Below are 72,089 nucleotides of genomic sequence, written 5' to 3'. Positions count from 1 at the left end.
TAAGGGGAACCCCACGCCAATTTTTTTTTAAATAAATCCTTTATTTTAACACTAAATGACAAGTACAGTAATCAACACTGTCACTGTACTTCATATATATGTGACTGACATGTTTCTATCTATCTAATCTATGTATGATTCTCTATTCCTTCTATTTTAAATTGTCGGGTACAGATGCTGAATTGCCGGCCGGCTTTCTTAAAGAGACGGTGCATGAAAACACTATTATATTTTTAAATAAATCCTTTACACTAAATGACAAGTACAGTAACCAACACTGTCACTGTGCTTCTTATATGTGTGACTGACATGTTTCTATCTATCTAATCTATGTGTGAAGCTCTATTCTGTCTGTTATAAATTGTCGGGTACAGATGCTGAATTGCCGGCCGGCTTTTTTAAAGAGACGGTGCATGAAAACACTATTATATTTTTAAATAAATCCATTACACTAAATGACAAGTACAGTAACCAACACTGTCACTGTGCTTCTTATATGTGTGACTGACATGTTTCTATCTATCTAATCTATGTGTGATGCTCTATTCTCTCTGTTATAAATTGTCGGGTACAGATGCTGAATTGCCGGCCGGCTTTTTTAAAGAGACGGTGCATGAAAACACTATTATTTTTTTAAATAAATACTTTACACTAAATGACAAGAACAGTAAGCAACACTGTCACTGTACTTCATATATATTTGACTGACATGTTTCTATCTATCTAATCTATGTGTGAAGCTCTATTCTTTCTGTTGTAAATTGTCGGGTACCGGTGTATGCCGCTGATGAATTGCCGGCTTTTCGCATAATACATTCTACATTATTCTTAGTTGTTTTACTTCATGTAAAATTAACCTACAAGGAAAGAAAGGGTTTATTTTCATTCCGATATTAGTGTCCCATTGACTTGCATTGGTTTCCGGTATCGGAATCGGCGATATCCGATACTTTTTGAGTATCGGTCCGATCCAATCCGATACGATATTTCCTGATATCGGAAGGTATCGCTCAACACTAGTTGTAGACTGAGTACATGAGGGTGCTAGTGCACACAGTCAGTGGACCACTGCAGCACATCACAGAGGATGAAGAAACATAGTTGCCAACTGCATTGTCTTTCTGCAGTGTGCAGACTGGCAAGGAGGGCAGGGTTGAGGAGTGGGTGGAAGATGATGCGGTGGATGAAGAGGTCCTAAACCCCACATGGAGCGAAGGCCATCCTACTGACGGAAGAGGAGGTGGTTTTCCTGCCTCAGCAGCACAGCAAAAAAGGAAGCAGGGTGCAAAAGCACAGCGGGCGGCCCCTAGCCAGTACGTTGGCTGCTACGGCCCACCACACCGAGGAAACGAGAAAACTAAAGCTAGCTCAAAGAAGCTCTGTGGTGTGGAATTTCTTCAGCCAATGTGCTGATGACAAGATACGGGTGGTTTGCATGCGGTGCCGTCAAAGCCTGAAGTGAGGCATACATGTTCTGAACCTGAGCACCACATGCATGATGAGGCATCTGAATTCTAAGCACAAGGTGCTGTAGAGTACACACCTTAAAAAGCATGACAGATCTGAGCCTCCTCCTGCTCCCTCTTCTGCTGCGGTCTCGGCCTCTTCCTCCAGTTCACGAGCATTAGTCCCACCTGCCTTCCCCCAAATAGAGGATGTGACAACACCATCACCACTAGTGTCTCCGAGTATCTTCACATCGTCCCATGGAAGTGTTCAGCTCTCCACCTCTCAAACCCTTGGGAGAAAGAGGATATACCCCCTACCCATGCACGAAACATGGTCCTGAATAACAATATTTCCAAATTCCTGGCATTTGAAATACTGCCATTCTGGCTGATGGAGATGAATAGTTTTAAATAACTGATGTAGATGGCAGTATGTTGTTCCCAACCACCACTACTTTTCCAAGCCATCCGTGCCCTGCACAAACAAGTTGCAGGCTAAATCTGGTGTGCATGCCACCATCAATGGCAAGGTCCATATAGCCACCGATACATGGACCAATATACATAGCCAGGGGCGTTACATCTCCATAATTTCCCTCTGGATAAATATAGTGGCGGCTGTGACAGAGGCAGAAGGTGTTCAAGCATATGTCCTACCACCACCAAGGATTGCTGGACGTTTCTATGTCCAGGTTCCCTCCTCCTCCTATTCCTCTTCCTCCACCGCCTCCTCATCCATTCACAGTAAGACCTGCACCACCAATTCCAGCACAGCCAGGGGGAAACGCCAGCAGACTATTCTGAAGCTCACCTGAAGTTTGGGTCCCCATTGTTATCTATTGGGTTTTGGTTCAAGTTCGGGGTCAAGTTTGAATGCTGAACTGAACTTTGAACTACAAGTTTGGCTGAACTGATGAACCTGAACATCCATAGGTCTTCTCATCCCTACAAGTTATTTTTATCTCTAATCAATAAAGCTCTTATTTCACTATATAGATATATACTGTATACAGTCCTGCTCATCATTATTGGCACCCACAAAGTTTAAGTACATAATGTGGAATATCTCCTGAAAAAAATAAATGAAGTGAAACAGTTTTTTTGTACAGAGAATTTGTGTTAAATACCAAAAAACAAATGATAAACAATGGTTTAAAACAAAAAACAATGGGAGGGTAAAATAGAAAAAACTAAAGCTTGCTGTGACACTGGTATTGGCACCCTTTACAATAATTTAGTATGGAAACACATTTTTGACTGAGGTAAATAGCAAAAGAGATTCACCTGTGATTAATTGTTGGTGCACATGTGACATGAATTAGCTAACGATGACTTCAGCGTTTTAGAAAGCTACATGGTAGGCCCTGTTCCTTTATCACAATGGTAAAGACAAAGGATCTGTCTGAGGACATCAGAACTGCTATTATTAGCAAAAATGACTTCAAAAGGGTATAAGGCCATCTCCAAAGACCTTGGTATCCCAGTTTCAACAGTGTGCAATGTTATTAAGAAGTTTACCAAGCATGAAACTCTGAAAAACCTCCCTGGACATGGGAGAAAGAGGAAAATTGACAAGAGATGTCTTCAAAGGTTGGTGCAAATGGGGGATAAAAACACCACGCCAAACATGTAAAGACATGAAGGGCAACCTTCAACAGTCTGGGGTCATGGTTTCAACATGTATCATAAGCCGCACACTAAACCAAGCTGAGCTTTATGGGCAAAGGCCAAGAAAGAAACCATTGCTGAAGAAAAGACATAAAAAGGAATTATTGTTCTTTGCCAAAGAGTACCTTGACAAATCACAATCCTTCTGAGAAAATGTTCTGTGGACAGATGAAACAAAAATAGAGCTTTTAGGCAATGCTAAGCATCAGTTTGTTTACAGATGGCGCAATGAAGCTTATATAGAAAAGAATACCTTACCAACAGTTAAGCACGGTGGAGTATCCACAATCCTGTGGGGTTGCTTTGCTGCGACTGGTACTGGAGGCCTTGACTGTATGACATGAATCATGAAATCAGAGAATTACCAAGAGATTATAGAGCGAAATGTCCTACCCAGTGTAACAAAACTTAGTTAGAGTTGAAGATGATGGGTCCTCCAGCAAGACATTGACCTAAAGCACACATCCAAAAGTACACAGAAATGGTTGAAAAATAAAAAAATATTTTTAATGACCAGCAATGAGTCCTGACCTCAATCATATTGAAAATCTTTGGTGTGAGCTGAAATCTGCCATTATGAAAAAGAACCCTGCAAACATTCAAGAGTTTGATCAAACTGCAAAGGAAAAGTGGGAGAAAATTCCAGCTGAGAAGTGCAAGAAGCATATAGATGGCTACACAAAACTTTTGGAGGTTGTCATCAATGCAAAAGGGTGTACAACCAAGTATTAATTAAGGGTGCCTTTATTGCTGCACATGCTGTTTATTCTGTTTCATCTTTGAAATTGCAACATGGAAGTTGAAAAATATTTTTTTATTGTAGTATTACTTTAGACCACCAATTTAAAAATCCTGATGATAAAACTTTGTTACATTTGGTACATTTACATTTATTTCCGAAAATATTGTGCCAATTATGGTGAGCAGCACTGTATATGAATATACAATATATATATATATATATATATATATATATATATATACTGTATACACAGTACAGAAAAAAAGTTTGGACACACCTTCTCATTTAAAGATTTTTCTGTATTTTCATGACTTTGAAAATTGTACATTCACACTGAAGGCATCAAAACTATGAATTAACACATGTGGAATTATATACATAACAAAAAAATGTGAAACAACTGAAAATAAGTCTTATATTCTAGGTTCTTCAAAATAGCCAACTTTTGCTTTGATGACTGCTTTGCGCACTCTTGGCATTCTCTTGATGAGCTTCAAGAGGTAGTCACCGGAAATGGTTTTCACTTCACAGGTGTGCCCTGTCAGGTTTAATAAGTGGGATTTCTTGCCTTATAAATGGGTTTGGGACCATCAGTTGTGTTGTGTAGAAGTCATGTGGATACACAGCTGATAGTCATACTGAATAGACTGTTAGAATTTGTATTATGGCAAGAAAAAAGCAGCTAAGTAAAGAAAAATGAGTGGCCATCTTTACTTTAAGAAATGAAGGTCAGTCAGTCCGAAAAATTTGGCAAACTTTGAAAGTGTCCCCAAGTGCAGTTGTAAAAACCATCAAGCGCTACAAAGAAACTGGCTCACATGAGGACCGCCCCAGGAAAGGAAGACCAAGAGTCACCTCTGCTTCTGAGGATAAGTTTATCCGAGTCACCAGCCTCAGAAATCACAGGTTAACAGCAGCTCAGATTAGAGACCAGGTCAATGCCACACAGAGTTCTAGCAGCAGACACATCTCTACAACAACTGTTAAGAGGAGACTTTGTGTAGCAGGCCTTCATGGTAAAATAGCTGCTAGGAAACCACTGCTAAGGACTAGAGATGAGCGGTGTTCGACTAGAACTGTTCGCCAATCTCAAATTCGAGCTGTTTTGGGCGGTGTTCGAGTTGTTCGACGAACCCGAACGATTTGCAAAAAATTTGGCTGTTCGAGGTTATGTTCGATAACTGTTCATGCACCAAAAGCGTGTCCTGCATGTCTGGCGCTATTTAGAGCACCAATCATGCAGGGATTGTCTGCCACTCACTGTAATGCCACAGCCATGGTGGTTGTGGCATTACAGTGATTGCCCAAATCGATGGGAACAGTGCCAACAGTGAAACATGAAAAGCCGGCAATTCAGCAGCGGCATACACCGGTACCCGACAATTTAGAACCGAAAGAATAGAGCTTCACACATAGATTAGATAGATAGAAACATGTCAGCCACATATATATGAAGTACAGTGACAGTGTTGCTTACTTTACTTGTCATTTAGTGTAAAGGATTTATCAAAAAAAATAATAGTGTTTTCATGCACTGTCTCTTTAAAAAAGCCGGCCGGCAATTCAGCAGCGGTACCCGACAATTTGGAATAGAAAGAATAGAGAATCACACATAGATTAGATAGATAGAAACATGTCAGTCACATATATATGAAGTACAGTGACAGTGTTGCTTACTGTACTTGTCATTTAGTGTAAAGGATTTATTAAAAAAAATAATAGTGTTTCCATGCACTGTCTCTTTAAAAAAGCCGGCCGGCATTTCAGCTGCGGTACCCGACAATTTAGAATAGACAGAATAGAGCTTCACACATAGATTAGATAGATAGAAACATGTCAGTCACATATATATGAAGTACAGTGACAGTGTTGATTACTGTACTTGTCATTTAGTGTTAAAATAAAGGATTTATTTAAAAAAAAATTGGCATGGGGTTCCCCGTAATTATAGTCTCTAGTGGAGGTTAAGCAGACGGCTGGGGCAGATGTTTGAAGCCTGGGAAGGGGGTAATACCCACGGAGCTTCCCAGGCTACTAATATCAGCCCCCAGCTGAATACCTAGCCTTTACTAGCTATTAAAATGGGGGACCCCCCCCAAAAAAAATGACGTGGGGTCCCCCCTATTTTAATAGTTAGCAAAGGCTAGGCAGACAGCTGGGGGCTGATATTAATAGCCCAGGAAGGGTACCATGAATATTGGCCCCCTCCCAGGCTAGAAACACCAGCCGTCAGCCACCCCAGAAATGGCGCATCCATAGGATGCGCCAATTCTGGCACTTAGCCTCGCTCTTCCCACTGCCCTGTAGCGGTGGCAGTGGGGTAATAGGGCTGGGGTTGATGTCAGCTTATAATGCCAGCTGACATCAAGCCCAGGTTAGTAAAGGACAGGCGTCTATAAGACACCCCCATTACTAACCCCATAGTCAAAGTTAAAAGAAAACACAAAGACCCAGAATAAAGTCCTTTAATTGAAATAAAGACACAATCCTTTATTGTTCTAAATTAAACCATACTTACCATCACGCCCATTCCAGCTGAAGCCAACGATCTCCTGCAATAAAAGTAAAATAATAAAGCAACATCATCCTTACCTTTCCATGGTTCCCACGACAGCTTCAGCTCTGCTACATCGAGATGACAGGCTGGACCGCAGCAGAACGCTGCCATCCAGCCTGTCATCCCGCAGACACTGAGAAGCGCAGGCATGCTTGCGCTCCTCAGTGTCTCGCTGTGACGGCATCCAGATGAGCCGAGTTCATGTCCAATGAACTCGGCTCACCTCATGCACGTCACTGACAGCGTGGGAGAATTCTCCTGCACTCAGCGCTTCAGCGTGAGAATTCTCCCACGCTGTCAGTGACGTACATGAGGTCAGCTGAGTTCAATGGACATGAATGAGCTCACCTCATGCACGTCACTGACAGCGTGGGAAAATTCTCACGCTGAAGCGCTGAGTGCAGGAGAATTTTCCCACGCTGTCAGTGACGTGCATGAGGTGAGCTCATTCATGTCCATTGAACTCAGCTGACCTCATGTACGTCACTGACAGCATGGGAGAATTCTCACGCTGAAGCGCTGAGTGCAGGAGAATTCTTCCACGCTGTCAGTGACGTACATGAGGTGAGCGGAGTTCATTGGACATGACCTCGGCTCATCGGGATGCCGTCACAGCCTGACACTGAGGAGCGCAAGCATGCCTGAGCTTCTCAGTGTCTTCGGGATGACAGGCTGGATGGCAGCGTTCTGCAGGTCCAGCCTGTCATCTCGATGTAGCAGAGCTGAAGCTGTCGTGGGAACCGTGGAAAGGTAAGGATGAGGTTGCTTTATTATTTTTCTTTTTTTGCAGGAGATCGCTGGCTTCAGCTGGAATGGGCGTGATGGTAAGTATGGTTTAATTTAGAACAATAAAGAATTGTGTGTTTATTTCAATTAAAGGACTTTATTCTGGGTGTTGTGTTTTTTTCAAATACTTTACTAGAAATTCATGGCGGTCATGTCTAATATTGGCGTGACCCCATGAATTTCGGGCTTAGGGCCAGCTGATAATGCCAAGCTGGCCCTAACCCCTTTATTACCCAGTGAGCCATCGCACCAGGGCCCTGGATGAGTTGGGTACAGCGCCAGAAGATGGCGCTTCTATGAACGCGCCATTTTCCGGGGCGGCTGCGGACTGCAATTTGCAGCGGGTGGGGCCCAGAAAGCTTGTGCCTCCCCGCGCTGCAGATTCCAGCCCGCAGCTGCCTAGTTGTACCTGGCTGGACACAAAAATAGGGCGAAGCCCCACGCATTTTTTTTTTTAATTATTTCCTGAAATTCATGAAATAATTAAGGAAAAAAGGGCTTCCCTATATTGTTGTGTCCAGCCAGGTACAAATAGGCAGCTGGTGGTTGGGGGCAGCCCGTTCCTGCCTGCTGTACCTGGCTGGACACAAATATAATGCGAAGCCCCACGTATTTTTTTTTTTAATTATTTCATGAAATAATTAAGGAAAAAAGGGCTTCCCTATATTGTTGTGTCCGGCCAGGTACAAATAGGCAGCTGGTGGTTGGGGGCAGCCCGTTCCTGCCTGCTGTACCTGGCTGGACACAAATATAGTGCGAAGCCCCACGTCAATTTTTTTTTAAATTATTTCATGAAACTAGATGGTGGCCCGATTCTAACGCATCGGGTATTCTAGAATATGTATGCGGCAGACCCGGCGCAATCAGTAGAGCGGTGTTTAAATTTGGCGCCAAAATCGCTGACTGGTCGCGGCCAGCAACCGCGACCAATCAGCAAAGTGGTGATGAAATTTGGCGACTATATCACTGATTGGTCACGGCCGGCGGTCGCGACTAATCAGCAGAGCGGGGTTTAAATTTTGCGCCAATAATGCTGATAGGTTGTGGTCGCGACCAATCAGCAAAGCGGTGTTTAAATTTGGCGCCAATAATGGTGATTGGTCACGACCTCGACCATTCAGCAGAGCGGTGTTTAAATTTGGCGGCAACAATGTTGATTAGTCGCGGCCGGCGGTCGCGACCAATCAGCAGAGCAGGGTTTAAATTTGGCGCCAATAATGCTGATTGGTCGCAATCGCCGGCCGCGACCAATGAGCCGAGCAGGGTTTAAATTTGGCGCCAATACTACTGATTGGTCGCGGACGGCGACCGCGATCAATCAGCAGAGCGGTGTTTAAATTTGGCGCCAATAATGCTGATTAGTCGCGGCCGGCATCCGCGACCAATTAGCAAAGCGCGGTTTAAATTTGGCGCCAATCTCGCTGATTGGTCGCGGCCGCTATTTAAATGTGGCGCCCAAATCGGTGATTGGTCGCGGGCAATTTCCGCGACCAATCAGCAGAGCGGTGTTTAACTTTAGCGCCAAGATCACTGATTGGTCGCGTGCGGAGAGCGCGACCAATCAGCTAATCGTATTGGTGAGGACCGGGGAGTGCCGCTGCCTGGTCGGATACTTCCGTTGCGAGAAGCCGGGAGATGAGCGACTGCTCGCAGCAGAAGTATCCCGACCCACAGCGCCGCTCCCCGGTCCTCCCTTGACACCCTAGCCGCTGATGTCCCCACAGTATCCGCATGGTGTTACAAAGATCCGGACATTTGGGTTAAAAATCGCTGATTGGTCGCTGACGCTGCCTGCGACCAATCACCGATTTGGGCGCCAAATTTAAATATCGGCCGCAACCAATCACCAATCTTGGCTCCACATTTAAACACCGCTGTGCTGATTGGTCGCCAACGCTGGGCGCGACCAATCACCGATTTTGGCGCCACATTTAAATAGCGTCCGCGACCAATCAGTACAGCGGTGTTTAAATGTGGAGCCAAGATGGGTGATTGGTCGCGGAGGATATTTAAATTTGGCGCCCAAATCGGTGATTGGTCGCGGCTGATATTTAAATTTGGCGCCCAAATCGGTGATTGGTCGCGGGCAGCGCCAGCGACCAATCAGCGATTTTTAACACAAATGTTCCGACCTTTGTAACACCATGCGGATACTGTGGGGACATCAGCAGCTAGGGTGTGAAGGGAGGACCGGGGAGCGGCGCTGCGGGTCGGGATACTTCTACTGCGAGCGCCCGTTCATGTCCCGGGTTCTCGCAGCGGAAGTATCCGCACAGGCAGCGCCGCTTACATCCATGCGGCTAGGGTGTCAAGGGAGGATCGGGGAATGGCGCTGACATCCAATTGGTCGCAGCCGCTATTTAAATGTGCCGCACAAATCGGTGATTGGTTGCCATCTTGACCGCGACCAATCACTGATCTTGCCGCCAAAGTTAAACACTACTGTGCTGATTGGTCGCGGACGCTGCCCGCGACCAATCACAGATTTGTGCGCCAAATTAAAATATCGGCCGCGACCAATCACCGATCTTGGATCCACATTTAAACAACGCTGTGCTGATTGGTCGCGGCCGATATTTAAATGTGGCGCCCAAATCGGTGATTGGTCGCAGACGCTGCCCGCGACCAATCACCGATTTGTGAGCCAAATTTAAATATCAGCCACATGCACGTCACTGACAACGTGGGAAAATTCTCACGCTGAAGCGCTGAGCGCAGGAGAATTCTCCCACGCTGTCCGTGACGTGCATGAGGTGAGCCGAGTTCATTGGACATGACCTCGACTCATCTTTATGCCGTCACAGCGAGACACTGAGAAGCGCAAGCATGCCTGCACTTCTCAGTGTCTGCAGAATGACAGGCTGGATGGCAGCGTTCTGCTGCGGTCCAGCCTGTCATCTCGATGTAGCAGAGCTGAAGCTGTCATGGGAACCATGGAAAGGTAAGGATGATGTTGGTTTATTATTTTTCTTTTATTGCAGGAGATCGTTTGCTTCAGCTGGAATGGGCGTGGTGGTAAGTATGGTTTAATTTAGAACAATAAAGAATTGTGTCTTTATTTCAATTAAAGGACTTTATTCTGGGTGTTTGTGTTTTCTTTTAACTTTGACTATGGGGTTAGTAATGGGGGTGTCTTATAGACGCCTCTCCATTACTAACCTGGGCTTGATGTCAGCTGGCATTATAAGCTGACATCAACCCCAGCCCTATTACCCCACTGCCACCGCTACAGGGCAGTGGGAAGAGCGAGGCTAAGTGCCAGAATTGGCGCATCCTATGGATGCGCCATTTCTGGGGCGGCTGACGGCTGGTGTTTCTAGCCTGGGAGGGGGCCAATATTCATGGCACCCTTCCTGGGCTATTAATATCAGCCCCCAGCTGTCTGCCTAGCCTTTGCTAGCTATTAAAATAGGGGGGACCCCACGTCATTTTTTTGGGGGGGTCCCCCATTTTAATAGCCAGTAAAGGCTAGGTATTCCGCTGGGGGCTGATATTAGTAGCCTGGGAAGCTCCGTGGGTATTACCCCCTTCCCAGACTTCAAACATCTGCCCCAGCTGTCTGCTTAACCTCCGCTAGAGCCTAAAATTATGGGGAACCCCACGCCAATTTTTTTTTTAATAAATCCTTTATTTTAACACTAAATGACAAGTACAGTAACCAACACTGTCACTGTACTTCTTATATATGTGACTGACATGTTTCTATCTATCTAATCTATGTGTGATTCTTTATTCTTTCTATTCTAAATTGTCGGGTACTGAATTGCCGGCCGGCTTTTTTAAAGAGACAGTGCATGAAAACACTATTATTTTTTTAAATAAATCCTTTACACTAAATGACAAGTACAGTAACCAACAGTATCACTGTACTTATTATATATGTGACTGACATGTTTCTATCTATCTAATCTATGTGTGATTCTTTATTCTTTCTATTCTAAATTGTCGGGTACTGAATTGCCGGCCGGCTTTTTTAAAGAGACAGTGCATGAAAACACTATTATTTTTTTAAATAAATCCTTTACACTAAATGACAAGTACAGTAACCAACAGTATCACTGTACTTATTATATATGTGACTGACATGTTTCTATCTATCTAATCTATGTGTGATTCTTTATTCTTTCTATTCTAAATTGTCGGGTACTGAATTGCCGGCCGGCTTTTTTAAAGAGACAGTGCATGAAAACACTATTATTTTTTTAAATAAATCCTTTACACTAAATGACAAGTACAGTAACCAACACTATCACTGTACTTATTATATATGTGATTGGCATGTTTATATCTATCTATGTGTGAAGTTCTATTCTTTCTGTTATAAATTGTCGGGTACCGCTGCTGAATTGCCGGCCGGCTTTTTTAAAGAGACGGGGCACGAAAACACTATTATTTTTTTAAATAAATCCTTTACACTAAATGACAAGTACAGTAAGCAACACTGTCACTGTGCTTCTTATATGTGTGACTGACATGTTTCTATCTATCTAATCTATGTGTGATGCTCTATTCCTTCTTGTCTAAATTGTCGGGTACCGGTGTATGCCGTTGCTGAATTGCCGGCCGGCTTTTTTAAAGAGAGCGTCTTCTGAGCAGTTTGTCAGCTTTTGGACACCTTTGAAGGTGTTTTCTATGTGTTTCTATGTGTTTTTGTTTGCCTGCCATTGGTTTTAACGGTGTTCGACGGTGTTCTAAGGTGTTCGACGAACAGTTCCTCGAACATCCCGGTGTTCGACGAACCGAACCGAACCCGAACACTACGGGGGTGGCTCAACACTACTAAGGACAGGCAACAAGCAGAAGAGACTTGTTTGGGCTAAAGAACACAAGGAATGGACATTAGACCAGTGGAAATCTGTGCTTTGGTCTGATGAGTCCAAATTTGAGATCTTTGGTTCCAACCACCATGTCTTTGTGTGACGCAGAAAAGGTGAACGGATGGACTCTACATGTCTGGTTCCCACCGTGAAGCATGGAGGAGAAGGTGTGATGGTGTGGGGGTGCTTTGCTGGTGACACTGTAGGGGATTTATTCTAAATTGAAGGGATACTGAACCAGCATGGCTACCACTGCTTCTTGCAGCGCCATGCTATTCCATCCAGTTTGCGTTTAGTTGGACCATCATTTATTTTTCAACAGGACAATGACCCCAAACACACCTCCAGGCTGTGTAAGGGCTATTTGACCAAGAAGGAGAGTGATGGGGTGCTACGCCAGATGACCTGGCCTCCACAGTAACTAGACCTGAACCCAATCGAGATGGTTTGGGGTGAGCTGGACTCCACAGTGAAGGCAAAAGGGCCAACAAGTGCTAAGCATCTCTGGGAACTCCTTCAAGATTGTTGGAAGACCATTTCCGTTGATTACCTCTTGAAGCTCATCAAGAGAATGCCAAGAGTTTTCAAAGCAGTCATTAAAGCAAAAGGTGGCTACTTTGAAGAACCTAGAATATAAGACATATTTTCAGTTGTTTCACACTTTTTTGTTAAGTATATAATTCCACATGTGTTAATTAATAGTTTTGATGCCTTCAAAGTGAATGTATAATTTTCATAGTTATTAAAATACAGAAAATTCTTTAATGAGAAGGTGTGTCCTAACTTTTGGTCTGTACTGTATATATATATTTATATTTTTATATATATATATATATATATATAGATATATATAGATATATATTAAAATTATAATAGCACTCCAATGGAAAAAAGTGAAAAAGTTGGACTTTATTGACCCACATTCTTGCAACTTCCAGATAAGAACTGGAAGTGTTTGTAATGATACATATCTCAACTCTACTGTATCTCTCCACAGAGTACCTGCTGAGATCAGAGATGCTGCCTGCCTATAATTGGTCAATCCTATAGAGGGGAAGAAGAACACACTCTGAAGACAAATCTCTGGTAACACCCAGCGTAACATAAATTATTACTTAAACCTTACAAGCTAATATCTCTACAGGAGAGGAAAAATGGAATATATATATATATATATAAGACATTTTACTCAACTCTGCAGCCAGTATTCCATGATGTGGCCACTTTATTATGCTCAAAGTGGTGAAAGATTTTCTATAATCAGTTGAAGATCAGACTACTTTACCCTGATTGTGACCAGGCACATTTTTTCATACATGCAGTTTAAACAGTAGAGATGAGCAAACCCGATTTGTAAAGTTCGGGGTTCGTACTGGACACCTAGTGTCTCACGGGGAACTCTGAACATTAACTTCTCCCATAAGTCCGTTTTAGTGTTTGGAGTTCGGATGCTAGGGAGAGAGAGAGAGAGAGGGAGAGAGGGAGGGAATGAGAGAGACTTTTGCCACCCCCTAGCCATTACAATGACCATTTTACAGCACCAAAGTTTGGGTCCCCATTGACTTCTATGGAGATTGGATTCAAGTTTGGGTACCCGATGTACCTGAACATCCACAGGTCTGCTCATCCCTATTAAAGAGCTATAAAAAAAAAGTTTTTTCTTAACATGGGGTCAAACGTTTATGTTATTTTCATATTCTCTCTTTTTTATTACTATATCTGGCAATATCAATAAAAAAATAAAAGTAATACATGTCTATTTTTCAAATTTCTTCATTTTTTCAAAACCAAAAAAGACCACTAAAATACATTTTAAATTTAGTTCCCCTTTTCATAACAACTACTTTTATATATCAGACACATTTTTTTACTTGCTTTTTCATATACTTAATTTTCATTTATCTCACATTGTGTAGAAATGAGTGAGCACTAAAATGCTCAGATACTCGTTACTTAAACCAAGCAATTTCTAATCTTCAGATGCTTGTTATGAGTAAAGAGTACACTGTGTTCCAAATTATTATTCATAAAGTGTTTATGAGTGATAAGGTAAGAATTTTTTTGTTAGTCAGTTAAACTCATTGATGGTGATGTGTGTCAGGGCTCTTCATTTCACTGTAAGCAATTGCAGACACATGTGCTAATTAGTTTGGCAGGTGTGTCCAATGAAAGGCAAGACTACTTAAGAAGGCTGTCCCACATTATTAAGCAGCCTACATTTTCTGCCAAAATGGGAAAGAAAAAGGATGTGTTGGCTGCTGAGAAGCAACAAATTGTGGAGTGTTTAGGTCAAGGCATGACTACAATCAACATTGCCAAGACACTTCATCGTGATCATCGCACAATCAAGAAGAATGTAGCTGATTCACATTACACACGTGTGCGTGCTGATAAGGGAAAATTGAGGACTCTTTCCTACAGGCAATTAGGTCAGGTTAAAAGAGCAGCGGCAAAAAAGCCTTGTCATAGCAGCAGACAAGATTTTGAAGCTGCTAGTGCCTCCAACGTTACCCGATCAACAAGATGCAGGGTCCATCAGAGGTTTCCAGCTGTGCATAAACCATCCTGTCGACCTCCTCTATCCACTGCACACAAGCAGAATCGGCTCCAGTGGGCCAAGCAATACATGAAGACTGACTTCAAAACTGTTTTGTTCACCGATGAATGCCGTACAACGCTCGATGGTCCATATGGATGGAGTGGAGGATGGCTGGTAGATGGACACCCCATGCAAACACGGCTACGGCGCCAACAAGGAGGAGGTGGAGTAATGTTTTGGGCTGGAATCATGGGGAAAGAGATTGTCGGCCCCTTTAGGATCCCTGAATGGGAAAAGATGAACTCCATAATGTATGTTGAGTTTCTCAAACAGCACTTCCTGCCATGGTTCAGGAAGAAGAACCGTGCATTCCGCAGCAAGATCATTTTCATGCATGATAATGCACCGTCTCATGCTGCACATAACACATCTGCTTCTCTGGCTGCTATGGGCATAAAAGAGGACAAACTTATGGTGTGACCCCCATGCTCCCCTGACCTCAACCCCATTGAGAACCTCTGGAGCATCATCAAAAGGAGTGTCTATGATGGCGGGAGGCAGTTCACATCTAAGCAACAGCTCTGGGGGGGTATTCTGTTCTCATGCAAAACAATTGAAGTAGAAACCATCCAAAACCTGACAAATTCAATGGACGAGAGGGTTCAGAAGCTCCTTTCGAACAAGGGTCCTATGTGCAAATGTAACATCACCTAGAATAAAGTTTTGAGATGAAAACTGTTTGATTTCAATTTGTAATAATCTGCTAATGCTTATAATTTCAAAAATGACCATTTTTTTGTTCTTTATTCAAATGAAAAGGTTGAAAACTCTGCTGTGCATAATAATTTGGAACATGCATTTTGAGTGCAGTTTGAGTGTTTTATTTTTTTTAAAATAAACTGTTATCATAGGCAGTTTGTACAAAAACCTTTCAATTGTACTATAATAGTTATTTGACTGGAAAATTACAATGACTGCAATTCATATACAGTACAGACCAAAAGTTTGGACACACCTTCTCATTTAAAGATTTTTCTGTATTTTCATGACTTTGAAAATTGTACATTCACACTGAAGGCATCAAAACTATGAATTAACACATGTGGAATTATATACTTAACAAAAAAGTGTGAAACAACTGAAAATATGTCTTATATTCTAGGTTCTTCAAAGTAGCCACAGTAGCCACCTTTTGCTTTGATGACTGCTTTGCACACTCTTGGCATTCCCTTGATGAGTTTCAAGAGGTAGTCACCGGAAATAATCTTCCAACAATTTTGAAGGAGTTCCTAAAGATGCTTAGCACTAGTTGGCCTTTCTGCGGTCCAGCTCACCCCAAACCATCTCGATTGAAGGTGTGTCCAAACTTTTGGTCTGTACTGTAGGTAATTTGATAAAATCTGAGAAAATATTATTTGCATAATAATTTGGAGCACAGTGTATAATGGGAGTCAATGGGAAATACGAACATTTTTCCGGCAGACCTTACAAGGAGGTCTGGGGGGGAGTGAAAATGTTCAAAAGGATGGGTGAACTGCTTAATGGAATGTAAGGTAGCGCTATTCATCACACTGGGGGTACTCGCTTCACCAATATTCATGGCAACCTTCCTGGGCTATTAATATCAGCCCCCAGCTGTCTGCCTAGCCTTTGATAACTATTAAAATAGGGGGGACCCCACATCATTTTTTTGTCGGTCCCCCATTTTAATAGCTAGTAAAGGCTAAGTATTCATCTGGGGCTGATATTACTAGCCTGGGAAGCTCCGTGGGTATTACCCCCTTCCCAGGCTTCAAACATCTGCCCCAGCCTTCTGCTTAACCTCCGCTGGAGACTAAAATTACGGGGAACCCAACGCCAATTTTTTTTTTAATAAATTCATTATTTTAACACTAAATGACAAGTACAGTAATCAACACTATCACTGTACTTCTTATATATGTGACTGACATGTTTCTATCTATCTAATCTATGTGTGATGCTCTATTCTTTCTGTTATAAATTGTCGGGTACCGCTGCTGAATTGCCGGCGGCTTTTTCAAAGAGACGGTGCATGAAAACACTAATATTTTTTTTAATAAATCCTTTAACACTTAATGACAAGTTCAGTAACCAACACTGTCACTGTACTTCTTATATATGTGACTGACATGTTTATATCTATCTAATGTATGTGTGATGCTCAATTCTTTCTGTTATAAATTGTCGGGTACCGCTGCTGAATTGCCGGCCGGCTTTTTTAAAGAGACGGTGCATGAAAACACTAATATTTTTTTTAATAAATCCTTTAACACTAAATAACAAGTACAGTAACCAACACTGTCACTATACTTATTATATATGCGACTGACATGTTTCTATTTATCTAATCTATGTGTGATACTCTATTCTTTCGGTTCTAAAATGTCGGATACCAGTGTATGCCGCTGCTGAATTGCAGGCTTTTCATGTTTCACTGTGAGCACTGTTCCCATCGATTTGGGCCACCACTGTAATGCCACAAGCACCATGGCTGTGGCATTACAGTGAGTGGCAGACAATCCCTGCATGATGTGAAAAAATCCAGTTACGCTTTTGGTGCACGAACAGTTATCAAACATAACCTCGAACAGCCGAATTTTTTGCAAATCGTTCGCGTTCGTCGAACGACTCGAACAACGCCCAAAACAGCTCGAATTTGAGATTGGCGAGCAGTTCTAGTCGAACACCGCTTATCTCTACTCTCGACAGCCAGTCTCTCAAGCTTCTCTTGCTTCAAATGGGCTTGTAGCGACTCCTTGAGCGACCTTATCTCGGCTCCTACATTCACCCAATAACCCAAGCTCGCATTATTCGAAGAGGCATTTGCTTCATACCTCCCTTCTCCAATAGAGTCCTCCATCCTGCAGATTCTATCCTTAAGGCACGTTTTTACCCTCTGGAGATCACCACAGAACGTCTGCAGCTCCTTCACCTGAGCTTCCAGTCCTGGGATCTTTCTGCGGAGATCATCATTCTCATCCCGGGTGTCCTGTAGAGTGGTCTCAATCACTCGGCGCATGTGTTCTGCATCCGCCTTATCATCCTCTAGTTTTTCCTTAATCTTGAGGAGATCCTCAAAGTCTCTCTTAATTTGTTGCAGATCCTTACTGAGTTCACCATACTCCTTCTTGGATTCACACAGCTCCCGGTTGAACTGTTCGCGCAGTCGTGCTACGTTTTGATTATGTCCAGAAACTTCATCCTGCAGTGCCTCTTTTAAGGCAGACAGCTCCTTATCCCTCTGGTGTAGACCCTCATCCAGCTTTTTCTTCACCTGCATCAGCTCTAACTGTACCAGGGAGAAACGATCTTTCATCTCGCACCGCTCATCTTCAAACTCTGCTTTGTCAAGCTCCAACTGAAAAACCTCCTCTTTATTTTTCTGGAACTTTTCCTTTCAATTGTTGACTTGCTTGCTGCTTTCCTCCAGTTCTCGCTGTAAGTTCCTCACAACCTGGTTTATTTTCTGCCGTTCAGACTCCAGGCTCAGCTGGTCCAGGGAAACGTTCTCTATGTTTTTCTTTTGTTGATACCACTGCCTGATAGGCTCCAGCTCTTGGTCATGATTGGACACTTCCTCTTTCGGGGCTGTCGGTTCCTGATCCTTCTGTCTCAGTAGATCATCCAGCTTGTAACGAATCTGCAGAACTGCATCCAACTCTTCCACCTGATCTTCAGTGTTGTCTGATACTGTACCGGAGGTTGCTACTGGCAACGTCACCTCCTCTTCACTCCTGATCTCATCTGCTTCTAAAGGAGGATCCACACTCGTAATAAAGGCACACAGCATTGCATTTTCTTTATTTGCCCTTTCAGCAAAGGCTACAGGAGCAACTTTTTTGTGGCCCTTGCGCCTTCGACGACGAGAGGGGGACTTTCTTACCTCGTCTAGCTCCTCCTGACTGAACTCTCTTTCTACTTTCGTAGTGTCACCGTCAGCTATGGGGTCTGTGTCACGCCACATGGTGCTGTGGACCAACAAGTCACCTCCCACTTTGACGTCAACCCCTTCTACTGGAGCTACCCCGTTATCAACGGTCAAATTGTCATTTTTAGGCTGTACCAACCCACAACCAGTAACCAATTTTGGTTATCTATACTCCACGCTCTTTTGAAACACCGCCCCCTTTTGGACAACCACATCAGTAGGGGGTACTTTACAAAATAATCCCACAATAGTCCTAAGACCGAGTTCACAACATCTCTTACCACCTCCCCTGGCACTCTGGGAGTGGTCCGCTGCCCCCTTCTGTCCAACAGCTCCTGCCGTTACTGGAGCAATTCCTGATGTCATTTCTCAAATGCCTGCTGTGAGTCCTCTTGCTGTTTTATCAAATGCCTGCTGCTGCGCTTTTGACAGGCACTTTAATCGCTCAATAGCTTCAGTCTCATTTGCTGTTCCTTTCACAGCCATCTTTAACTGCACCTGCTCCTGCATTTTTTTAGGACACTCAATTATGCTGAAGAGCGATTGCAGCCGGTCATCCAACCACTTCTCCATTCCGTCTGGGGATACTGCTCCATTCATAGCCAATCACGGTATGCTGTTCACACTAGACAACTCACACCGTTCTCCCCGGAAAATTTTCGTGGCCCCACCAAGCCACAGCAAACCAGGTTTGAGTGCGATGACAATTTTCGTAACCCCGCCGAGTTACAGTCAGATGCTTTAATCTTCGTGACCCCGCTGAGCCACAGCAAGATTCTTGCATCCACAATCGTCATCTTGTGCCGTTAGCCCTAGCAACCAGGCTGCAGTTGCCCGCATTCTCCAACCAACTGTAAGGTAGCGCTACTCATCACGCTGGGGGTACTCGCTTCACCGGGTCAATCAAAGCACACATGCAACTTTTTCCGGTAATATGAAGTCCAGCAGTTTATTACACCTCATAAACTCTTTATAACATAGTCCATCTCAACGGCTTGCAGGAATATTACACATGTAATATCCTTGAGCCTTTTCAGTGGCAGCTATGCCCGCTTGGCTTCAGATACAGACTTCAGCAAGGTACAGCAACAATATTCATTTAAAGCGCCAATTTACCTTTGGCGGGTCTCAGCTGCTTCTATCAGCTCTGTTCTGCCACTGCTGTGGCTTTAAGGCTTCCTAGACGTAGTCTCCAGGCCACGTGCCTTGCAAGGCTACTGGTATCCCAGACACAGGGATCCAGCCTCTGCCTTCCAGGCTTATGGAGTCCCAAACACAGGGACCAGACTTCTTGCCTCACCAGGCCTCATCAGGCCTCACTAGGCCTCTCTCTCTCTCTAACTGTTTCAAAACCACAAGGATTTATATATCCTTCTGTGCACACAGGACCTGTGATGATGTCACAGTCATGTGATCAGTCACCTGAGGGGGAGGTTAATGGTCTGCCAGAACACACCCCCTGGACTTTTTAGCAATGCAGCAAGCGGCTGCATTACAGAAAGGAGAATATCATGGAAAAGATACATGGAAGCATCTCTGACTCCCAGATCACTGCTGAGAGCAATGTTGTGATACTTTTACTCCACTTTAAGGACTGACAATAAAACATTCCAAACCGATAAGAAATTGCATTTCACAGGAAAAAAATGTTAAAAAACAATTTTTCCTGTATAATGACTTGTATATAAGACAAAATTTAAAAAGGAGTTAAAAAATGATAATTTAATTAAATCAAAATTATTTTTTTTATTAAAAATTAGGGAATTTCAGAATAATTTATGAAGGAAGCAAGAACTGCCAAAAATTAGGGACTCAGATACACGCTGTATTAGACAAAAAGGAGGGCCTCATACCCATTCTGTTCAAATTGTCATGTATTGGTGCTCCTAGACTCACAAGTGCAAATCCTGCCAAAAATTACAAGCAGGGTCATCCATAAACTCTTGAAGGCACCAACTGTATTACATCATTCAGATATTGTGAACAAAGTGTAGTTGTGGTACTCCTTCTCTCATAAAGACTAGCACAAAGTGCAAAGCCAGGAAACATTTATAAGTAGGATCATTCATAGTCCCTAGAAGGCAACAACTGGCAGGCCTCAATAAAATATAGAACATTAAAAACACTTTATGTGTTGCTATCATTTGCTTGTGTTTAAAAGTCAGATCTAATCCAGGCTTTGTTCCATGCTATTAGAGTGAGCCTGTCAGCACTTTCTGTTGACAGGCGAAACATCTGTCTGTTATTACCTCCCCGTGGCACTAAAAATCCACTCAGAGAAGATGCCAGCAGCAGGTCAGCACAACACCTCCAAGGCATAGAGGGACAACTTATGCCAGGTCTCCAGCTTTTAAGACCCAATAGCTGAAGGTCGCAGAAGAATTAGGGAGTACGCCGGTTTGGCCGGCCAGGTATTGCTTAAACATCTTTTAACCGGTTCCCGACCGCCCATCATCTGTGCAGCGCCGACGATTAAAAACGGTGGGTGGTCCCGCAGCGCTCAGGACCCCCAGGGTCCTGCAAGCGCTGCGATTCCAGTGCAGAGCATTAGCTCTGACAGGGGACATCATCGGAACCTGATTGGATCAGGTCCCAATGATGTTAACCCTTTGCTATGTTCTATATACCGCGATCTATAGTGATCGCGGCATATAGAAGATAGACAGAGGAGAGGGGGTCGTCTTACTTACCTTTCTGACGACCCCTGATACCTTCCAGGACCTGGCGTTGCTATGGCAGCTGGAGGTCACATGACCGCCTCCAGATCTGCCATATATGGTGTCCTGCCAGGCTCAGCCTGCAGCTGAAGCCTGGCAGAACACACTGACTGTGAAACAGTCAGCAAAGATATCATATAATGTAATACATGTCTATTACATTACATGAGATCAGTGATCAGAAAAATAAAAATTAATGTCCCATACAGGGACTAAATAAAAATGTAAAAAAAAGTAAAAAAAAAAATGTTTTTAAACTGTTAAAAAAAAATCACAAAATAAATAAAAATAAATAAATAAAATATTAAACCAATAAATCCGTATAATTATGCAAAACCAAATAAAGTACACATATTTGGTATCACCGCGTTCAAAACAACCTGATCTATAAAACTGTCACACTAATTAACTCCTTTTGTGCACACCGTAATAAAAATAAATAAAAAACGGAGCTAAAAAATATTCTTTTTCATCATATTGCCAAGCAAAAAGTGGAAAAAAATGCGATCAAAAAGCAAAATGGAAATAAAAATGGTACCGCTGAAAACGTAATCTTGTTCCGCAAAAAAAAAGCCGCCATACAGCTCCATCAGCCAAAAAATAAAAAAGTTATAGCTCTCAGAATAAAGCAATGCAAAAAAATTATTTTTTCTATAAAATTGTTTTATTGGGTAAAAGCGCCAAAACCTAAAAAAAATATACAGTAAATGTAGTATCGCTGTAAACGTACTGACCCGAAGAATAATGCTGCCTGATCACTTTTAACACACGCAGAATGGCATAAAAAAAAACTCAAAAAACAATTCCTGAATTGTTGGGTTTTGTTAATTTCACCTCCCAAAAAACGGAATAGAAAGCGATCAAAAAATGTCACGTACCCAAAAATGGTACCAATAAAAATGTCAACTTGTCCCGCAAAAAACAAGCCATCACATGACTCTGTCGGCCGAAATATGGAAAAATTATAGCTCTCAAAATATGGCGATGCAAAAACTAGATTTTGCAAGAAAAAGCGTCTCTTAGTGTGTGACAGCTGTCAGTCATAAAAACCCGATATAAATCTGGTATCTCTGTAATCTCACCGACCCGATGAATAAAGTAATCTCATCACTAATACCGCACGAGGAACGGCGTAAAAAATAAATAAAACCAATTTTTCACCTGCTACTGATTTGTTTATTATGTCTCCCAAAGATCGCAGTAAGGCTCTGCCCACATTTATCCTGCACTCTGCGATAAGCGCTTACACCAGAGTTTCCGTGTAAATCTCTGAAATACGTGATTCAGACGGAACCCATGACGGAAGATTCCTTGTAATGAGGCAGATATAGGCCACTGTGGATGCCGTCTGGCCTGTGATCCCACGGTGTCATTTGTTTTAGGCGTGCATAAAAGTGCGGTTGGCCACAGTTTTGTGCACTTCAGAAAAAAAGGACAGCGCTAAACAGAGGCCAGACGGAGTCCAGAGTAACTCTGCTGCCTCATTACAGTGAATGGATCCCGCAGGGGTTTCATCTGAATTACATCACTTGGAAATTTAGATGGAAACCCCGATGTAAGTGCTCAGCCTAGAGCGCCGGATGAATGTTACGTAAAATGTTCCCAATTAAAGCTTCAACTCAGTCCTCAATAAAAGCTAGTCTCCACTCAGGTCCGTCATCTGTTAAAAATATAAGGGACTTCCAAGTTACTGGTAGCAGAAAGGCTCTGGAAAAGCGAAATTGCCCTTGCCCCCCAAAAGAAATTCAGAAAATTTTGTGCTCCCAAATCCAAATGCCTACTCTACAATAAATTGTTCTCCAATTGTCAAATAGCACTCCGTCTGCCCCAGATCTCGCCGTATGGCTGAGCGGTACGATACAGCCACATATGGGGTATTGCCACTTTTAGAAGAAATTGTGTGACACATTTCGGCACCATTTTTACCCATTGCCCTGTGTGAAAATGTAAAATCTGAGGGTAAAACATTTTTTTGTGGTAAAAATATAATTATGCTTTTTTCACTGTCCAATGGTATAAATTTAAAAATTAAAAAATACTCACTACTTCCCTAGATGAATTCCTTGAGAGGTGTAGTTTACAAAATAGGGTCACTTGTGGGGGTTTCTGCTGTTTCGGCATGTCAGCGACTCTTCAAATGTGACATGGTGTCTGCAACCTATCCCAGCTAACATAGCGCTCCTTTCTCTTCCGAACCCTGCCGTATACCAAAGCAGTGGTTTTCCCCCACATATGGGGTATCAGCGTACTTAGGAGAAATTGCACAACAAATTTCATGGTGCAATTTATCCTGTTACCCTTATGATAATGCAAAATTAGGGAATGAAATACATTTTTTGTGGGAAAAATGTGAAAATTTTATTTTTACGGCTCAATATTATAAACTTCTGTGAAGCATCTGGGGATGCAAGGTGCTCAAAACACATCTAGATAAGTTCCCTAAGGGGTCTAGTTTCCAAAATGGTGGCACTTGTGGGGGGTTTCCACTGTTTAGGCACATTAGGGGCTCCCCAAATGTGACATGGCGTCTGCTAATTATTCAAACAAATTTTACATTCAAAAAGTCAAATAGCGCTCCTTCCGTTTCAAACCCTGCCGTGCGCCCAAACAGTGGTCTGCCTCCACATATGGGGTATCGGCGTGTTTAGGAGAAATTGCACAACAAAATTCATGGTGCAATTTATCCTATTACCCTTATGATAATGCAAAATTAAGGGATGAAAAACGTTTTTGAGGGAAAAATGTGAACATTTTATTTTTACAGCTCATTATTGTAAACTTCTGTGAAGCACCTTGGGGTTCAAGGTGCTCACCACACATATACATAAGTTCCGTAAGGGGTCTAGTTTCCAAAATGGTGTCACTTGTGGGGGTTTTTCACTGTTTAGGCACATCAGGGGCTCCCCAAATGCAACATGGCGTTCGCTAATTATTCAAACAAATTTTACATTCAAAAAGTCAAATGGCGCTCCTTCCCTTTCAAACCCTGCCATGCGCCCAAACAGTGGTTTGCCTCCACATATTGGGTATCACCGTGTTCAGGAGAAATTGCACAACAAATTTCATGGTGCAATTTATCCTATTACCCTTATGATAATGCAAAATTAAGGGATGAAATACGTTTTTGTGGGAAAAATGTGAAAATTTTATTTTTACAGCTCAATATTATAAACTTCTGTGAAGCACCTTGGGGTTCAAGGTGCTCACCACACATCTAGATAAGTTCCCTAAGGGGTCTAGTTTCCAAAATGGTGTCACTTGTGGGTGGTTTCTACTGTTTAGGAACATCAGGAGCTCTCCAAACGCAACATGGCGTCTGCTAATTATTCAAACAAATTTTACATTCAAAAAGTCTAATGGCGCTCCTTTCCTTCCGAACCCTGCAGTGCGCCCAAACCATGGTTTTCCCTCACATATGGGGTATCAGCACACTCAAGAGAAATTGAACAAAAAATTTTGGGGTCCATTTTTTCCTGTTACCACTGCGAAAATAAAAAAAATTGGGTCTAAAATAACATTTTTGTGAAAAAAGTTAAATGTTAATTTTTTTCTTCCACATTCCAAAAATTCCTGTGAAGCACCTGAAGGGTTAATAAAGTTCTTGAATGTGGTTTAGAGCACCTTGACGGGTGCCGTTTTTAGAATGGTGTCACTTTTGGGTATTTTCTGTCATAAAGACCCCTCAAAGTGACTTCAAATATGATGTGGTCCCTGAAAAAATGTTTTTGTAAATTTTGTTGGAAAAATGAGAAATCGCTGGTCAACTTTTAACCCTTATAGCTCCCTAACAAAAAAAAAATTGTTTCCAAAATTGTGCTGATGTAAAGTAGACATGTGCGAAATGTTATTTATTAACTATTTTGTGTGACATATCTCTCTGATTTAAGGGCATGAAAATTCAAAGTTTGAAAATTGCAAAATTTTCAAAATTTTCGCCAGATATCCGATTTTTTCACAAATAAACGCAAGTGATATCGAATAAATTTTGCGACTATCATGAAGTACAATATGTCACGAAAAAACTTTCTCAGAATCAGGGGCATCTGTTGAAGCATTCCAGAGTAATTACTTCATAAATTGATAGTGGTCAGAATTGAAAAAATTGGCCCGGTCACGAAGGCAAAAACAGGCTCTGGTGCAAAGTGGTTAAAACTTCTCCCTCCTTGTCAAAAATACCCAGTCATGAGGGAGGAACACTTGGAGGGTGTCATGAAATTGGCCCTGGCCTAGACAGTGTACCCTCTGCTGTTCCTGGTGTGTCTCCCTCAGCTCTCATCCTTGGTTGGGCAAGAAAGCTTGCCCCCTGCCGCTAACATTGTATGATGGGAATTTTTTCAACATATTTTCCACAATAGTCTTCTGGTATTGCACCATTATAGAAGACCTCTCCACCTCAGAAAGAAGAGATACAAAGTTCTTCTTGTGGCGTGGATCTAGCAAGGTGAACAACCAGTACTCTTTTTTTGTCCGAGATGAATATAACACGAGGGTCACGGGAAAGGCAGAAGTACATAAAGTCGACCATATGTGCCAAGCACCCTACAGCCAAAACATCCCTGTCTCCACCATGATGACTTCTCTCCATGTACTCCTCATCCCTCTCTTCTTCCAGATTCTCCTCCTCACCCCATCCATATACGAGATACAGGATTAAGGTTGTGTTGGTACTAGCCTCTGTTTTGCTAGCCAACAGATCCTGTTCCTTCTCCCTCTTCCTCAGCCTCCACCTCCTCATTGTTATGCACTGAACAGATAAGATGGGGATGGGCTGGATAATATCTCCCTGTCTCATGTTTTCTTCCTTCTCCATCTCGTCCACATGCAAAGCTTCATGTTTAATTGTCAACAACAACTGTTTAAGTAGGCACGGAAGTGGGATTGTTAATCTGATGATGGCATCCTCACTAGAGATGAGCGTTGTTCGACTCGAACTGTTCGCCAATCTCAAATTCGAGCTGTTTTGGGCGGTGTTCGAGCCGTTCGGCGAACACGGACAATTTGAGAAAAATTCGGCTGTTCGAGGTTATGTTCGATAACTGTTCGTGCACCAAAATCATAACTGGATTTTTTCTCAGTAATGATGAAAATTAATGTTAATACACAGTTTGAGTGTACAGCAGGGCGGGGGGAGGGTCAGGGGATGGATCTCTGTAGGAATAATGAAGATCTCCATTTTTTTTTCTCTTTCCTGGATTTACAGTGGGGAGGTGCAATCAGTCAGCCTATCAGCAGCGCACACACGGAGCGAAGTGCTTTTTTTCACACAAGCAAGGGCATGTGTGATTGGCAGTGTATGTCACATGTCCTTGCCCTATAAGACCCAGCCATTTTCCCCGTCGCCACCATTTTCTCACTGCTGCAGCTGCGTGTTAGATGGCACCGCTGTTGCTGTGTGCACTATACCTTGTTAATTTCAAGCCAATTTTCGCACAAATCTACAGATAGCTTGGGAGTAGGGAATAGTTGTGATTCCAGTCCTTTTAAGGACTAGGTTACAGCATTTCCTACGACTTTTATCAAGCAGGTCTGTGCTCTTAAATAGATAGGTTGTGGGAGTAAAGACTAATTGTAATTGCAGTCCTTTTCAGGACTAAGTTACATCAGTTCCTATCAGTTTTTGCCAGGCAGGTCTGTGCCAGTGCTGTGCAAGTTTTTGTCACAGCATTTGGCTAAATTTAGCAAAGCTAATCCTTTTTGGCCTATTGCAAAGTGTGTTAGTCAGTGGAGTAGCCTATCTGTGTTGCAAGCTACAACACCTGTGTATAGAATACCAATTTTTTTACTGCACCTAGTGAAGTAAAACCTTTTGGGCATAGCATCATTCTATTAGTCCATCTATACTGACCTCCATAAGGTTGCAAATTGAATATAATTTTTATCTGCATCTAGCTCTGAAAAAATATTTGGCCTTCTAGCTGTGTGTGGGACTTGTTCTATTAGTCCATCTATACTGACCTCCATCAGGTTGCAAACTGAATATAATTTTTTTCTGCATCTACCTCTGAAAAAATATTTGGGCTTCTAGCTGTGTGTGGGACTTGTTCTATTAGTCCATCTCTACTGACCTCCATCACGTTGCAAATTGAATATAATTTTTTTCTGCATCTAGCTCTGAAAAAATATTTGGCCTTCTAGCAGTGTGTGGGACTTGTTGTATTAGTCTATCTATACTGACCTCCATCAGGTTGCAAATTCAAAATAATTTTTATCTGCATCTAGCTCTGAAAAAATATTTGGCCTTCTAGCAGTGTGTGGGACTTGTTCTATTAGTCCATCTATACTGACCTCCATCACGTTGAAAATTGAATATAATTTTTTTCTGCATCTAGCTCTGAAAAAATATTTCGCCTTCTAGCAGTGTGTGGGACTTGTTCTATTAGTCCATCTATACTGACCTCCATCACGTTGAAAATTGAATATAATTTTTTTCTGCATCTAGCTCTGAAAAAATATTTTTGCTTCTAGCAGTGTGTGGGACTTGTTCTATTAGTCCATCTATACTGACCTCCATCAGGTTGCAAACTGAATATAATTTTTTTCTGCATCTAGCTTTGAAAAAATATTTGGGCTTCTAGCAGTGTGTGGGACTTTTTCTATTAGTCCATCTATACTGACCTCCATCAGGTTGCAAACTGAATACAATTTTTTTCTGCATCTAGCTCTGAAAAAATATTTGGGCTTCTAGCAGTGTGTGGGACTTGTTCTATTAGTCCATCTATACTGACCTCCATCAGGGTGCAAATTGAATATAATTTTTTTCTGCATCTAGCTCTGAAAAATATTTGGTCTTCTAGCAGTGTGTGGGACTTGTTCTATTAGTCCATCTATACTGACCTCCATCTCGTTGCAAATTGAATATAATTTTTTTCTGCATCTAGCTCTGAAAAAATATTTGGGCTTCTAGCAGTGTGTGGGACTTGTTCTATTAGTCCATCTATACTGACCTCCATCAGGTTGCAAATTGAATATAATTTTTTTCTGCATCTAGCTCTGAAAAAATATTTGGGCTTCTAGCAGTGTGTGGGACTTGTTCTATTAGTCCATCTATACTGACCTCCATCAGGTTGCAAACTGAATATAATTTATTTCAGCATCTACCTCTGAAAAAATATTTGGGCTTCCAGGAGTGTGTGGGACTTGTTCTATTAGTCCATCTATACTGACCTCCATCAGTTTGCAAACTGAATATAATTTTTTTCTGCATCTAGCTCTGAAAAAAATATTTGGCCTTCTAGCAGTGTGTGGGACTTGTTCTATTAGTCCATCTATACTGACCTCCATCAGGTTGCAAATTGAATATAATATTTTTCTGCATCTAGCTCTGAAAAAAATATTTGGCCTTCTAGCAGTGTGTGGGACTTGTTCTATTAGTCCATCTATACTGACCTCCATCAGGTTGCAAACTGAATATAATTTTTATCTGCATGTACCTCTGAAAAAATATTTGGGCTTCTAGCTGTGTGTGGGACTTGTTCTATTAGTCCATCTATACTGACCTCCATCAGGTTGCAAACTGAATATAATTTTTTTCTGCATCTAGATCTGAAAAAATATTTGGCCTTCTAGCTGTGTGTGGGGCTTGTTCTATTAGTCTATCTATACTGACCTCCATCAGGTTGCAAACTGAATATAATTTTTTTCTGCATCTAACCCAGACAATAGTTTTGGCCTAATACCACAGTTTGGCCGCTCAGCTCTGCTCGGTTGGAATCCATTGTTTTTTTGTGCAAACAACTCCAGAGTTGTGAATTAGTTAACCACCAAAATGAGTGGAAAAAGGCCTGCTGCTGGTGGAAAGGGGAATAGTCGTGTTGGGAAGGGGAAAAAAGGGTGTGTCCGTGGAGTAGGTGTTAAAGCAACAGTAACATCTGCAGAAGAAAGACCATCTTCCAGCAAAACTAAAATGTCTACTTCTTTTAGCGGACAATGTGATAAGATCCCTTTCTTATGGCCACGCCAATTGCTACAAACTCCAGATGAGGCACAAAAACAGCAGGTGCTTCAACGGATATCAAGTGCTCCTTTAAGTGGGCTCTACACATCAACTTCAACATCACAAATACTCCAGTCCTCAGAGGTGTCACCCCAATCGCACTTGCTTCCTCACAGCTCCCAAATCTCCAGCTGCCCGTCTGAGTATGAGGTAGAACAGATGGTTGAGTCTGCAGAGCTGTTTACTCATACTATAGCCTGGGAATCAGAGGTCGGCTCCAGCGCTTCTGTGAATCCAGACGAGGAAATGATCTGCACTGATGCCCAGAATCTTTATGAGTCGGATCCAGGACCAGACGCAGAAGGTTCTGACCATAATGTAAACCCTCATTCCCAAACTGTAACTCCTGGAGGTGGAGACAATGAGGAAGACAATGATGAGACTCAAATACCTGATTGGAGCGACAACTTTAGTTTTTTGTCAGGGCAGGAACAGGTTGGCTCTGAGGACGACAGGTGTGATAACACACAGGGTGATGATGATGAGGTTGGAGATCCCACTTACTGTCAACCCACAGTCAGCCAAGAGATAAGGTCAGCAGAGGAGGTGGAGGAGGATGCTAGTGACGACGAGGTCAGGTTGCGCCTTCCTGGACAGAGACATAGTACTGGAAGCACGTCAACAACTGCATCCTCAAACACAACTCTGCCTCTGACCACAAGTCGTGGTGGCTCTTCAGGTCGCATGGATGCTAAGCCTTGCATAGCCTGGGAATTTTTCCAGATCGATAAAGATGACCCAACTCGTCTTATCTGTAACATTTGTCAACAAAAGCTAAGTAGAGGCCAAAAAATACATAGTTTGAGTACTTCATGCATGAACCGGCACATGGACATGAAGCATAAGTTGCAGTGGGAAGCTCACTGTGCTACAATGCGGCCTAGCCGGCCGGGCCATCCACCGTGTGCCTCATCTTGTGCATCTGCGGACTCTTCATCCTCTGTGACTGGGGGGACAGCAGTCACACCTGTTTTGGGACACCTGACACCTCTTTACCCGCCACAGCCAGCGTGATTGGCAGGTCATCATTTAATTTGGAGGTGGTAACATCAGCTGGTGTTGAGCGCTGTCCGACATCGATAGCACCACCTTTGGATCAAGGCAACCTAACATGTCCGCCTGCATCTTCCTCACAGACCGGCAGTTTGCCGGGGACACACTTATCAACCCCGTCTAAGCACAAAAGCCAGCCCTCAGTCCCTCAGATGTGGACAAGTAAAAGACCATTTCCTCCTAGCCATGAGAAAGCTAAGAGGTTGAATTTCACCATCTGCAAGCTCTTGGCTACAGAAATGCTGCCTTTCCGCCTGGTGGACACAGAGGATATTCAAGACCTTATGTCCGTCGCAGTGCAACCAGTACCAGATGCCCAGTCGGCACTACTTCTCAAAAAAAGGTGTGCCTGCGCTCTACCAGCATGTCGCACACAACATCACCGCTTCTTTGAGAAACTCTGTGTGTGACGGTGCATTTCACCACAGACACTTGGACGAGTAGGCATGGACAGGGGCGTTACATGTCGCTGACTGGACACAGGGTAACTATGGTGACAGCAGGACAAGGGGCTGCAGTCCAAGTCTTGCAGTCCCCACGAGTTGTGCGTCAATCCTCTTTATGTCAAAGTTCCTCCACTGCATCTGCCTCCTCAACCTCCTCGCGGACCTCCACCTGCACCCAAAGCCTGTCTGGTCATGCCACAAGCTTTCTAACTGCGCAGAAGGGATCCTGCACACCTCCTTACTATGCAAGCAGTAGGGCTCAACGTCATCAGGCGGTTTTTACTTTGAAATGTCTGGGAAATGTGAGTCACACAGCTGAGGAGTTGTGGTCAGCTCTGGAGAACCAGTTTCATGAATGGTTGACTCCACTGGACCTGAAACCAGGGAAGGCCGTGTGCGACAATGCTGCAAACCTGGGTGCGACCCTTCGCCGGGGCTGTCACACACGTGCCTTGTGTGGCTCACGTGTTGAACCTGTTGTCCAGCAATTTTTAGCCCACTATCCCGGACTAGATGGCCTTCTGCAGAGGGCACGGTCGCTGTGTGCTCACTTCTGCCGATCGCATCCCGCAGCTCTGCAACTTACATCTCTACAGAAGTCGTTGGGCCTGCCACTTCACCGGCTAAAATGCGATGTGCCTACCCGGTGGAATTCAACTCTGCACATGTTGCAGCGACTGTGGCAGCACCGACAAGCCCTAGTGCAATACTTTCTGACGTATAGCCTGGGCCAACGGGATCCAGAGGTGGGGCAAATCATGCTGGAGGAGTGGTCTCAGATCAGGGACCTATGCACCCTTCTGCACAGTTTTGAAATGGCGATGAAGATGTTTAGTGCTGACGATGCCATTATCAGCATGACTATTCCGGTGATTTACATGCTGGAGCACATGTTAAACAGAATTCGGAGTCAGGTGGTGGCACAAGAGGAGGTGGAGGAAGTAGAGGAGGAGGAGTTGTATGCGGAAGGGCTAACATCTGCAAGGTCCAGACGGTCGGCAGCACCAAGGCGGCAGGCATGTGAGGGTGGGGGAGATGGTTTTACCAGGGCGCATGGTAGCAGCCAGACTAGTGAGGAAGGTGCAGGAGCCCAGGAAGAAGTGGAGGACGAACTGATGGAAGACTCATCAGATGAGGGAGACCTTGATCACATTTCTGTTGTGCGAGGTTGGGGGGAGAGGACAGAGGAAGGAAGCATGATTGTTACCTTGCCACCAACACAACAGGGACTTGGTGCTCCTGGATGCGCAAGACACATGAGTGCCTTCTTACTGCACTACCTGCAACATGACCCTCGAATTGGGAGAATTAGACATAATCCTGACCACTGGGTTGCCACACTGTTAGATCCCCGGTACAAAAGTAAATTTGCAGAAATAATTCCTGCCATAGAAAGGGATGCACGCATGCAGGAGTATCAGCAGAGACTGTTGCAGAATCTTACATGTGCTTTTCCACAAAACACCAGTGGTGCACGTAGTGAATCTCACAGTTCCAACTTGCCAACCGTGGGACCGTCGAGTGTTCCGCACTCAAACCGTAACAGAAACACAGTATCTGCTGGTAACATCAATTTTGCGGAATCATTTCACCACTTTTTTAGCTCATCCTTTGCAAGGCCACAGGAGACAAGAAGTCTGACACATAGTCAACGCCTAGAGACGATGGTTCAGGAGTATCTCCAAGTAAACATTGAAGCCATGACTGTGTCACTGGACCCTTGCTCTTTTTGGGCTTCCAATCTGGATAAATGGCCGGAGCTCGCCACTTACGCCTTGGAGATCTTGTCATGCCCCGCAGCCAGCGTTCTGTCTGAACGTGTGTTCAGCGCTGCTGGTGGTGGGCTGACAGATAAGCGCACGCGGCTCTCCACTGATAATGTAGACAGACTCACGTTCATAAAGATGAACAAATCATGGATCCGAAATGACTTTTCTACCCCTGTGTCATCCTGGGGAGAGTAAAAGCTTGATGATTGGTTATCACTAGTGTTGAGCGATACCTTCCGATATCGGGAAATATCGGATCGGATTGGATCGGACCGATACCGAAAAAGTATCGGATATCGCCGATTCCGATACCGGAAACCAATGCAAGTCAATGGGACATAAATATCGGAATTAAAATAAACCCTTTCTTTCCTTGTAGGTTATTTCTACATGAAGGAAAACAACTAAGAATAATGTAGAATGTATTGGGGGAGGTGGGGGAGACAATAAAGGCATAGAGGTTTAGCCCAGTCAAATGGAATAGCAGGAATTAATATTTTTTTATTATGTTCTGAGTTACGGAAATATTAACTATGTTAAGTATTTTTATATTTTGTCAGATATTTATGTTTCACTACTTCCATGCTCTTCACCTTCTTTTTTACTTCTCCCACACTTTCTCCTTCATCATCCTCAGCATCTTTTTCATCCACTTCTTCTTCACCTTCTTCTTCTTCACCTTCTTCGTATTATTCTTTTTTTTACATTCTTCATATTCTACTTCTTCATCTTCTTCATATTCTTCTTCTTCATCATATTCTTATTTGTGACAGGCATTCCTGTAGTTGTTATCTATAAAAGGTTGGACATTACACCTTTCGTTCTGCCCGTCACAAAAGATTTACAACAGGATTTGTCCGCGTTCAGTTTGGCCTGCAGCAGCAGGTCTTTTCCAGGGGCACCACGAGGAGGAACGGACTCACCCCCATACACTGCTTAGTCATCTTCTGCTTATAATTTAGATATTATCTTTTGCTCTGATTTTTAGTCTTATGCTTAATGTTCTTCCGCTTTTTGTTCTGCAGCTTCTTGTATTTCTGCTTCTTGGTTTTCTGTCTCTTGTTTTTCTGTATCTTGGTGCTTGTCTTCTCTTCTTTGTCTTCTTGGTCAACTTCTTCAGGGTCATCTTCTTGGTCTTCTTCGGGGTGGTCTTCAGGGTCGTCGTCTTCGGGGGTCCTCGTCTTCGGGGTCCTCGTCTTCTTCGGGTTGGTCTTCTGGGTCCTCGTCTTCGGGGTCCTCGTCTTCTTCGGGGTGGTCTTCAGGGTCCTCGTCTTCTTCGGGGTGGTCTCCAGGGTCCTCGTCTTCTTCGGGGTGGTCTTCAGGGTACTCGTCTTCAGGGTCATTGTCTTCGGGGTCCTCGTCTTCTTAGGGTTGGTCTTCAGGGTCCTCGTCTTCAGGGTCCTCGTCAGGGAGATCCAGAGTGATTACCAAGAACCATTTCAAAAAGCTTGAACTTGGAAATGTAGCAGAAGGTACAAGAAAGCTGAGGAACTACCGAGGACCAGCTGACGGTACTGGAACCCGGATGGATAGCAGAAGGTACAAGAGCCAATGGAACTACCGAGGACCAGCTGATGTTACTGGAACTCGGTTACTAAGCAGGAGGTACCTGTGCCAGAAAGCACTACCAAGGACCAGCAGACGTTGGTGGAACTTGGATACCGAGAAGGAGGCACCTAATCCAAAGGCACTGCCGAGAACCAGCTGACGGTACTGGAACCCGGATGGGTAGCAGAAGGTACAAGAGCCAATGGAACTACCGAGGACCAGCTGATGTTACTGGAACCCGGATGGGTAGCAGAAGGTACAAGAGCCAATGGAACTACCGAGGACCAGCTGATGTTACTGGAACTCGGTTACTAAGCAGGAGGTACCTGTGCCAGAAAGCACTACCAAGGACCAGCAGACGTTGGTGGAACTTGGATACCGAGAAGGAGGCACCTAATCCAAAGGCACTGCCGAGAACCAGCTGACGGTACTGGAACCCGGATGGGTAGCAGAAGGTACCCATGTAAAAAAAAAGTTCAAGGCCGCGAGCCGGCCGCAGTTACCAAAACCCACAGTCCTACAGAGGGTGCTTGTCCTATTGGCACTATGGAACCAGCCTTCATTGCCAGATCCCGCAGCCCACATAGGAGTCACCTAAACTGCAGGCACCATAGAGTCGGCTAACCCGACCGCAACACGACAGGACAACGCATTGGAGGCAAAGTGACGTTGACACTACCCGGAAACAGCTGGCGTGCTGGAACCAGGCTGGGCAGGAGGGAGTACCCGTGCCAAAGACACTGCCGAGAACCAGCTGACGGTACTGGAACCCGGATGGGTAGCAGAAGATACAAGAGCAAATGGAACTACCGAGGACCAGCTGACGGTACTGGAACCCGGATGGGTAGCAGAAGGTACAAGAGCCAATGGAACTACCGAGGACCAGCTGATGTTACTGGAACTCGGTTACTAAGCAGGAGGTACCTGTGCCAGAAAGCACTACCAAGGACCAGCAGACGTTGGTGGAACTTGGATACCGAGAAGGAGGCACCTAATCCAAAGGCACTGCCGAGAACCAGCTGACGGTACTGGAACCCGGATGGGTAGCAGAAGATACAAGAGCAAATGGAACTACCGAGGACCAGCTGACGGTACTGGAACCCGGATGGGTAGCAGAAGATACAAGAGCAAATGGAACTACCGAGGACCAGCTGACGGTACTGGAACCCGGATGGGTAGCAGAAGGTACAAGAGCCAATGGAACTACCGAGGACCAGCTGATGTTACTGGAACTCGGTTACTAAGCAGGAGGTACCTGTGCCAGAAAGCACTACCAAGGACCAGCAGACGTTGGTGGAACTTGGATACCGAGAAGGAGGCACCTAATCCAAAGGCACTGCCGAGAACCAGCTGACGGTACTGGAACCCGGATGGGTAGCAGAAGGTACCCATGTAAAAAAAAAGTTCAAGGCCGCGAGCCGGCCGCAGTTACCAAAACCCACAGTCCTACAGAGGGTGCTTGTCCTATTGGCACTATGGAACCAGCCTTCATTGCCAGATCCCGCAGCCCACATAGGAGTCACCTAAACTGCAGGCACCATAGAGTCGGCTAACCCGACCGCAACACGACAGGACAACGCATTGGAGGCAAAGTGACGTTGACACTACCCGGAAACAGCTGGCGTGCTGGAACCAGGCTGGGCAGGAGGGAGTACCCGTGCCAAAGACACTGCCGAGAACCAGCTGACGGTACTGGAACCCGGATGGGTAGCAGAAGGTACAAGAGCCAATGGAACTGCCGAGAACCAGCTGGCGGTGCTGGAGCCCAGGGTAAATACTAAAAACAGAAGAGCCAGAGGTGTATTTGGAGGAGGTTTTAAATCCGTACTACAGTGGATGTGGACAAAGCAGGAGAATTTGCCGGACACACAGCTGGGGATCAGCTGACGTTACTGAATCCCAATAACACTGGAGCAAGCGTTGACTGTGCAGACGGCACTTCTGAGCAGCAACTAGCGGTATTGGAGCCCAGGGTAAATACTAAAAACGGAGGAGCCAGAGGTGTAATTGGAGCAAGTTTTAAATAAGTAGCACAGTGAATATGGACAGAGCAGGAGAAATTGCCGTGAACACAGCAGGGGAACAGCTGACGTTACCGAACCCCAATAACACCGCAGCAAGTGTTGACTGTGCAGACGGCACTTCCGAGCGCCAACTGGCGGTGCTGGAGCCCAGGGATAAGAATGAAAACAGAGGAGCCAGAGGTGTAATTGGAGCAACTTTAAAATCTGTAGTAGTGAGAATGTGGACAGAGCAGGAGAAATTGCCGTCCGCACAGCAGGGGAACAGCTGACGTTACTGAACCCCAATAACATGGTAGCAAGTGTTGACTGTGCAGACAGCACTTCCGAGCGCCAACTGGCGGTGCTGGAGCCCAGGGATAAGAATGAAAACAGAGGAGCCAGAGGTGTAATTCGAGCAACTTTAAAATCTGTAGTAGTGAGAATGTGGACAGAGCAGGAGAAATTGCCGTCCGCACAGCAGGGGAACAGCTGACGTTACTGAACCCCAATAACACGGCAGCAAGTGTTGACTGTGCAGACAGCACTTCCGAGCGCCAACTGGCGGTGTTGGAGCCCAGGGTAAATACTAAAAACGGAGGAGCCAGAGGTGTAATTGGAGCAAGTTTTAAATAAGTAGCACAGTGAATATGGACAGAGCAGGAGAAATTGCCGTGAACACAGCAGGGGAACAGCTGACGTTACTGAACCCCAATAACATGGTAGCAAGTGTTGACTGTGCAGACGGCACTTCCGAGCGCCAACTGGCGGTGCTGGAGCCCAGGGATAAGAATGAAAACAGAGGAGCCAGAGGTGTAATTCGAGCAACTTTAAAATGTGTAGTACAGTGGATTTGGACAAAGCAGGAGAAATTGCCGTCCGCACAGCAGGAGAACAGCTGACGTTACTGAACCCCAATAACACGGCAGCAAGTGTTGACTGTGCAGACGGCACTTCCGTGCGCCAACTGGCGGTGTTGGAGCTCAGGGATAATACTGAAAACAGAGGAGCCAGAGGTGTAATTGGAGCAACTTTAAAATCTGTAGTAGTGAGAATGTGGACAGAGCAGGAGAAATTGCCGTCCGCACAGCAGGGGAACAGCTGACGTTACTGAACCCCAATAACATGGTAGCAAGTGTTGACTGTGCAGACAGCACTTCCGAGCGCCAACTGGCGGTGCTGGAGCCCAGGGATAAGAATGAAAACAGAGGAGCCAGAGGAGTAATTGGAGCAACTTTAAAATGTGTAGTACAGTGGATGTGGACAAATCAGGAGAAATTGCCGTCCGCACAGCAGGAGAACAGCTGACGTTACTGAACCCCAATAACACGGCAGCAAGTGTTGACTGTGCAGACGGCACTTCCGAGCGCCAACTGGCGGTGCTGGAGCCCAGGGATAAGAATGAAAACAGAGGAGCCAGAGGTGTAATTGGAGCAACTTTAAAATCTGTAGTAGTGAGAATGTGGACAGAGCAGGAGAAATTGCCGTCCGCACAGCAGGGGAACAGCTGACGTTACTGAACCCCAATAACATGGTAGCAAGTGTTGACTGTGCAGACGGCACTTCCGAGCGCCAACTGGCGGTGCTGGAGCCCAGGGATAAGAATGAAAACAGAGGAGCCAGAGGTGTAATTCGAGCAACTTTAAAATGTGTAGTACAGTGGATGTGGACAAAGCAGGAGAAATTGCCGTCCGCACAGCAGGAGAACAGCTGACGTTACTGAACCCCAATAACACGGCAGCAAGTGTTGACTGTGCAGACGGCACTTCCGAGCGCCAACTGGCGGTGCTGGAGCCCAGGGATAAGAATGAAAACAGAGGAGCCAGAGGTGTAATTCGAGCAACTTTAAAATGTGTAGTACAGTGGATTTGGACAAAGCAGGAGAAATTGCCGTCCGCACAGCAGGAGAACAGCTGACGTTACTGAACCCCAATAACACGGCAGCAAGTGTTGACTGTGCAGACGGCACTTCCGTGCGCCAACTGGCGGTGTTGGAGCTCAGGGATAATACTGAAAACAGAGGAGCCAGAGGTGTAATTGGAGCAACTTTAAAATCTGTAGTAGTGAGAATGTGGACAGAGCAGGAGAAATTGCCGTCCGCACAGCAGGGGAACAGCTGACGTTACTGAACCCCAATAACATGGTAGCAAGTGTTGACTGTGCAGACAGCACTTCCGAGCGCCAACTGGCGGTGCTGGAGCCCAGGGATAAGAATGAAAACAGAGGAGCCAGAGGAGTAATTGGAGCAACTTTAAAATGTGTAGTACAGTGGATGTGGACAAATCAGGAGAAATTGCCGTCCGCACAGCAGGAGAACAGCTGACGTTACTGAACCCCAATAACACGGCAGCAAGTGTTGACTGTGCAGACGGCACTTCCGAGCGCCAACTGGCGGTGTTGGAGCTCAGGGATTACAGTTCAGGTGGTAGAAACATGAACAGAACAGGAGACCTGGATACTGTTGCCAACCAATTATTTATTCTGGAAGAGGACTGGCAAATTCATGAGAGATCCAGGCCTTGTTCATTTTGAGAAAAGTAAGCCGGTCAACGTTATCGGAGGATAGTCGCATGCGACGGTCTGTTAGTACACCACCTGCGGCACTAAAGACGCGTTCCGATAATACACTAGCAGCAGGGCAAGCTAGCACCTCCAGTGCATACTGACTAAGCTCTGGCCATGTATCCAGCTTACAGACCCAAAACTTGAAGGGAGAAGAGCCGTCTGGGAGTACACTAAGAGGGCAAGACATGTAGTCTGTCACCATCTGACGGAAACGTTGCCTCCTGCTGACTGGAGCTGTCTGTGATGGTGTAGACATTTGTGGCGGCGGGGACACAAAACTTTGCCACATTTCGGCCATACTGGTCTTGCCTTGTGCTGAGGCGCTGCTTCTGCTCCCTCTTTGTGCAGAGCTTCCTCCACTGCCTCGACGCACTGAGCTGCTTTGTAAAGCACTAGCAGCACTGCTCTCGGTTGGAATGGAGAACATGATGGAATGCACCAGTGCGTCTTGGTACTCCCGCATTTTACGCTCCCGGTTCAATGGTGTTATGAGGCTTTGTAAGTTGTCCCGGTAGCGAGGATCTAGGAGGGTGGACACCCAATAATCAGCCGTGTTGAGAATGTGGGCGATGCGGCGGTCGTTTCTGAGGCACTGCAGCATGAAATCAACCATGTGCTGCAGACTGCCAACTGGCCAAGAAACGCTGTCCCCTGCTTGAGGCGTGATCTCTGCCTGCTCTGCATCACCCCACCCTCGCTCTAGATACTGACTACTAGAGCATTGTGTACCTCCCTCCTCTGGACAGATGTCTTCCTCATCCATTGACTCCTCCTCATCCTCCTCACAAAGTGTCCCCTGCCTAGGCCTTTGTGAGGAACCACGTTGCGCAGACTGTAGAGAAGCAGATGGCATTTGTGACTCCTCATCCTCCACCTCTTCCAAAACCTCGTCCCTTAGTGCTTGCAGTGTTTTTTCAAGCAGGCAGATAAGGGGGATAGTCATGCTGACTAGTGCATCATCTGCACTCGCCATCCGCGTGGAATAATCGAAGGCACGCAAAACGTGGCAAATGTCCTTCATAGAGGCCCACTCAGTGGTGGTGAAGTGTGAACGGCGCGCACTGCGACTTGTTTGCGCCTGCTGCAGCTGGTACTCCATTACTGCTGCCTGCTGCTCACACAACCTCTCCAACATATGTAACGTTGAATTCCACCTGGTGGGTAGGTCACATATGATGCGATGTTCCGGAAGACATAATCGGCGCTGCAGAGCTGCAATGCGTGATCTTGCATTGCTGGAACGCCGCAAGTGAGCGCACTCTATGCGGACCTTGTGAAGCAGTGCATCAAGATCCGGATAGTCCCTCAAAAAACTCTGCACGACCAAGTTGAGCACATGTGCCAGACATGGGATGTGAGTGAGGTTGCCTAGGCCCAGAGCTGCCACCAGATTTCGGCCATTGTCACACACTACCATGCCTGGCTGGAGATTCGCTGGCACAAACCACACGTCACTCTGCTGCTTGATGGCATTCCAGAGCTCCTGCGCTGTGTGGCTTCGATTCCCCAAAGAAATTAATTTTAATACGGCCTGTTGACGTTTGGCCACGGCTGTGCTCATATCGGTCATCATAACAGGTAACCGTTCACGGGTCGATGTGGAGGTAGACCGTGACGGCTCCTGCAGCGCTGATTCAGAGGAACTGGAGTATGAGGAGGAGTCAATGTGTACAGACTGGATTCCTGCAATCCTTGGAGTTGGCAGAACACGTACAGCGCCACTCTCAAGATCTGTACCCGGCTCCACAACATTTACCCAATGGGCAGTGAGGGAAAGGTATCGTCCCTGTCCATGCTTACTGGTCCACGCATCAGTGGTCAGGTGGACCTTGCTACTGACGGCGTTTTGTAGCGCATGTTTAATTTTTCCCTCCACATGATGTTGCAGGGCAGGGACGGCTTGCCTGCTGAAATAAAAGCGGCTGGGCACGTTGTATTGTGGGACTGCCAATGCCATAAAGTTACGGAATGTGTCAGTCTCCACCAGCCTGAATGATAGCATTTCAAGGGCCAGTAGTTTAGCAATGCCAGCATTCAGAGCCTGTGCTCGGGGGTGGTTTGCCGAGTATGGGCGCCTTTTCTCCCATGCCTGTGCTAACGATGGCTGTAGACTGGCCTGGGAGTGTGAGGATGACTGGGAAAGTGGTGCTGTGGGTGGAATTACACTGTGTCTCTGTACAACAGTGCCAGAGATTCTTCCATGGCGATCCTGTGAGGAAGCCGAACCAGCTGTGTGTGAGCTGGAGGAAGAGGCTACAACACGAGCTGAAGAGGTGGTAGGTGGCGCTGTAGGTTGGCCTAGGTCTTCAGTGTGTTTGTGTAACTCCACCACGTGCTTGGTCCGCACATGTTTCCACATATTTGTGGTATTGAGGTTGCTGACACTTTTCCCTCTTTTCACCTTCTGATTACACAGCTTGCATTTGACAAAGCAAATGTCATCTGCAACTGTGTCAAAAAAGGACCAGGCACTGCAAGTCTTGGGAGCGCCCGCTTTGGATTTTGGAAGAGCCATGCTCCTAATGGGTGCCGAAGTGGAGGCTACAGGCAACCAAGTCTGCCCCCTCCCTCTCCCTCCTTTTTGGGCCGTTCGGTGAATCTCTTCCTCAGAGCTGCTCCCACCACCTTCCTGTCCCTCACGCCATGATGGGTCAAGGACCTCATCATCTACACCACCCTCTTCAAACAACTGCTTCTCCTGGGTAGTCTCGACAGCACAGTACGCACCAGAAAGTGGCACCTGAGTCTCATCATCAGATGCGTACTGAGGTGTGCTGCTGACCATAGGCACTGGCCCACCCGCCTCTTCAGATTCAGAGAGACAAAACGGTTGCGCATCACTGCATACTACCTCTTCTTCAAATTCTCGAATTCTGCTTGGCTGGCCCCCTCTTTCCAAGCCAAGAGATTCAGAGAACAGAAGTAGAGATGGCTCCTGTCCAGGGCTCTCTGACTGCCTGGGCAATTTGGCAGGTGGTGAAGAGACAGATGGGTGCTCTTCAGTGCTCAGGACCTGAGAGGATCTGGAACTAATTGAAGTCGATGCGTTAGCTGCCATCCATCCGACAACGGCTTCAATTTGGTCCTCGCGCAGCAGTGGGGTACGGCTAGCTCCTACAAAGCTGCGCATAAAGGACTGTTCCCTGGTAAAACTGGGGGATGCTGAGTCACTGGTGCCCGCAGCAGGCACAGAATCCCCACGTCCTCTCCCTGCAGGCACAGAATCCTCACGTCCTCTCCCTGCAGAAACTCCACGCCCACGCCCACGACCACGACCACATGCCTTACTCCCTGCCTTCTTCATCTTGGTAGACTGATAAAGATAGGCAGAAAAGTACTAAGGGCTTAGTGTGCTTATTCCTGAACAGCTGCTAACAGGTATAAGAAACACTAATTTTATAAAGTGTGGACTAGACTTTAATATGAGCTAATGTGGCCTACACAACTGTAAAGTGGAGTGTTTGGTGAACTTTATTTAGGTTTTTTTTGTCACAAAAAGACACTGGATGTGCCTAAAGATGTAATAACGATAGTATCACAAACTTTTTGTAGCTATTACAATGTAGGAAGGTAACCTACAATGCAATAGATGAGGCTGCAAAAAATAGGCTAATACTAATCTGGCTGGGGCTGCAGGGCCCAATGCTGCAGAAAGGCTCCTCTATCTACTCCTATATAGTGTGTTTGGAATCAATTTAGCTGAATATGGATGGAACCACCACACTAATAGGAGATATCAGGAAAAATTATGAATTGGCAATAAAGGACAATGTATGAGGCAGTGACACACACTGAGTGCACTACAACCAGACGGGGTTGAAGCACACACTACAGGGTGAGCTGCACTCACACACCAGACCTTGCAGACAGCGGTGAACAGTACAGATGCAGAGCACTGTGCACTAGTGCTGCAAGACGGAAAAAAAATTCTCTATCTACTCCTATATAGTGTGTTTGGAACCAATTTAGCTGAATACAGATGGAACCACCACACTAATAGGAGATATCAGGAAAAATTATGAATTGGCAATAAAGGACAATGTATGAGGCAGTGACACACACTGAGTGCACTACAACCAGACGGGGTTGAAGCACACACTACAGGGTGAGCTGCACTCACACACCAGACCTTGCAGACAGCGGTGAACAGTACAGATGCAGAGCACTGTGCACTAGTGCTGCAAGACGGAAAAAAATTTCTCTATCTACTCCTATATAGTGTGTTTGGAACCAATTTAGCTGAATACAGATGGAACCACCACACTAATAGGAGATATCAGGAAAAATTATGAATTGGCAATAAAGGACAATGTATGAGGCAGTGACACACACTGAGTGCACTACAACCAGACGGGGTTGAAGCACACACTACAGGGTGAGCTGCACTCACACACCAGACCTTGCAGACAGCGGTGAACAGTACAGATGCAGAGCACTGTGCACTAGTGCTGCAAGACGGAAAAAAATTTCTCTATCTACTCCTATATAGTGTGTTTGGAACCAATTTAGCTGAATACAGATGGAACCACCACACTAATAGGAGATATCAGGAAAAATTATGAATTGGCAAAAAAGGACAATGTATGAGGCAGTGACACACACTGAGTGCACTACAACCAGACTTGGCTGAAGCACACACTACAGGGTGAGCTGCACTCACACACACAGACCTTGCAGATAGCGGTGAACAGCACAGGGAACTGTGCACTAGCACTGCAAGGCACAGTGATTTAGAAAGTAGCTTGGGTAAAGCAGTATAGAGCAAATAGGTAGCTAAAACTGTCCCTCAGAACAACAGCGTCCTATCCCTAACTGAATTCACAGCAGAGTGAGCTCAAAATGGCGGCGGTGGCTTTTATAGTGCATCATGACATCATTTCAGCAGCCAATCACAGCCATGCCATTAGTTAAGATGCCTACATGCCTAACAGGATGTGCCCACACTTCTTAGGATCCTCATTGGCTGAATAAAATGAAAATGTCTCATTGCATTATGGGAACTTCCGATTCCGGTATACGATATTGCAATAGTATCGGAATTAAGTATCGGAATTCCGATACCGCGAATATCGGCCGATACCCGATATTTCAGTATCGGAATGCTCAACACTAGTTATCACCTCACCAACCGTTTTAAGCTTTCAAATTACTAATCATGTTTATCTGTATCTTGGCTGGAAAATTATTTGGGCTTTGTAGCAGTGTGCAGTAATGATTCTATTAGGCCATCTATACTAAACTCCACCAGATTTAAAATTACTAATCATGTTTATCTTTATCTTGGCTGGAAAATTATTTGGGCTTTGTAGCAGTGTGCAGTAATGATTCTATTAGGCCATCTATACTAAACTCCACCAGATTTAAAATTACTAATCATGTTTATCTGTATCTTGGCTGGAAAATTATTTGGGCTTTGTAGCAGCGTGCAGTAATGATTCTATTAGGCCATCTATACTAAGCTCCACCAGATTTAAAATTAATAATAATTTTTAGCTGCATCTAGCCCGGAAAATAATTTTGGGGCTCCGAGATGCGCAAGACACATAAGTGCCTTCTTGCTGCACTACCTGCAACATGACCCTCAGATTGTCATAATTCAAAGTAATCCTGACTACTGGGTTGCCACACTCTTAGATCCCCCACACTCTTCGATCAACCTTTTCATTTTAATAAAGACCAAAAAAATGGTCATTTTTGAAATGATAAGCATTAGCAGGTTATTAGAAACTGAAATCAAACAGTTTTCAACTCAAAACTTTATTCTAGGTGATGTTACATTTGCACATAGGACCCCTTGTTCGAAAGGAGCTTCTGAACTCTCTCGTCCATTGAATTTGTCAGGTTTGGGATGGTTTCTGCTTCAATTGTTTTGCATGAGGACAGAATACCCTCCCAGAGCTGTTGCTTAGATGTGAACTGCCTCCCGCCATCATAGACACTCCTTTTGATGATGCTCCAGAGGTTCTGAATGGGGTAGAGGTGAGGGGAGCATGGGGGTAACACCCTAAGTTTCTCCCCTTTTATGCCCATATCAGCCAGAGATGCAGATGTGTTATGTGCAGCATGAGACGGTGCATTATCTTGCATCAAAATGATCTTGCTGTGGAATACATGGTTCTTCTTCTTGAACCATGGCAGGAAGTGCTGTTTGAGAAACTCCACATACATTATGGAGTTCATCTTTACCCCTTCAGGGATCCTAAAGGGGCTGACAATCTCTCTCCCCATGATTCCAGCCCAAAACATTACTCCACTTCCTCCTTGTTGGCGCTGTAGCCGTGTTTGCGTGGGGTGTCCATCAACCAGCCATCCTCCACTCCATCCATCTGGACCATCGAGCGTTGCACGGCACTCATCCGTGAACAAAACAGTTTTGAAATCAGTCTTCATGTAATGTTTGGCCCACTGGAGCCGTTTCTGCTTGTGTGCAGTGGATAGAGGAGGTCGACAATGGCGTACGCACAGCTGCAAACCTCTGAAGGACCCTGCATCTTGCTGTCCGGGGGACGTTGGAGGCACCAGCAGCTTCAAAAACTTGTCTGCTGCTATGACTAGGCTTTTTTGCCGCTGCTCTTTTAACCTGACGTAATTGCCTGTAGGAAACAGTCCTCAATTTGCCCTTATCAGCACGCACACGTGTGTACTGTGAATCAGCTACATACTTCTTGATTGCGAAGACACTTCATCCTCATCATCGCACAATGTTGATTGTAGTCATGCCTTGACCTAAACACTCCATAATTTGTTGCTTCTCAGCAGCCGACACATCCTTTTTCTTTCCCATTTTGGCAGAAAATGTAGGCTGCTTAATAATGTGGGACAGCCTTCTTAAGTAGTCTTGCCGTTCATTGGACACACCTGCCAAACTAATTAGCACAGGTGTCTGCAATTGCTTACAGTGATAAAAAGAGCCCTGACACACATCACCATCAATGAGTTTAACTGACAAACAAACAAATTCTTCCCTTATCACTCCTAAACACTTTTTGCATAATAATTTGGAGCACAGTGTACATGTGCTTTTCCACACAACACCAGTGGTTCACGTAGTGAATCTTACAGTTCTAACTTGCCAACCGTGGTCTGTATGGAGTTGTTCAATAAAGGGCCCAAAATTAAGATAACATAGACGGGAGAGGTCTCTATGAATAGGAATTCCTAAGAATTTGATACCCTGTGAGGGCCAGGCAAAGGGAAAGTTGGACTGGATGGAATCCTGTATGGATTTGGGGAGGGAGACATCGAGGGCCTCAGACTTCGCTGTATTGATTTTAAAATTTGACCATGTAACAAAGTGATCTATTTCAGCCATAACAGCCTGCTGGTGGATATATGTGATTGACATCATCAGCAAATGCAGAGCACTTGTACTCGGTGCCTCCCACCTCAATCCACCTAATATTGGGGTTATGGAGAATTGATGAGAGCAGGTGCTCCGTCACTAGGATGTATAAGAGAGGGGACAGAGGACATCCCTGCCTTGTTCCATTGGTGATTATGAAAGGTCATGAAAATGTTCTGACGCGCCCCCTGGGCCTTGGGACATCCGGAGCCGGACCCTTTTTGGTGGATGCTGGTGGTTGTAGTCTCCGTGGCGGCGACCCGGTTCCGTGGCTCAGGGCGGTCAAACCAGTGGCGGAACTATTTATGTGGTTTTGATGTTTAAATGTCCGACTACTCCACCCGTGGATTGCGGTCAGAGTGAACCACCGCTGCAGGGCAGACCGCTGAGGCTGGTGTTGTGGGTGCAGCAGAGCATAGCATAACTCCTGACGGGAGGAGTATAGCCTCAGGGCAGTGTATGCGGAGGATGGGGGTGATGGTGCAGGGCAGCAGCAGTAACGACACGGAGTCAGTGATGCAGTCCAGGGCCTTTACTCACAGTTCTTATTATCCAGACCACTTCTGCAGGAAACGGCTGCCCACGTCGTATTGTGCTCACCAGGTGAGGGGCTCAGACAACTTCCAGATAACTTTGGAGCGCTTCACAGGACCCCCTTTGTGTGTCCTTTGTCTGGCCTTTCTTACCAACCGTTCTGTCCGGCTGCCTCGGGCCTCCTCTTGGTAAACTTGGCGCCAGTTTCCCTGACCCTATGTGCTGCCCTCCTAGCGGGTGTAGCGAGGGGCTGCGCCACATAAAATGTCACAGCCTCCGGTTTCTAGCTGAGGGTCGTTTCCCGCCTCCACTAGTTTTGGGGACCGGTCTCCCCTTTGGCCTGACCCCTCCACGCAGGTGGATTCGGGCGTGCGGTGGCAACTCGCCCGTCCACACCCCTGGGATCCCTTCGTTCCTCGTTCCTGGAGCCTTCTCCGCTCCTCTTCCTTCCTTCTCCCTCTTCCAGGCCTGGGCCTCTGTTACTAGGCCCGCCTCTGGAGCAGAGCTCATGCAGAGCCCCTGCTCCCTGTCACTTCTGCTCAGACTTCTCTGCACTGATCTAAGATGGTGCCCACCTTTTATACTCCTTTCTCAATGCACCCAGGAACTGCTTCCTCCCTGCTCCTGCACTACAGGGTTCCGCTTCCTCAGTGTTCCCTCCCCCCACTCCAGCCAGGGACAGGGACTGTCGTGCCCATCTCAGGGGCATATTGGTCGCCCTGCCCCACGGCAATGTGGTGTAATGCATGCAGGTGTCGGGGTCCTGATCCTCACTCCATCCTTACCTGAGAGTGAGATATCACACCCCTGGGTGAGGTGCAATACCTCTGCAGCAACCGAGCCCTCGGGGTGCTACAGTTCCATTTATCTTCAGCCTAGGTGACGCATTGCGATACAGGGCCGTGATTTTGGCTATAAAAGGGTCCCCTAGACCCCTACCCCAAGCTTTTTAAGAGAATAATATATGGCGTGCCCGGAGACTCTATGGAATGCTTTCTCAGCATCCAACAAGAGTATCTAATTACAAATTTTTAACTGCATCTAGCCCAGGAAATACTTTGTTCCTTTTAGCAGTGTCTGCTAGTCAGCGGATTATCCCGGCTGTTAAGCAAGCTACACCACCTGTAGTTTGGACACTTAATTTTTCAAAGGAAATGCTTCGGGACCACGGGATACTCAATGAAGAGCATCAGGAGGCACCCCAAGGCATAGGGGCTGGGACTGGCGGTAGGACGCCTTAACTGCAGCAGCTTTAGTGGACGCTACTGGAGCTGGAATTACGCGGCTGCTGGCATGAGACTTGCCCTTCAAAAGATCCTTGTAAAAGGATTTAAAGTGTATTCATTCAAATTAGAGAGACAATTTAAATTAAAAAGCTTAGAGCTGCCTCCACCACAGGGGGGCTCGCTCGACCCACCAGCGGACAGGCACCAGTATTGGGAGAGGGGGGCTGGCCGTCAGGGTCCACCGCGGCTCTGGCACAAACGGAGGTGGCACGGGCAGGAATGGACTGGCCGTGTCGGCTTCTCACTTTTTGGATTTTAGAAGGGCATGACATGCCTATATCTGTGTCTCCCCCTCCTTTAACTCCTCCACCTCTTTTCTTTTCGCATGACTATATGTACTTGTCACTTTTCCATGTGTTAGTTATGTCTTCTGAGCAGTTTGTCAGCTTTTGGACACCTTTGAAGGTGTTTTCTATGTGTTTCTATGTGTTTTTGTTTGCCTGCCATTGGTTTTAACAGTGTTCGAAGGTGTTCGACGAACAGTTCGACGAACAGTTCGGCGAACACAAGGGTGTTCGACGAACCGAACCGAACTCGAACACTACGGGGGTGGCTCAACACTAATCCTCACCGCTCACCATCTTTGTGGAGTCCTCAAAGTTTTGGAGAACAGCACAAATGTCAAACATTCATGCACACTTTTCAATTGTTATTTGTGGAGGCTGACCAGAATACCGAAGGGTGTGTAAAAAGCTGGTATTCCACAACTGGCCTTTGCTGCTCACAAAGCCTTGCCAGCATGTGCAGTGTGTAGTTTCAGAGAGTGGGCACTTCGCACACCAGTGGCTGAGCTGGCCCTTGCATGCACTGACACAGTAGGGCCGGAGCAGCTGCAGCTGTAGCCATTTTGCGGAATTGGGTGCTGACGCTGCGAAGCTTGACCAGAATCTGTCAAATCTGGGTAGGTTTTAAGAAACCGCTGAACTACCAAGTTGAGCACATGTGCAAAGCATGGATGGTACGTGTGTGAGCTTGCCAAGCTTCGCAGTCACCACCAGGTTATGCCCATTATCACACGACCATGCCTAGTTGTAGGTTCAGTGGCAAAAGCCACAAATCTGCTTGGACTGCTATTCCTTTAAGTAACTCTGCCGTAGTGTGCGGTTTGTCTCCTAGACAAATTAGCTTCAGCAGAGACTGTTGTCGCTTCGCTGAGGCAGTGCTGCAGAGTTTCCAGCTCATGTGGACGATGTGTTCTAAGATAGCACATCGGGGATGGAGGATGAGGAGGAGCAGGAAGTCCCAGAGGAACTGTTGTAGGAGGTGGAGTAAACCCTGATAGGAGTAGGAGCAGCAATCCTTGGCATCGGTAGAACATGTGTTGTGCAAAGGATGGACTCGGTCCCGGCCTCCACAATGTTCACACAGTGTGCCGTCAGGGAAATGTCGTGTCTCTGGCCACAAGTGCTTGTCTATGTGTCAGTCGTTAAGTGTACAATACCAGTAACCACGTTGGTAAGGGCACGGTTGATGTTCCTGGACACGTGCTGGTACAAGGCGACGCCACAATGGGAGAAATAGCGGTGGCTGGTGACCGAGTACCAAGAGATCAAATTCCTACACCTGTACCAGACCAAATTTTATTTTTATTTGAAAGAGATGAAATTTCACACAAACCAACTTCTAGAGTGTATATGAGAATAGAAAATTTTGTAACAGCCTAATTTCTACACGGGTAGAAGGACAATTTTTGTTTTTTCACAGCCGGCTTTAATGTTAGTACCCTCTGATGTACAGTTGGTCTCTCCTGAACCTGTAATGACTCTTCCGGATAAATTTTTGAAAGGGGAAAAAAACAGTTTAGGGTGTTCAGGGAGAGCTGTAGGTTATTTTTTACCCTGCTTCCTTGGTCATCAGTGGATGAGTTCCAGTGGATGGGAACAATCATGTCCCTTTTGTGAGGGAGCACTCGGACCAGGGCATTTTGCTTGTCCCCACAGGCTCCAGAACAGTCTTCTGTGAATGCCTTTTTTGACGCTTTATGTCTGATCTATGACAAACCCCACAGGATCCCGGTTGCTGGATCATTAACCTGGCACAGGAGGGCTGCACTGCTGAGGACTACTGCACTGAGTTCCGGCAGTGGTCAACTGAAGTTCTGCGGAATAATGCAGCTCTCAGGTGCCAATTGAACAGAGGTCTTTCACATACTCTTAGGCTGTGTGCCCACGTAGCGTTTTTCAAGCGTTTATGCTGCGGAATTTCCGCAGCGGAAACGCTTGTGAAACGCTAGGTAATCCGCACCCCATGGTCCCCAAGGGGATTCCGCATGTTCTATGCACATGCTGCGGATTTTTCCGCAGCGTTTATGCTGCGTACAAAAATCCGCAGCATGTCATTTAATTTTGCGGAAGCGCAGCGGAACTCCCGCCATTGACTTGCATTGAGACGCACAGAAACCGCGACTGTACATTTTTACAAGCGGCTTCTATGCGTCTCTATGTGCGGATGGTACCCAGTTCTGGAGGAGAGGAGACTCTCATCCAGACCTGGGTACCATTGTACCTGTAAAATAAGAATAAAATAACAAATACAGTTTATACTCACCTGTCCGGCGTCTTCTCTCTGAATGCCAGCAGCGCTGAAGGACCTTCGGTGACGTCACAGTCATGTGACCGCAGGCCCTTCACCGCTCTGTCTCGCGATATGCCGGCAGCCGGGAACCAGCCAGGAAGCAGCGCTGCAGCCATGCCGGGGCCTCCGGGGTGAGTATAGCTTTATTTGTTTTAATTTTTACGGTTCACACTGTATAAATCCATGCTGTTTGCATGGATTTATACAGTGTGACCTAGTTGTCAAGCACTTTCCAGTGCTTGTCAATCTGCATGCGGAAACGCATGTGAACCCGCATGTGGATCCGCATGTATTCTGCAGGAAAACTGCATGCACAATCTGCATGCGTTTTTTTCTGCCAGGGAGATGCAGAAATGCTGCAGAAATTTTCTGCTTCATTTCTGCATCGTGGGCACATAGCCTTAGGGTATGTGCCCATGATGCAGATTTGAAGTAGAAATTTCCTGAGCGTTTTTATCTCTCCTTGCCAGAAAAAAACGCATGCGGTTTTTACATGCGTTTTTAATGAGTTTTTACATGCATTTTCACATGTTTTTTTTAAAGCATTTTTGAGTATCAATGATTGATTTTTGGAGCTATAAAGTTGGTGGGACATTGCTTAAGCCCTTGGATTACCACAGAACTGGAGTGAGTATATTGGTTCATTTAAATGATTAAAGAATGTGTTTACACTGTGTCTGTGTTTCTTTACTTTGTTTGGTCATGAAAAGGTCTGATTGACATCACCAAACAAAAGAGTTGGGTGTCAGCTAGTCTCATTCACCCAATCTTCATTAGCATTTCTATTCACGTAATTTATGCGACTGCTGTGAGCTGTTTTTTTAGCCTGGGAACATGCCTGGCAAACATTTTCCCTGGTCATAATTAACTTCTCCAGCTGGTTCCTTAGCCACTAAATCCCTTGATCAGCACTCAGCAGAGCTTTGGACAAAAAGTATTTATGTTGTGTCCAAAATGCAGTGTTCTCATGCCGCACTTTTGCTGTCAGTAAATGTGAATCCACCGCATATAATGACACTTCAATTGGTCAAAATCTGCAGTGGAGACTAGCGTGTCCACTACAGAAATTGACGTGATGTGGGTGAGTTTGTGTACATGGCCACGGTCAGGAGCCACTGCATATTTCACGCTGCGTGTTTATACAGCGTCAAACCCACAGCGTCCAGATGTTACAGCATAGTGGATGGGATCTCTAGAAATCCCATGTCCGCTATGCGGGCATCTGAGGTTGCGAATCATTGGTGGACACTGATATGCAGCACGTCTTTCAGGACCGCAGCATGTCAAAGACTCTTGTGGAGTCGCTGGTCTCCAAAACAGAAATGTGACCACTAGAAAGTATAGAATGCGTTAAATATTCATGGTTCAGTGAACACATGTGGATTTACTTGCATTCAATAGCATGCAACGTTTTGGATGTAGCAAAAATTTGCGTCCAAAGTGTTGCTACTTCTGAATTATGGGCACAAAGCCAAAAAAATTGGCGTGGGCTCCAGCGCCATTTTTATAACCAGCAGAAGGAAAGCCGACCACTAGGGGATGATATTATTAGCCGCGGAAGGGGCCATTAGTAGAGATGAGCGGTGTTTGTCTCGAACTGTTCGCCAATCTCAAATTCGAGCTGTTTTGAGCGTTGTTCGAGTCGTTCGACGAACCCAAACGATTTGAAAAAAATCCGGCTGTTCGAGGTTATGTTCGATAACTGTTTGTGCACCAAAATCGTAACTGGATTTTTTCACAGTAATGCTGATAATCAATGTTAATACACAGTTTGAGTGTACAGAGGGGTGGGGGGAGCGGCATGGGATGGATCGCTGCAGAAATAATGAAGATCTCCATTTTTTTTTCTCTTTCCTGCATTTACAGTGGGGAGATGCAGTCTGTCAGCCTATCAGGAGCGCACACACGGAGCGAAGTGCTTTTTTTCACACAAGCAAGGGCATGTGTCATTGGCTGTGTATGTCACATGTCCTTGCCCTATAAGACCCAGCCATTTTCCCCGTCACCACCATTTTCTCACTGCTGCAGCTGAGTGTTAGACAGCGCTGCTGCTTTTAGCGCTATATTGTGTAGCTCTGAATTGCAAGCGAATTTTCTCTTAAATAGACAGAAAGGTTTAGGGAGTAGGGACTAGTTTGTAATTGCAGCCCTTTTGAGGGCTAGGTTACAGCAGTTCCTAGCACTTTTAGCAGGCAGGTCTGTGCTATTAAATAGACAGATAAGTTGGGAGTAGTGACTAGTTGTAATTCCAGCCCTTTTGAGATCTAGGTTACATCAGTTCCTATCACTTTTGCCAGGCAGGTCAGTTTTAGTGCTGTGTAAGTGTTTTTCACAGCATTTGGCTAAATCTAGCTAAGCAAATCCTTTTGGGCATCTTGCAGTGTGTGTTAGTCAGTGGAGTAGCCTATCTGTGTTGCAAGCTACACCACCTGTGTATGTAATACAAATTTTTTACTGCACCAAGCCAAGTAAAACCTTTTGGGCATATTAGCAGTGTGTGGTACTCATTCTATTAGGCCATCTATACTAAGCTCCACCAGCTTTCAAATTACTAAGAATTTTTAGCTGCATCTTGCCTGGAAAATAATTTTGGGCCTGTAGCAGTGTGTGGTACTCATTCTATCAGGCCATCTATACTAAGCTCCACCAACTTTCAAATTAATAATAATTTTTAGCTTCATCTTGTCTGGAAAATAATTTTGGGCATAGTAGCAGTGTGTGGTACACATTCTATTAGGCCATCTATACTAAGCTCCACAAGCTTTCAAATTAATAATTTTTGTTCTCTCTGAACGTGTGTTCAGCGCTGCTGGTGGTGTGCTGACAGATAAGCGCACGCGGCTGTCCACTGACAATGTAGACAGACTCAAGTTCATAAAGATGAACAAATCATGGATCCGCAAGGACTTTTCTACCCCTGTGTCATCCTGGGGAGAGTAAAAGCTTGAGGTTTTGCTAAAATCACCTCACCAACCGTTTTAAGCAACTCTGGGGCAATTGATGCCACTTAAGTGATGTCTGTGCCCCAAATTTTTGGAAAAAATGGAGACTCTTTTAGGAGTCCCCTTGCTGTGTTTTACCTGACATTGGCATCGTCAATTACAGGTGGGTTGGGTCCCCCCCCACCTTTTAACCGTAAGAAACTACAAACACTATGGCTTGGGGTAACACAGATTGTTGAGTCTGAAGAGATGTTTACTCAGAGGTCTGCTCCAAAGCTTCAGTGTCTGCTAGTCAGCGTAGTAACCCAGCTGCGAAGCAAGCTGCAATGCCTGTGTATCTAATAATGATTTTTAACTGCATCTAGCCTAGGCAGACTGTGGTGACCCCCAACCAAACCCAGACGCTCAGCCCCCTACCGCCCCCCTTTAATTGACAATACAATCATGTAACTCTTACAACTGGATGGGCGAGGATTGGTCACAGCTTTATTAACTGTTTATACTCATTACATTAGAAAGGCATTTTATTTCTAAAATAATTCAGCTTGTTGCAGCATGCCCTGTGTCTCCAGTCTCCACAACGGCAAGTTGGCCAAAAAGTGTAACTCTCCATCATGTCCTTTCTATTTCCAGGCCACGGAGGATCCTGCGTACTCGTATGCAGGACTCTGACCCCCATCCATCACTCTTAACGCTTGTTCCACTCCGTCCTGCAGTCCTGACAGGAATATGTCCAGTCCAATATCCCTTAAGTGAACACAGTCGGGCCGTATGAGGCCTGCTTTATCTCCTTCCAGTTGTCTGCCTCTGTCTCTTATAAATTTTGGCATCCAAATATTTATTATCCGCCTTGTCCGTTCGATGGCCGTGATGTCTCGGGCACCTTGTCATACCGCGCTCGGCACAATCTCTGACTATTTTTATGAAAAATTCTCTGAAGCGCTCAGTGTTTAGTTTCATTATTGCCATTAGTTATGCGCTCTTGTGATAACCTAGGTCATTTCCCCCGGCCTGTATATCTAAGATGAATAATAAATAAAGACCAAGCTCAACTTATGAAGAAGGGTGCCAGGAATACAACACATGTATCCGTGTAGATAAAGATTCCGGCACACCAAATAATGTAGAAAAGTCTCATATGGGAGATATGAAAGTAGATGCTTTATTTCTCCAACAATAACTGGTACAAATCGTTGTCAATATAGTTGCTCTTATTTCTCCAACAATAACTGGCTCAAATCGTTGTAAATATAGATGCCCAAAGTTTCAACCACAACTAGGTTTTCCTCAGGGGCATCAGAAGAGCTATGAAAAGCACCAATAGTTGCTGTTGTAGGGAAAATGTGTCTACCGTCAATAGTAGCTGTGAACAATTATAGTAGTCGTGACCGAGGGGATATTCCTCTAGGATATGGCAAGGGTGCCTGTGTACCTCTGGGTTAGCGTGTTCTGCCGGTGGTGGTCAGGACACGCTTTTCTACATTATTTGGTATGCCGGAATCTTTATCTACATGTATAACTAAGATGACCGGACCTCTTGCCTCTCTCCCTACCTTGATTGCCTCCATTAGTACCTGTGGCCATTGCAGGCCTCTAATACCTCTCCAGTTCAAATATGTGTTATGAAACTCTAATTTCCTCCCGCCTGGGCGGACTTCCGCCCTTTTTTCTGCCCAATATATATACGCGTGGCCTATTACCCACTAGTGTTGAGCCACCCCAGTAGTGTTCGAGTTCGGTTCGGTTCGTCGAACACCCGTGTGTTCGCCGAACTGTTCGTCAAACACCTTCGAACACCGTTAAAACCAATGGCAGTGTAACATACCTGGCGGCGTCCTTGCATGGTGGTCCATCTCCCACTGTGCAAGAGGGCGCACTTGATCTCCTGTCCAGAATGTCTCTCTGGCTTCCCTCCATGCTGTCTGTTTGTGTCTGTTTCTGCTGCTTAAGGGCGGCGCCCGATCACTTCCTGCCTTTTGTACCTGCTGTGGGTCACTCCCCTTGTGCGTCCTCAGCCTATTGCTGTCTGTCACTTGGTATATAGCTCAGCAGCTCCCTTCTATCCCTGCCTGAGCATAAGTGTTTCTTTCAGTGTGTGCTTGCACTCTGAAGGTGCCAGGTCCCGTTCTGTGTTCTCTTGTCTGCCTATCCTGGAGGCTGTATTTCCAGGCCTGTCTGAACACGCTCCTAGCCTGTTCCTCCTGCCTTCTAGGGGCCGATTACCTAGACCTGTTCCTGTATCTTGTCTTACCTGTCTGAACACGCTCCTAGCCTGTTCCTCCTGCCTTCTAGGGGCCGGTTCCCTTGACCCGCTCCTGTATCTTGTCTGTCCTGTCTGAACACGCTCCTTGCCTGTTCATCCTGCCTCTCTGGGGGCCGTATTCCCAGACCCGCTCCTGTATCCCGCTGCAGTGTCGGTCTCCTCCGTACACTCAGTTCCAGCCTGAACTCTCTCCTATCCTTTACCTGTTTTTCCTCTATGTCCGTTCCCTTCCTTTTTCTGCAGAGTCTGAACTCGTACCTAACTCCTGCTTGTTGTCTCTGTTCTCCCGTTTGTGAGTTTGTGGTCCACTCGCTACTTCACTGCAAGTACCCTGTGGGTGTCTGGCTCTGCCTTTCCCTTCCTGTCTGTTCCGTGTGAACAGAGCCCTGTCCCCCCTACTCAGCCTAGCCTGCTCTGACTCCTCTGGCCGCTGCTCCGGCAGTCCTGTCCTGCCCTGCTTCTGCCCGCTGCTCCGGCAGTCCTGTCCTGCCCTGCTTCTGCCCGCTGCTCCGGCAGTCCTGTCCTGCCCTGCTTCTGCCCGCTGCTCCGGCAGTCCTGTCCTGCCCTGCTTCTGCCCGCTGCTCCGGCAGTCCTGTCCTGCCCTGCTTCTGCCCGCTGCTCCGGCAGTCCTGTCCTGCCCTGCTTCTGCCTGCTGCTCCGGCAGTCCTGTCCTGCCCTGCTTCTGCCCGCTGCTCCGGCAGTCCTGTCCTGCCCTGCTTCTGCCCGCTGCTCCGGCAGTCCTGTCCTGCCCTGCTTGTGCTCGCTGCTCCGGCAGTCCTGTCCTGCCCTGCTTGTGCTCGCTGCTCCTGCAGCCCCGTCCTGCTCTGTTCTTGCCCACCGCTTCGGGCGTTCCCTCTCTGCTGTGGTTGTCTACCGCATCTGCGGTTCTGTGACCCAGTCTGTACTGGGTCTTAACCTTTCTGTGCTCCAGCCCGTCCTTTCGGCCAGTACCTCCCTGCCTGCATACTCGCCTGTATCCACCCATCTGCATACCAGCCGTGTTTGCTTATATCCACCAGTCTGTGCCAGCCTAACCTGCCTGTTCCTGAGTCCCAGTGTGTACTGGGTCCTATCCCGCCTGTGTTCCTACCTGCTAGTGCCTCCCTGTCTGCACTCTAGCTGCGCTTGCCTTTACCCGCCTGCCTGCATACCAGTCGTGCCTGCCTATACCCTCCAGTCTGTGTGCCAGCCTACCAGCCTGTTCCTGTATTCCCCTGTGTGGGTCAACAGCCGTGTCCGGGGTCTGTCCTGGAGTAGCACCTGGTCCCTCTGCTCGGTTCCTCCTTGGTGCACCGGCGTCGTATGCCGTCGTGCGACCCTGGTCGGATCGGGTGAATACTTAGTCACGCCCCTCCAGGCATTCACTCTCCGGCACGGTCCAGTGGAATCACTACTATCACACGCACACGCCGCTCAGCCCGGGCGTGTGCATAACAGCATGCTCAGGCCATGGTTCCCGTTGAGCCCCACGGCCTTCGCTCTTTGAGAAGTTTTTCCAGCGAATACATGCATTAAAATAAATAAATAAATTTTTTTTTCCCCCTTTAGCTGAGTTCCAGGCGAATTACGCACCGTCCAGATGGATCTATCAGCTCTCGTTCCTGCGGATCCGCCACGTTACTATGGGGATCCAAGACAGTGTCGTGCATTTGTGGAGCAATGCATGCTACACTTTAAGGCCTACCCTCTCTATTTTCCTTCCGATTGGGCTAAAGTGGCCTTTATGATGTCTTACCTGGCGGGTGATGCCTTGGAATGGATCAACCCCCTATATGAAACACAGGATCCGATCCTCCGGGACCTAATGGCCTTCCTGGTGGCCTTTCTAATGGTCTTCGATGATCCTAACCCGGAGGCTCCTGCTGAAGCTTCACCTCCCAATATCCCGGAGCAGCCCCGATGGGTAATGTGTGTGGGTAGCGCAATAGTCCTCCAGCCCAATAAGACTACTGCCCACCCAGAATCCTCACAGGGTGACTACGCTTTCCGGAATACTTCTCTCAACCTCAAGAGGCAGTCCAGACGTGCTAGACTTAGAGGCAAGCCGTCACGCCAGGGTCTGTCCTCCCTGAGACCTCCTGACCCCAACCTTGAAGTCCCTACTGAAGCTTCATCTCCCTGTATCCCGGAGAAACCCCAATGGGTAATGTGCGTGGGTAGTGCACCAGTTCTCCTGGCCGAAGAGACTTCTGCCCATCCAGACTCCACACAGGAGAACTTCCTGCACCCGGCATCAGATGCTTCTTTCTCTTTAACCGGTGTGCATGTCCAAGGATGCTCCAAAGCTGTGGTTACCTCAGAGTCTGTGCACCTCTACTACCTGGCGGAGGATCCCCTGTTGCCTCCTGAACCCTCCGGGATACCACTCGATGACAAATGGAGAGAGACTTCTCTACACCCGGTACTCAATACTTTGTCCGCTTCGTCCTGTGAGCCTGACAATGGGTACCCCAAAGTGGTAGTTACCTCCGAGTCTCTACACCCCTCCGACCAGGCGGAGGATCTCCAGTTGTCTCCTGAACCCTTCGGGGTGCTACCTGGTAGCGAAAGGACAGAGACTTTCCTATACTCTGTACCTGATACCTCGCTCGCTTCGTCCAGTGAGTCCAACTTAGTGTACTCCGAAGCAGAGGTTACTCCTGAGTCTCTACACCCCTCCGACCAGGCGGAGGACCTCCAGTTGTGTTCAGAATCCTTCGGGGTGCCACCTGGTGGTGAATGGACAGAGACTTTCCTATATCCTGGATCTGATACCTCGCTTGCTTCGTCCAGTGAGTCCGACCTAGTGTACTCTGAAGCAGAGGTTACCCGTGAGTCTCTACACCCCTCTGACCAGGCGGAGGACCGCCAGCTGTCTCCAGAACCCTTCGGGGTGCCACCTGGTGGTGAATGGACAGAGACTTTCCTATACTCGGTACCCGATACCTCGCCTGCTTCCTCCAGTGAGTCCGACCTAGTGTACTCTGAAGCAGAGGTTACCCGTGAGTCTCTACACCCCTCTGACCAGGCGGAGGACCGCCAGCTGTCTCCAGAACCCTTCGGGGTGCCACCTGGTGGTGAATGGACAGAGACTTTCCTATACTCGGTACCCGATACCTCGCCTGCTTCCTCCAGTGAGTCCGACCTAGTGTACTCTGAAGCAGTTGTTTTCTCTGAGCCTCTGCACTCTTCTGACCCGGCGGAGGACCTCCAGTTGTTTCCTGAATCCTCCGGGATACCACCAGATAACAAAGAGACAGTGACTTTTCCACATTATGTACCTGATAACCCGTCTATTTCTTCCTGTGAGCTTGACAAGATGTACCTCGAAGCAGAGATTACCCTTAAGTCTCTGTCCCCCTCCAACCCAGTGAACGACTGGCCCTCGAATTCCCTGCGGAAGATTCTGGCAGGCCTGAAGAAGAGGGGGCGTAAGGGGGGAGGTACTGTAACATACCTGGCGGCGTCCTTGCATGGTGGTCCATCTCCCACTGTGCAAGAGGGCGCACTTGATCTCCTGTCCAGAATGTCTCTCTGGCTTCCCTCCATGCTGTCTGTTTGTGTCTGTTTCTGCTGCTTAAGGGCGGCGCCCGATCACTTCCTGCCTTTTGTACCTGCTGTGGGTCACTCCCCTTGTGCGTCCTCAGCCTATTGCTGTCTGTCACTTGGTATATAGCTCAGCAGCTCCCTTCTATCCCTGCCTGAGCATAAGTGTTTCTTTCAGTGTGTGCTTGCACTCTGAAGGTGCCAGGTCCCGTTCTGTGTTCTCTTGTCTGCCTATCCTGGAGGCTGTATTTCCAGGCCTGTCTGAACACGCTCCTAGCCTGTTCCTCCTGCCTTCTAGGGGCCGATTACCTAGACCTGTTCCTGTATCTTGTCTTACCTGTCTGAACACGCTCCTAGCCTGTTCCTCCTGCCTTCTAGGGGCCGGTTCCCTTGACCCGCTCCTGTATCTTGTCTGTCCTGTCTGAACACGCTCCTTGCCTGTTCATCCTGCCTCTCTGGGGGCCGTATTCCCAGACCCGCTCCTGTATCCCGCTGCAGTGTCGGTCTCCTCCGTACACTCAGTTCCAGCCTGAACTCTCTCCTATCCTTTACCTGTTTTTCCTCTATGTCCGTTCCCTTCCTTTTTCTGCAGAGTCTGAACTCGTACCTAACTCCTGCTTGTTGTCTCTGTTCTCCCGTTTGTGAGTTTGTGGTCCACTCGCTACTTCACTGCAAGTACCCTGTGGGTGTCTGGCTCTGCCTTTCCCTTCCTGTCTGTTCCGTGTGAACAGAGCCCTGTCCCCCCTACTCAGCCTAGCCTGCTCTGACTCCTCTGGCCGCTGCTCCGGCAGTCCTGTCCTGCCCTGCTTCTGCCCGCTGCTCCGGCAGTCCTGTCCTGCCCTGCTTCTGCCCGCTGCTCCGGCAGTCCTGTCCTGCCCTGCTTCTGCCCGCTGCTCCGGCAGTCCTGTCCTGCCCTGCTTCTGCCCGCTGCTCCGGCAGTCCTGTCCTGCCCTGCTTCTGCCCGCTGCTCCGGCAGTCCTGTCCTGCCCTGCTTCTGCCTGCTGCTCCGGCAGTCCTGTCCTGCCCTGCTTCTGCCCGCTGCTCCGGCAGTCCTGTCCTGCCCTGCTTCTGCCCGCTGCTCCGGCAGTCCTGTCCTGCCCTGCTTGTGCTCGCTGCTCCGGCAGTCCTGTCCTGCCCTGCTTGTGCTCGCTGCTCCTGCAGCCCCGTCCTGCTCTGTTCTTGCCCACCGCTTCGGGCGTTCCCTCTCTGCTGTGGTTGTCTACCGCATCTGCGGTTCTGTGACCCAGTCTGTACTGGGTCTTAACCTTTCTGTGCTCCAGCCCGTCCTTTCGGCCAGTACCTCCCTGCCTGCATACTCGCCTGTATCCACCCATCTGCATACCAGCCGTGTTTGCTTATATCCACCAGTCTGTGCCAGCCTAACCTGCCTGTTCCTGAGTCCCAGTGTGTACTGGGTCCTATCCCGCCTGTGTTCCTACCTGCTAGTGCCTCCCTGTCTGCACTCTAGCTGCGCTTGCCTTTACCCGCCTGCCTGCATACCAGTCGTGCCTGCCTATACCCTCCAGTCTGTGTGCCAGCCTACCAGCCTGTTCCTGTATTCCCCTGTGTGGGTCAACAGCCGTGTCCGGGGTCTGTCCTGGAGTAGCACCTGGTCCCTCTGCTCGGTTCCTCCTTGGTGCACCGGCGTCGTATGCCGTCGTGCGACCCTGGTCGGATCGGGTGAATACTTAGTCACGCCCCTCCAGGCATTCACTCTCCGGCACGGTCCAGTGGAATCACTACTATCACACGCACACGCCGCTCAGCCCGGGCGTGTGCATAACAGGCAGGCAAACAAAAACACATAGAAACACATAGAAAACACCTTCAAAGGTGTCCAAAAGCTGTCATACTGCTCAGAAGACACAACTAACACATGGAAAAGTGACAAGTACATATAGTCATGCGAAAAGAAAAGAGGTGGAGGAGTAAAAGGAGGGGGAGACACAAATATAGGCATGTCATGCCCTTCTAAAATCCAAAAAATGAGAAGCCGACACGTTCAGTCCGCTCCTGCCCGTGCCACCTCCGTGTCGCCGGGTTTGTGCCAGAGCCACGGTGAACCCTGACGGCCAGCCCCCCTCTCCCAATACTGGTGCCTGTCCGCTGGTGGGTCGAGCGAGCCCCCCTGTGGTGGAGGCAGCTCTAAGCTTTTTAATTTAAATTGTCTCTCTAATTTGAATGAATACACTTTAAATCTATTTACAAGGATCTATTGGAGGGCAAGTCTCATGCCAGCAGCCGCGTAATTCCAGCTCCAGTAGCGTCCACTAAAGCTGCTGCAGTTAAAAAGCTTTTATAAGGATCGAGCTCGGCTGTCCACCGCAAGGCATCCTACTGTCAGTCCCAGCCCCTATGCCTTGGGGTGCCTCCTGATGCTCTTCACTGAGTATCCCGTGGTCCCGAAGCATTTCCTTTAAGAAAATTAAGTGTCCAAACTACAGGTGGTGTAGCTTGCTTAACAGCCGGGATAATCCGCTGACTAGCAGACACTGCTACTAGGCACAAAGTATTTCCTGGGCTAGATGCAGTTAAAAATTTGTAATTAGATACTCTCGTTGGATGCTGAGAAAGCATTCCATAGCGTCTCCTGGCACGCCATATATGATTCTCTTAAAAAGCTTGGGGTAGGGGTCTAGGGAACCCTTTTATAGCCAAAATCACGGCCCTGTATCACAATACGTCACCTAGGCTGAAGATAAATGGAACTGTAGCACCCTGAGGGCTCGGTTGCTACAGAGGTATTGCACCTCAAACAGAGGTGTGATATCTCACTCTCAGGTAAGGATGGAGTGTGGATCAGGACCCGACACCTGCATGCATTACACCACATTGCCGTGGGGCAGGGCGACCAATATGCCTCTGAGATGGGCACGACAGTCCCTGTCCCTGGCTGGAGTGGGGGGAGGGAACACTGAGGAAGGGGAACCCTGTAGTGCAGGAGCAGGGAGGAAGCAGTTCCTGGGTGCATTGAGAAGGGAGTATAAAAGGTGGGAACCATCTTAGTTCAGTGCAGAGAAGTCTGAGCAGAAGTGGCAGGGAGCAGGGGCTCTGCATGAGCTCTGCTCCGGAGGCAGGCCTAGTAACAGAGGCCCAGGCCTGGAAGAGGGAGAAGGAAGGAAGAGGAGCGGAGAAGGCTCCAGGAACGAGGAATGAAGGGATCCCAGGGGTGCGGACGGGCGAGTCGCCACCGCACGCCCGAATCCACCTGCGTGGAGGGGTCAGGCCAAAGGGGGAGACCGGTCCCCGAAACTAGTGGAGGCAGGAAACGACCCTCAGCTAGAAACCAGAGGCTCTGACATTTTATGTGGCGCAGCCCCTCGCTACACCCGCTAGGAAGGCACCACATAGGGTCAGGGAAACTGGCGCCAAGTTTACCAAGAGGAGGCCCGAGGCAGCCGGACAGAAGGGTTGGTAAGAAAGGCGAGACAAAGGACACACAAAGGGGGTCCTGTGAAGCGCTCCAAAGTTATCTGGGAGTTGTCTGAGCCCCTCCCCTGGTGAGCACAGTACGACGTGGGCAGCCGTTACCTGCAGACGTGGTCTGGATAACAAGAACTGTGAGTAAAGGCCCTGGACTGCATCACTGACTCAGTGTCGTTACTGCTGCTGCCCTGCACCATCACCCCCATCCTCCGCATACACTGCCCTGAGGCTATACTCCTCCCGTGGGGAGTTATGCTACGCTCTGCTGCACCCACAACACCAGCCTCAGCGGTCTGCCCTGCAGCGGTGGTTCACTCTGACCGCAATCCACGGGTGGCGTAGTCGGACATTTAAACATCAAAATCACATAAATAGTTCCGCCACTGGTTTGACCACCCTGAGCCACTGAACCGGGTCGCCGCCACGAAGACTACAACCACCAGCATCCACCAAAAAGGGTCCGGCTCCGGGTGTCCCAAGGCCCAGGGGCTGCATCAGAACATTTTCATCACCTTTCACAATCACCAATGGGACAAGGCAGGGATGTCCTCTGTCCCCTCTCTTATACATCCTAGTGACGGAGCACCTGCTCTCATCAGTTCGCCATAACCCCAATATTAGGTGGATTGAGGTGGGAGGAAACGAGTACAAGTGCTCTCTATTTGCTGATGATGTCCTAGTATATATCACTCAATCACATATATCCATCCATGCTGTTATGGCTGAAATAGATCACTTTGTTACATGGTCAAATTTTAAAATCAATGCAGCGAAGTCTGAGGCCCTCGATGTCTCCCTCCCCAAATCCATATAGGATTCCATCCAGTCCAACTTTCCCTTTGTCTGGCCCTCACAGGGTATCAAATACTTAGGAATTCCTATTCATAGAGACCTCTCCCATCTATGTTATCTTAATTTTGGGCCCTTTATTGAACAACTCCATACAGACCACGGTTGGCAAGTTAGAACTGTAAGATTCACTACGTGAACCACTGGTGTTTTGTGGAAAAGCACATGTACACTGTGTTCCAAATTATTATGCAAAAAGTGTTTAGGATTGATAAGGGAAGAATTTGTTTGTTTGTCAGTTAAACTCATTGATGGTGATGTGTGTCAGGGCTCTTTATATCATTGTAAGCAATTGCAGACACCTGTGCTAATTAGTTTGGCAGGTGTGTCCAATGAAAGGCAAGACTACTTAAGAAGGCTGTCTCACATTATTAAGCAGCCTACATTTTCTGCCAAAATGGGAAAGAAAAAGGATGTGTCGGCTGCTGAGAAGCAACAAATTGTGGAGTGTTTAGGTCAAGGCATGACTACAATCAACATTGTGCGATGATCAGGATGAAGTGTCTTGGCAATCAAGAAGTATGTAGCTGATTCACAGTACACACGTGTGCGTGCTGATAAGGGCAAATTGAGGACTCTTTCCTACAGGCAATTACGTCAGGTTAAAAGAGCAGCGGCAAAAAAGCCTTGTCATAGCAGCAGACAAGTTTTTTAAGCTGCTGGTGCCTCCAATGTCCCCCGAACAACAAGATGCAGGGTCCTTCAGAGGTTTGCAGCTGTGCATACGCCAACCTGTCGACCTCCTCTATCCACTTCACACAAGCAGAAACGGCTCCAGTGGGCTAAACATTACATGAAGACTGATTTCAAAACTGTTTTGTTCACGGATGAGTGCCGTGCAGCGCTCGATGGTCCAGATGGATGGAGTGGAGGATGGCTGGTTGATGGACACCCCACACAAACACGGCTACAGCGCCAACAAGGAGGAGGTGGAGTAATGTTTTGTGCTGGAATCATGGGGAGAGAGATTGTCGGCCCCTTTAGGATCCCTGAAGGCGCTAAAGATGAACTCCATAATGTATGTGGATTTTCTCAAACAGCACTTCCTGCCATGGTTCAAGAAGAAGAACCGTGTATTTCACAGCAAGATCATTTTTTTGCATGATAATGCACCATCTCATGCTGCACATAAAACATCTGCATCTCTGGCTGATATGAGCATAAAAGGGGACAAACTTATGGTGTGACCCCCATGCTCCCCTGACCTCAACCCCATTCAGAACCTCTGGAGCATCATCAAAAGGAGTGTCTATGATGGCGGGAGGCAGTTCACATCTAAACAACACCTCTGGGAGGGTATTCTGTCTTCATGCAAAACAATTGAAGCAGAAACCATCCAAAACCTGACAAATTCAATGGACGAGAGAGTTCAGAAGCTCCTTTCGAACAAGGGGTCCTATGTGAAAATGTAACATCACCTAGAATAAAGTTTTGAGTTGAAAACTGTTTGATTTCAGTTTCTAATAACCTGCTAATGCTTATAATTTCAAAAATGACCATTTTTTTGGTCTTTATTAAAATGAAAAGGTTGATCGAAAAGTTTGGGGGATCTAAGAGTGTGGCAACCCAGTAGTCATGATTACTTTGAATTCTGACAATATGAGGGTCATGTTGCAGGTAGTGCAGCAAGAAGGCACTTATGTGTCTTGCGCATCTCGGACCCCCAAAATTATTTTCCGGGCTAGATGCAGCTAAAAATTATTATTAATTTTAAATCTGGTGGAGCTTAGTATAGATGGCCTAATAGGATCAGTGCTGCACACTGCTACAAAGCCCAAATTATTTTCCAGCCAAGATACAGATATACATGATTAGTAATTTGAAAGCTTAAAACGGTTGGTAGGGTGATTTCAACCAATCATCAAGCTTTTACTCTCCCCAGGATGACACAGGGGTAGAAAAGTCGTTTCGGATCCATGATTTGTTCATCTTTATGAACGTGAGTCTGTCTACATTATCAGTGGAGAGCCGCGTGGGCTTATCTGTCAGCACACCACCAGCAGCGCTGAACACACGTTCAGACAGAACGCTGGCTGCGGGGCATGACAAGATCTCCAAGGCGTAAGTGGCTAGCTCCGGCCATTTATCCAGATTGGAAGCCCAAAAAGAGCAAGGGTCCAGTGACACAGTCATGGCTTCAATGTTTACTTGGAGATACTCCTGTACCATCGTCTCTAGGCGTTGACTATGTGTCAGACTTCTTGTCTCCTGTGGCCTTGCAAAGGATGGGCTAAAAAAGTGGTGAAATGATTCCGCAAAATTGATGTTACCAGTAGATACTGTGGTTCTGTTACGGTTTGCGTGCTGAACACTTGACGGTCCCACGGTTGGCAAGTTGGAACTGTGAGATTCACTACGTGTACCACTGGTGTTTTGTGGAAAAGCACATGTAAGATTCTGCAACAGTCTCTGCTGATACTCCTACATGTGTGCATCCCTTTCTATGGCAGGAATAATTTCGGCAAATTTACTTTTGTACCGGGGATCTAACAGTGTGGCAACCCAGTAGTCAGGATTATTTCTAATTCTCACAATTCGAGGGTCATGTTGCAGGTAGTGCAGCAAGAAGGCACTCATGTGTGTTGCGCATCCAGGAGCACCAAGTCCCTGTTGTGTTGGTGGCGAGGTAACAATCATGCTTTCTTCCTCTGTCCTCTCCCCCCCAACCTCGCACAACAGAAATGTGATCAAGGTCTCCCTCATCTGATGAGTCTTCCATCAGTTCGTCCTCCACTTCATCCTGGGCTCCTGCACCTTCCTCTCTAGTCTGGCTGCTACCATGCGCCCTGGTAAAACCATCTCCCCCACCCTCACATGCCTGCCGCCTTGGTGCTGCCGACCGTCTGGACCTTGCAGATGTTAGCCCTTCCGCATACAACTCCTCCTCTTCTACTTCCTCCACCTCCTCTTGTGCCACCACCTGACTCCGAATTCTGTTTAACATGTGCTCCAGCATGTAAATCACCGGAGTAGTCATGCTGATAATGGCATCGTCAGCACTAAACATCTTCGTCGCCATTTCAAAACTGTGCAGAAGGGTGCATAGGTCCCTGATCTGAGACCACTCCTCCAGCGTGATTTGCCCCACCTCTGGATCTCGTTGGCCCAGGCTATACGTCAGAACATATTGCACCAGGGCTTGTCGGTGCTGCCACAGTCGCTGCAACATGTGCAGAGTTGAATTCCACCGGGTAGGCACATCGCATTTTAGCCGGTGAACTGGCAGGCCCAACGACTTCTGTAGAGATGTAAGTCGCTGAGCTGCGGGATGCGAACGGCGGAAGTGAGCACACAGCGACCGTGCCCTCTGCAGAAGGCCATCTAGTCTGGGATAGTGGGCTAAAAATTGCTGGACAACCAGGTTCAACACGTGAGCCATACAAGGCACGTGTGTGACATTGCCCCGGCGAAGGGCCGCACCCAGGTTTGCAGCATTGTCGCACACGGCCTTCCCTGGTTTCAGGTCCAGTGGAGACAACCATTCATGAAATTGGTTCTCCAGAGCTGACCACAACTCCTCAGCTGTGTGACTCACATTTCCCAGACATTTCAAAGTAAAAACCGCCTGATGACGTTGAGCCCTACTGCCAGCATAGTAAGGAGGTGTGCAGGATCCCTTCTGCGCAGTTAGAAAGCTTGTGGCATGACCAGACAGGCTTTGGGTGCAGGTGGAAGACTGAGAGGAGGTTGAGGAGGCAGAAGCAGTGGAGGAACTTTGACATAAAGAGGATTGACGCACAACTCGTGGGGACGGCAAGACTTGGACAGCAGCCCCTTGTCCTGCTGTCACCATAGTTACCCAGTGCCCAGTCAGCGACATGTAACGCCCCTGTCTTGCCTACTCGTCCAAGTGTCTGTGGTGAAATGCACCCTGTCACACACAGAGTTTCTCAAAGAAGCGGTGATGTTGTGTGCGACATGCTGGTGGAGCGCAGGCACACCTTTCTTTGAGAAGTAGTGCCGACTGGGCATCTGGTACTGGGGCACTGCGACGGACATAAGGTCTTGAAAATCCTCTGTGTCCACCAGGTGGAAAGGCAACATTTCTGTAGCCAAGAGCTTACAGATGGTGAAATTCAACCTCTTAGCTTTCTCATGGCTAGGAGGAAATGGTCTTTTACTTGTCCACATCTGAGGGACCGAGGGCTGGCTATTGTGCTTAGACGGGGTTGATAAGGGTGTCCCCGGCAAACTGCTGGTCTGTGAGGAAGATGCAGGCGGACATGTTAGGTTGCCTTGATCCAAAGGTGGTGCTATCGATGTCGGACAGCGCTCAACACCAGCTGGTGTTACCACCTCCAAAGAAAATGATGACCTGCCAATCACGCTGGCTGTTGCGGGTAAAGAGGTGGCAGGTCTGCGCCCCAAAACAGGTGTGACTGCTGTCCCCCCAGTCACAGAGGATGAAGAGGCCGCGGATGCACAAGATACGGCAGACGGTGGTTGGCCCGGCCGGCTAGGCCGCATTGTAGCACACTGAGCTTCCCACTGCAACTTATGCTTCATGTCCATGTGCCGGTTCATGCATGAAGTACTCAAACTATGTATTTTTTGGCCTCTACTTAGCTTTTGCTGACAAATGTTACAGATAACACGAGTTGGGTCATCTTTATCGATCTGAAAAAATGCCCAGGCTATGCAAGGCTTAGCACCCATGTGACCTGAAGAGCCACCACGACTTGTGGTGAGAGGCAGAGTTGTGTTTGAGGATGCAGTTGTTGACGTGTTTCCAGTACTACGTCTCTGTCCAGGAAGGCGCAACCTGACCTCGTCGTCACTAGCATCTTCCTCCACCTCCTCTGCTGACCTCATCTCTTGGCTGACTATGGGTTGACAGTAAGTGGGATCTCCAACCTCATCATCATCACCCTGTGCGTTATCACACCCGTCGTCCTCAGAGCCAACCTGTTCCTGCCCTGACAAAAAACTAAAGTTGTCGCTCCAATCAGGTATTTGAGTCTCATCATCGTCTTCCTCATTGTCTCCACCAACAGGAGTTACAGTTTGGGAATGAGGGTCTACATTATGGTCAGAACCTTCTGCGTCTGGTCCTGGATCCGACTCATAAAGATTCTGGGCATCAGTGAAGATCATTTCCTCGTCTGGATTCACAGAAGCGCTGGAGTCGACCTCTGATTCCCAGGCTATAGTATGAGTAAACAGCTCTGCAGACTCAACCATCTGTTCTACCTCATACTCAGACGGGCAGCTGGAGATTTGGGAGCTGTGAGGAAGCAAGTGCGATTGGGGTGACACCTTTGAGGACTGGAGTATTTGTGATGTTGAAGTTGATGTGGAGGAGAGCCCACTTAAAGGAGCACTTGATATCCGTTTAAGCACCTGCTGTTTTTGTGCCTCATCTGGAATTTGTAGCGATTGGCGTGGCCGTAAGAAAGGGATCTTATCACATTGTCCGCTAAAAGAAGTAGACATTTTAGTTTGGCTGGAAGATGGTCTTTCTTCTGCAGATGTTACTGTTGCTTTAACACCTACCCCACGGACACAACCTTTTTTCCCCTTCCCAACACGCCTATTCCCATTTCCACCAGCAGCAGGCCATTTTCCACTCATTTTGGTGGTTAACTAATTCACAACTCTGGAGTTGTTTTCACAAAAAAACAATGGATGGGAACCGAGCAGAGCTGAGTGGCCAAACACTGGTATTAGGCTAAAACTATTGGCTGGGTTAGATGGAAAAAAAAATTATATTCGATTTGCAACCTGATGGAGGTCAGTATAGATGGACTAATAGAACAAGTCCCACACACAGCTAGAAGCCCAAATATTTTTTCAGAGGTAGATGCAGAAAAAAAATATATTCAGCTTGCAACCTGATGGAGGTCAGTATAGATGGACTAATAGAGAAAGTCCCACACACTGCTAGAAGGCCAAATATTTTTTCAGAGCTAGATGCAGACAAAAAATTATTTTGAATTTGCAACCTGATGGAGGTCAGTATAGGTGGACTAATAGAACAAGTCCCACACACTGCTAGAAGGCCAAATATTTTTTCAGAGCTAGATGCAGAAAAAAATTATATTCAGTTTGCAACCTGATGGAGGTCAGTATAGATGGACTAATAGAACAAGTCCCACACATAGCTAGAAGCCCAAATATTTTTTCAGAGGTAGATGCAGAAAAAAATTATATTCAGTTTGCAACCTGATGGAGGTCTGTATAGATGGATTAATAGAACAAGTCCCACACACAGCTAGAAGCCCAATATTTTTTCAGAGGTAGATGCAGAAAAAAAAATATTTTTAATTTGCAACCTGATGGAGGTCAGTATAGATGGACTAATAGAGAAAGTCCCACACACTGCTAGAAGGCCAAATATTTTTTCAGAGCTAGATGCAGAAAAAAATTATATTCAGTTTGCAACCTGATGGAGGTCAGTATAGATGGACTAATAGAACAAGTCCCACACACAGCTAGAAGGCCAAATATTTTTTCAGAGGTAGATGCAGATAAAAATTATTTTTAATTTGCAACCTGATGGAGGTCAGTATAGATGGACTAATAGAGAAAGTCCCACACACTGCTAGAAGGCCAAATATTTTTTCAGAGCTAGATGCAGATAAAAATTATTTTTAATTTGCAACCTGATGGAGGTCAGTATAGATGGACTAATAGAGAAAGTCCCACACACTGCTAGAAGGCCAAATATTTTTTCAGAGCTAGATGCAGATAAAAATTATTTTTAATTTGCAACCTGATAGAGGTCAGTATAGATGGACTAATAGAGAAAGTCCCACACACTGCTAGAAGGCCAAATATTTTTTCAGAGCTAGATCCAGAAAAAAATTATATTCAGTTTCCAACCTGATGGAGGTCAGTATAGATGGACTAATAGAACAAGTCGCACACACAGCTAGAAGCCCAAATATTTTTTCAGAGGTAGATGCAGATAAAAATTATTTTTAATTTGCAACCTGATGGAGGTCAGTATAGATGGACTAATAGAGAAAGTCCCACACACTGCTAGAAAGCCAAATATTTTTTCAGAGCTAGATGCAGATAAAAATTATTTTTAATTTGCAACCTGATGGAGGTCAGTATAGATGGACTAATAGAACATGTCCCACACACAGCTAGAAGCCCAAATATTTTTTCAGAGGTAGATGCAGATAAAAATTATTTTTAATTTGCAACCTGATGGAGGTCAGTATAGATGGACTAATAGAACATGTCCCACACACAGCTAGAAGCCCAAATATTTTTTCAGAGGTAGATGCAGATAAAAATTATTTTTAATTTGCAACCTGATGGAGGTCAGTATAGATGGACTAATAGAGAAAGTCCCACACACTGCTAGAAGGCCAAATATTTTTTCAGAGCTAGATGCAGATAAAAATTATTTTTAATTTGCAACCTGATGGAGGTCAGTATAGATGGACTAATAGAGAAAGTCCCACACACTGCTAGAAGGCCAACTATTTTTTCAGAGCTAGATGCAGAAAAAAAATATATTCAGTTTGCAACCTGATGGAGGTCTGTATAGATGGATTAATAGAACAAGTCCCACACACAGCTAGAAGCCCAATATTTTTTCAGAGGTAGATGCAGAAAAAAAATTATATTCAGTTTGCAACCTGATGGAGGTCAGTATTGATGGACTAATAGAGAAAGTCCCACACACTGCTAGAAGGCCAAATATTTTTTCAGAGCTATATGCAGAAAAAAATTATATTCAGTTTGCAACCTGATGGAGGTCAGTATAGATGTACTAATAGAACAAGTCCCACACACAGCTAGAAGCCCAAATATTTTTTCAGAGGTAGATGCAGATAAAAATTATTTTTAATTTGCAACCTGATGGAGGTCAGTATAGATGGACTAATAGAGAAAGTCCCACACACTGCTAGAAGGCCAAATATTTTTTCAGATCTAGATGCAGATAAAAATTATTTTTAATTTGCAACCTGATGGAGGTCAGTATAGATGGACTAATAGAGAAAGCCCCACACACTGCTAGAAGGCCAAATATTTTTTCAGAGCTAGATGCAGAAAAAAATTATATTCAGTTTGCAACCTGATGGAGGTCAGTATAGATGGACTAATAGAACAAGTCCCACACACTGCTAGAAGCCCAAATATTTTTTCAGAGCTAGATGCAGAAAACAATTATATTCAATTTGCAACCTGATGGAGGTCAGTATAGATGGACTAATAGAATGATGCTATGCCCAAAAGATTTTACTTCACTAGGTGCAGTAAAAAAATTGGTATTCTATACACAGGTGGTATATCTTGCAACACAGATAGGCTACTCCACTGACTAACACACTCTGCAATAGGCCAAAAAGGATTAGCTTTGCTAGATTCAGCCAAATGCTGTGAAAAAAACTTGCACAGCACTGGCACAGACCTGCCTGGCAAAAACTGATAGGAACTGATGTAACCTAGTCCTGAAAAGGAGTGCAATTACAATTAGTCTTTACTCCCACAATCTATCTATTTAAGAGCACAGACCTGCCTGATAAAAGTCATAGGAAATGCTGTAACCTAGTCCTTAAAAGGACTGCAATCACAACTATTCCCTACTCCGAAGCTATCTGTAGATTTGTGCGAAAATTGGCTTGAAATTAACAAGGTATAGCGCACACAGCAACAGCGGTGCCGTCTAACACGCAGCTGCAGCAGTGAGAAAATGGTGGCGACGGGGAAAATGGCTTGGTCTTATAGGGCAAGGACATGTGACATACACTGCCAATGACACATGCCATTGCTTGTGTGAAAAACAGCAGTTCG

The sequence above is a fragment of the Phyllobates terribilis genome, unplaced genomic scaffold (genome assembly GCF_046119375.1).
Source record: "Phyllobates terribilis strain yellow unplaced genomic scaffold, ASM4611937v1 Scaffold_2__4_contigs__length_985480577, whole genome shotgun sequence".
In the NCBI taxonomy this organism is placed as follows: Eukaryota; Metazoa; Chordata; class Amphibia; order Anura; family Dendrobatidae; genus Phyllobates; species Phyllobates terribilis.
Note: the sequence above shows the minus strand (reverse complement) of the source record.